General features: G+C 33.8%; 8 protein-coding genes and 1 non-coding gene across 16 annotated transcripts; 6 read left to right on the forward strand and 3 right to left on the reverse strand.

Annotated features, from left to right (window-relative positions):
* Nucleotides 1–3,820: 3,820 nt before the first annotated feature.
* On the forward strand, nt 3,821–6,588 carry LOC137830301 (Leucine-rich repeat protein kinase family protein). The gene is made up of 2 exons (XM_068637564.1): nt 3,821–5,405; nt 5,682–6,588. Exons 1-2 carry the CDS (start codon nt 4,037–4,039, stop codon nt 6,359–6,361), a joined length of 2,049 nt encoding a protein of 682 aa, XP_068493665.1. The 5' UTR covers nt 3,821–4,036; the 3' UTR covers nt 6,362–6,588.
* Nucleotides 6,589–7,102: 514 nt separating this feature from the next.
* LOC137830302 (aspartate/glutamate/uridylate kinase family protein) lies at nt 7,103–11,811 on the reverse strand. 2 transcript variants are annotated; one of them, XR_016523045.1, is made up of 7 exons: nt 10,887–11,811; nt 9,663–9,807; nt 9,477–9,530; nt 9,298–9,394; nt 8,170–8,405; nt 7,844–8,014; nt 7,103–7,557 (listed from the first exon to the last, which is right to left on the reverse strand). XR_016523045.1 is itself a non-coding variant. In XM_068637565.1 (7 exons), the coding sequence occupies exons 1-7, from the start codon at nt 11,537–11,539 to the stop codon at nt 7,460–7,462; spliced, it is 1,449 nt and encodes a 482-aa protein (XP_068493666.1). In that variant the 5' UTR covers nt 11,540–11,811; the 3' UTR covers nt 7,103–7,459. The 2 variants fall into 2 exon arrangements, 1 of the variants encoding a protein (XP_068493666.1); XM_068637565.1 differs by having other exon boundaries at nt 9,303–9,394.
* A 4,961-nt stretch (nt 11,812–16,772) lies between these two features.
* Nucleotides 16,773–25,509, forward strand: LOC137830303 (pyruvate kinase 1, cytosolic). The gene is made up of 16 exons (XM_068637566.2): nt 16,773–17,139; nt 17,220–17,316; nt 17,457–17,554; nt 17,900–18,055; nt 18,389–18,466; nt 18,752–18,883; nt 19,644–19,724; nt 19,833–19,904; nt 20,037–20,126; nt 20,735–20,879; nt 21,278–21,366; nt 23,654–23,749; nt 23,875–23,942; nt 24,153–24,252; nt 24,703–24,762; nt 25,057–25,509. The coding sequence occupies exons 1-16, from the start codon at nt 17,071–17,073 to the stop codon at nt 25,207–25,209; spliced, it is 1,584 nt and encodes a 527-aa protein (XP_068493667.1). The 5' UTR covers nt 16,773–17,070; the 3' UTR covers nt 25,210–25,509.
* A 1,201-nt stretch (nt 25,510–26,710) lies between these two features.
* On the forward strand, nt 26,711–26,783 carry TRNAR-UCU (transfer RNA arginine (anticodon UCU)). Its single transcript has one exon. It is a non-coding gene; the product is annotated as a tRNA-Arg (tRNA).
* Nucleotides 26,784–26,996: 213 nt separating this feature from the next.
* Nucleotides 26,997–29,079, reverse strand: LOC137830304 (uncharacterized). Its single transcript, XM_068637567.2, has 2 exons — nt 28,632–29,079; nt 26,997–28,538 (listed from the first exon to the last, which is right to left on the reverse strand). The coding sequence occupies exons 1-2, from the start codon at nt 28,663–28,665 to the stop codon at nt 27,166–27,168; spliced, it is 1,407 nt and encodes a 468-aa protein (XP_068493668.2). The 5' UTR covers nt 28,666–29,079; the 3' UTR covers nt 26,997–27,165.
* Nucleotides 29,080–31,877: 2,798 nt separating this feature from the next.
* LOC137830310 (F-box protein PP2-A15) lies at nt 31,878–36,162 on the forward strand. Of its 2 annotated transcripts, none has more exons than XM_068637576.2 (3): nt 31,878–32,518; nt 32,607–32,725; nt 35,488–36,162. In XM_068637576.2, the coding sequence occupies exons 1-3, from the start codon at nt 32,213–32,215 to the stop codon at nt 35,942–35,944; spliced, it is 882 nt and encodes a 293-aa protein (XP_068493677.2). In that variant the 5' UTR covers nt 31,878–32,212; the 3' UTR covers nt 35,945–36,162. The 2 variants fall into 2 exon arrangements, with proteins under 2 accessions (XP_068493677.2, XP_068493676.2); XM_068637575.2 differs by having other exon boundaries at nt 31,890–32,536.
* A 9,317-nt stretch (nt 36,163–45,479) lies between these two features.
* Nucleotides 45,480–47,608, forward strand: LOC137828262 (putative homeobox-leucine zipper protein ATHB-51). Its single transcript, XM_068634752.2, has 3 exons — nt 45,480–45,713; nt 46,125–46,441; nt 47,126–47,608. Exons 1-3 carry the CDS (start codon nt 45,623–45,625, stop codon nt 47,381–47,383), a joined length of 666 nt encoding a protein of 221 aa, XP_068490853.1. The 5' UTR covers nt 45,480–45,622; the 3' UTR covers nt 47,384–47,608.
* A 9,797-nt stretch (nt 47,609–57,405) lies between these two features.
* RPL24A (ribosomal protein L24) lies at nt 57,406–59,377 on the reverse strand. The gene is made up of 5 exons (XM_068637577.1): nt 59,145–59,377; nt 58,429–58,504; nt 58,220–58,321; nt 57,867–58,015; nt 57,406–57,735 (listed from the first exon to the last, which is right to left on the reverse strand). The coding sequence occupies exons 1-5, from the start codon at nt 59,153–59,155 to the stop codon at nt 57,579–57,581; spliced, it is 495 nt and encodes a 164-aa protein (XP_068493678.1). The 5' UTR covers nt 59,156–59,377; the 3' UTR covers nt 57,406–57,578.
* Nucleotides 59,378–60,035: 658 nt separating this feature from the next.
* On the forward strand, nt 60,036–69,268 carry LOC137830305 (uncharacterized). 6 transcript variants are annotated; one of them, XR_011084199.2, is made up of 7 exons: nt 60,354–60,821; nt 61,102–62,061; nt 67,692–67,739; nt 67,823–68,518; nt 68,671–68,713; nt 68,800–68,833; nt 69,028–69,268. XR_011084199.2 is itself a non-coding variant. In XM_068637568.1 (4 exons), exons 1-4 carry the CDS (start codon nt 60,627–60,629, stop codon nt 68,246–68,248), a joined length of 1,629 nt encoding a protein of 542 aa, XP_068493669.1. In that variant the 5' UTR covers nt 60,036–60,626; the 3' UTR covers nt 68,249–68,618. The 6 variants fall into 6 exon arrangements, 2 of the variants coding, with proteins under 2 accessions (XP_068493669.1, XP_090160397.1); XR_016522893.1 differs by lacking the exon at nt 69,028–69,268 and having other exon boundaries at nt 68,800–68,866; XR_011084198.2 differs by lacking the exon at nt 69,028–69,268 and having other exon boundaries at nt 60,246–60,821; nt 68,671–68,866.
* Nucleotides 69,269–69,748: the final 480 nt, after the last annotated feature.

Consider the following 69,748-nt stretch of genomic DNA (forward strand, 5'->3'; position numbering starts at 1 on the left):
GATTTTAAATATGGCCAGTCCGCACAGTTATCTCACTCCATCTCATATTTTGTATGGTGATTTTTCTGGTCAATATATTAATAACTCTAAAAGTAGTTTCTTCACCATGGATAATTCTCCAAGATTTGTCACCAAAATTCAAAATATTATTTCCTGTAGTCATGGTTGTTTGCCTTTCCATTATTTAGGAGTGCCTATCTTTGTTGGTGCTCCAAAGTGTCGGTTTCTTCAACCTTTGGCTGATAAAGTTGAATTGAAGCTAGCATCTTGGAAAGGTAAATCTCTTAGCATGATGGGTCGAATTCAGCTGGTCAATACAGTGATTACTGGATCTCTAGCTTATAGTTTTAATATGTATAAGTGGCCTGTTTCACTTATTAAGCAAGTTGAGTAGTGGTGTCGGAATTTTATTTGGACTGGTGATATTATGAAAAAAGGTATTGCTACCGTTAATTGGGGGAAAATTTGTTCACCTCTTGAGGATGGAGGCTTGAATATCATTAATCTTCATCATGAAAATAATGCATATCTTCTTAAGCTTGCTTGGAACTTTGCTTATAGCGACAAACCTTGGTCTTTACTCTTGAAAGCCAGGGTTCTTAAATCAAAATATGAATTTCGAACGGTTTATAGATCTTCCTCTCTCTGGCCTGGAATTAAGCAATTTTATTCTATCATACTTGATTATACTTATTGGACTGTTGGTACAGGTTCTTTTATTAATTTATGGAATGATAAATGGTGCTCTACTACTTCTTTAGCAAATATTGCAGGGTTATCTGATGATGTTAGCATTTCGGATACAGTCTCTCAATTTTGGACAGGTTGTGATTGGAATATTCCCTTCTCTTTACAGCAGATGCCTCTTTTTTTTAATCATATCATGATTAGAGAGGAACAGGATATTCCTAATTGGATTCTAAATGAGTCTGGTCGTTTCACTCTTAAATCGGCTAGGACTTTTTTCTTGGAACCAGGAGTTCCAGGTGGTTGGGGTAAATTCATTTGGTCTGCATCTATTCCGCCTTCCAAAACTCTAGTACTCTGGAAAAAATTTCATGGACGACTTCCTACAGATCAACATATTCAGAATAAGGGTTTGCATATATGTTCTATGTGTTCGCTTTGTGAAAAGCAAGAGGAATCTATTCAACATCTATTTTTTGAATGTTTTAACGCATTGCATATTTGGAGTTGGGTACGACAAATTTTTCTTACTTCTCATTTCTCTAATAAGGATGATCTACATTCTTTTATTAAGAGTGATGGTAGTCCTTTGGTTAAATTGATTAAGCTTGCGGTGATAACCTTTTCTATATGGATGATATGACGTATGAGGAATTATGCTAGATTTCAGGATAAGATTGGGGTTTCTAAGGCTATTTCGATAATTAAAGATTTAACTTGTCTAGTGGGAAATTCGTCTAAAGCTTCAATGAAGAATGATATGTTGGACTTCAACGTGATTAAGTTTTTCGGTATTAAGACTCGTAGTGGTAAAGTTCTTCGTCCTCTTCCTATTAGATGGGAATTTCCTTCACCAGGCTAGGTCAAAATTAATACTGATGGGGCTGCTAGGGGGTATCCTGGTCTTGCTACTTGTGGAGGTATTTTTCGTGGGAGTATGGGAGAATTTATTGGTGCTTTTTCAGCGTTTCTTGAAGTTCAAACTGCTTTGGTTGCTGAGTTATACATGCTATGGAGGAAGCTCAAAAAATGGGACTTACTAATGTCTGGCTTGAATGTGATTCTGCCTTGGTTTCTGCTGCGTTTACTGCTAGGACTAATGTTCCGTGGATGCTTCAGAATCGATGGAATACTTATCTTAATTTTTGTGGGACAATCAGGTTTAGGGTAACTCATATTTTTCGTGAAGGGAATGCGTGTGCTGATAAGTTGACTAATTTAGGATTTATTCATAGAGAATCTTTTCATTGGTATAATAGACTCTCAACTAGTCTGTTCTTAGAATTCTTTATGAATAGGTATAATCTACCTATGTATCGTTTGTGTTAACATATGGGTTTTGGTCTAGTCCCCCCATATTTTTGTATTTTCTTTCTTTTTTCTTTTTTTAATAATATTTTTTTTTCATGTGATGGCAGATGATTGTTGTTACTTGAGGTGTCAGCTTAGCTGAGATGTCAAGTTGCATAGTGATGCCTAACACGAAAACTTAAAAAAAAAAAAAATACTTATTTAAGTTAATCAATCAAATTTTGTGATAAAGATTAATGAGTGACAAATTCAAGAAACTCTTTACCAATAATTTTTTTTTTAAATATGTCATGAAGAGATAAATTAGCATAAGGTGTTCTTTAAGATTGATTTTGCATGCATATATTAATTTTTGGAGAAGAGGAAGCAATATTATGAACGTTTTAGTCTACCTACAATTATTGATGAATTGTGTGTAGGTGATTGTCAACCTACTTTATAGTACATAATAACCAAAAATTTGACTTTAGAAGAGTACCTAGGTACCTCGCATATATATTCATATTGATTATAATATTATCAAAAGCATAATTGCAAGTATATGTATACATACTATATTATTTGCACACACAACTTTGGCTCATAAAGATCTCAAGATCATGCTGTGTAATATTAACGTAGCTGAGTCTTTGGTAGCTTTGATTTATTAGCTCATGTTTACTTCAAGTGGCATCAAAATTGAGAAGCGTAGTTAATGTCTATCTTATAATGATACGGTTTTATTTATAATAAATAAACTATTAATTTATCAAGATCAATAAAAATGATTTAGTTATTAATGGATTATGAAAAAAAAACTACCCTTTTCTTATCGGCAAAAAAGGAACCCTAGTTTTCATTATTTATTCTTCTTTAAAATTTGAGTTTTCAAATTCAAACGTCCTCCAAGATGCATATTATTTTATACAAATTGTTATGGTATTGCATAACAAATTAATAGATAAATCTTGCGCATGCTATTGCCTCAAATATACATACATATACAAATATACATACATATACAAATATATATATATATATATATGCATTTAAAAGTCAAAGTGGAAATATAGGGTTTGAGATCTCTTAACATAAGATCGAAGACACGTAATGCTGTCGGATACAACATAGCAGTAGCATAAATCATTTTCAAAATGGCCACACAAATAAAAGTTTCAAGCAAATCAATCATTAATTTTATATTAATTTTATTTTGAATGGCCTTTTTAAAGTAAGAAGAACCACTTAAGTAACCTTAAAAATATTAAAAATTATACCAAATGGCTATTTAAATGATATTTTATTGAACTATTCCTTAAACTTGACTGTGAAAACTAAATTTTACTTTAAATCACTAGAGAATTACTTGAATAATTTGACCCATTTGCTACTTAAAAGAGAGAAAGAAAATGGTTCCAAGCTCATCTACACCAAAATAATAGAGCAAAAGTACATAATTTTTGTACTACTAAAGGTAAAAAATAAAGTACCAATGAGTCATTAATAAAAAAAAAAGGGAAACAAAGTATACACAACAATTTTCATTGATATATAGCAGAAATCATTATTTGTTGAGGCAGTACTGTTAACAATTGTAGAAGCATATTGAGACTGGGGTCACTCCATCTCCATTTCTTGATTCTATAGTACTGTAAAGATAGAGCAGGGACCATGTTTTCAGATCTCAAGGATCAAGAACACAACATATACATAGACATTTCTCTCTTTTCCCTTTTGCAGCATGATGGGTAACAGACCAAGAAAAAGAAAAAGCAATGAAAAGAAAAGTGATGTTGCTTATGGTGCTCTTTTTCTTTAGAGAAATGGACAACAGCAATCATTCACACAACCATTCCCTACCTTTAATCATCATATATATTCCCTCTGTCCTAATCACCCCAACATATTACACATACTATAATCATAAAAACCAATTCTCTCTCTCTAATCATGCCACATAATGCTTCCAAATTTTCCCCAATCAAAATCTTCATTTTAATTTTAAAACACTAACGTTCTTTCAATTTCCTTGCACTTCCCGCGTCCAAGGATTCATCCCATGATGATGAAGCATCACCATGTCTTGTTCCTCATCTTTTTATTTTTCTTACCATTTTTCACGTTCAGTCTCCACCACAATGATACTCGTGCACTCACCCTCTTCCGCCGCCAAAGCGACGTTCACGGCTACCTTCTTTCAAACTGGACCGGCGGAGACGCATGCCCCGCCGCGTGGCGCGGCGTCCTCTGCTCCCCGAACGGCCGCGTCACCGCCCTCTCCCTCCCTTCCCTCAACCTCCGGGGCCCCCTCGACCCCCTCACTCCCCTCACCCACCTCCGCCTCCTCGACCTTCACGACAATCGCTTGAACGGCACCGTTTCGCCGCTCTTCTCCAACTGCACCAACATCCAACTCCTCTACCTCGCCGGCAACGACTTCTCCGGCGAGATCCCCCCGGAGATATCCTCCCTCAAATCTCTTCTCCGCCTCGACCTCTCCGACAACAACATACGCGGCAAGGTTGACTTTCTCTCCAACTTAACACGACTCATCACACTCAGACTCCAGAACAACCTTCTCTCAGGTGAAATCCCTGACTTGTCTTCCTCCATGCAAAACCTCAGAGAAGTCAACATGACAAACAACGCCTTCTACGGTCGTTTACCAAACCCCATGCTGAAGAATTTCGGCGTGACAGCCTTCTCAGGTAACGAGGGTTTATGTGGTGCAACACCGTTACCTGTCTGTTCCTTCACCACAAACCCTCCTAAAGATAATGATAATAGCAATGAAAATGAACCGTCTCAGACAGTTCCTTCAAACCCCAGTTCCTTCCCCGAGACCAGCATAATAGCTCGACCGGGGAAGGAGCATCATAAGGGTTTAAGTCCCGGTGTCATTGTGGCAATTGTTGTGGGGAATTGTGTGGCGTTGCTTGTGATGACATCATTTCTCGTGGCGCATTGTTGCGCAAGGGGGAGAGGGTCTAGTTTGGTGGGGAGTGGGGAGAGTTATGGGAAGAGGAAGAGTGGGAGCAGTTACAATGGGAGTGAGAAGAAGGTGTATGGAAGTGGGGGTGGTGAGAGTGATGGGACTACTGGGACTGATAGGAGTAGGCTTGTGTTTTTTGATCGGAGGAGTGAGTTTGAGTTGGAGGATCTGCTGCGAGCCTCGGCGGAGATGCTTGGGAAGGGGAGTTTGGGAACAGTTTATAGGGCGGTGCTTGATGATGGGTGCACCGTGGCGGTGAAGAGGCTGAAGGATGCCAATCCTTGCGCCAGGCATGAGTTTGAGCAGTATATGGATGTGATTGGGAAGCTTAAGCACCCCAATGTGGTAAGACTCAAAGCCTATTACTATGCGAAAGAGGAAAAGCTTCTTGTCTATGACTATCTCTCCAATGGAAGCTTGCATACTCTTCTTCATGGTCAGTCACTCTTCTGGTTAATTACTCTATTCGTCTATGTTTACATCACCCCCACAAGTTACTCTATCCATTAACACGGAAAGGGATAAAATTAAATTTGAGTTAAACAAACTTTAAATACCTTTGCATTGCACCAAAAGAAACTTATACGAGTCTGAACTATAACTAATTTAACTAAAAATCAAATTTAGAAAGTAGAACATGTCTGAATCGCAATTTGTGGTGATTTGATTTAAATTTTTGTTTTGTGGGGGGTTTGTTGGATACCGATGATAGGGAATCGTGGTCCCGGGAGGATTCCGTTGGATTGGACAACAAGAATAAGCCTGATGTTGGGAGCAGCAAGAGGTCTTGCGAAGATCCACGTAGAGTACAGTGCAGCCAAAGTGCCTCACGGGAACGTGAAATCTTCGAACGTGCTTCTGGACAAGAACGGCGTGGCTTGCATCTCGGACTTCGGACTGTCACTCCTCTTGAACCCGGTTCACGCCATTGCACGATTGGGAGGGTACAGGGCCCCCGAACAGGAACAGCACAAGAGGCTGTCTCAGCAGGCTGACGTGTACAGCTTCGGGGTGTTGCTGCTGGAAGTTCTCACAGGAAGAGCTCCTTCGTCGCAGTACCCTTCACCGGCTCGTCCCAGAATGGAGGAAGAGGAACAGGCCGTGGTGGACCTTCCCAAATGGGTTCGCTCCGTGGTGAAGGAAGAGTGGACCGCAGAGGTGTTTGACCAGGAGCTTTTGCGCTACAAGAACATCGAGGAAGAGCTTGTGTCCATGCTTCATGTGGGGTTGGCCTGTGTGGTGGCTCAGCCGGAGAAGAGGCCAACTATGGAAGAAGTTGTGAAGATGGTTGAGGAGATCAGGGTGGAGCAATCACCTCTTGGGGAGGACTATGATGAATCTCGCAATTCGCTTTCACCTTCCATTCCCACCACTGAAGATGGTCTAGCTTAGGAGAATAATGTTCAAATCTTATTGTATGGTATATACAAGATTAATTAATGTCATACTCTAGTTAATTACTTTCACTGCAGTGATTAGCTCCTCTTCTGGTTGCACTGTCTTATTGCCCATTACTTTTTGCTGTCGTTACAAGTGTTCTTTGTAAAATTTGTGAGTTCTGTGGAATTCCATTGTTCAACGTAACACAAATCTGAATTATCGATGCTAGTTGAATTGTATACTGTTGTACATCTGGAGTTTGCATCATTGGACATTGGTACAGTTCAATGGCATTGTCATGAATTGAATCTCGTGCGACCCTGAAATCATGGAATCGTGTTCATAAAACCAATGTGAATAAAATTGCGCCAAATGCTACGCACGCAAGCTCATGATGAATGAAGCGCGTGCCAGAAATATAGATTGCAGCTTACAAATAATGAATGAGTACCTTAAAAACATTAAACATGTGTGAATTCAAACCTTAAGATTTCACGTTTCATATTGAGATCATATATAATATTCAAGCCACGAAAGACTTGAACTCTTTCTTGAAAATCTCATTTTAATTATAAAATGAAATAGCTCTCACTTAGTAAAGCTATTAGACATGCTATGGAAGCGTTTGAATTCAAATTCTGCAGTCCACATCCTTCTTTCGTGAGCTTTCCCTAAGGAATAGGAACTCCTTGAACCAAAATAAAAGTTACTTACATTTGTTCTTATTTTTCATCTCTTGACACAAAGGGGAAATGATTAATAATGTTGCACTAATAAATAAAGTTGAATTACTCTGCATCTGTTTACATTTACTACAAAGGAGGAGGACTACTGCTAATTCATTACTATGCTACAATCACCTAGGAATAATATACAAAAACATCTCTCTTTTTTCTTTTTACATAAGCTTATTAAAATTACAACCACCACCTAAAATTAGTGAAAGGGAATTTGTGATTACAGTTCCGAAGTACAATTTCCACAATCTTGGCCACAGAATCTGTCTTGATTTGATATTTTCTTCTTAAAGAATCTTAGTCATAGCAAATATCCCACTCAACTTGATGGCTCCAGTGTGACTAACAATAATTGAATAGGCTGAATTAACTGTTAGCTTACTGCTCCAGTTTCATCAATTAGTGTGCCAACTTGTTCTCCACATAAAGCTTTAGAGATGTTCCCAGGCTCCAGTAGATTAAAAACCACGACTGTATAAGAAAATGGCCACAGAAATTTGTCAAATAAAATATGTAATAAAATGACCACTTTATCGATAACTTCATTGGAGACTCATAAACCTAAACATAAAAGCAAAAATATTAACTCTAGGAGGAGAACCACCAAAGGACCAACAGTTTTTCTTGCAGAAACAGTGCCTAGCAGAGTTTAAGCATGCAACAGGGACCATTTTGGAACCCATTGTCAATGCAAAAACCAAAGGCACTGAAACCTGAAAGACGCTCATAAAAAGATCAAATGCAAGAACTTACTAACCAGGAATGGCATTTCCCTTGCAGAATGTCAGCGCTGACGCATCCATAGAGGTGACTCCTCTTGACCCCAGCTCTCTGAAGGATATGTGCTCAAAAGTGAAATTGTTATCTCGTGAGTTGCAGTCATACACACCATCTACATTAGTACCCTTGAGGACCGCTTCAGCATTAACTGCAAGGTTGAAGGAGATATATGCTGATGCTAGCAAAACCAAAAGCCAAAAACCAAAAACAAAGATGCATGTGTTGCCCTTTGCATAAACTACAGATAAAGTGGGAAAAAAGGTAATTAGAAAATTATTTTAAAAACAAAGGACAACAGCATACGCTCTGAAGCACGAAGAGCTGCAGCTATGTCAGTTGAGAAAAGTGGATTGCCAGCACCAAAACTGATGCCACCAAATATAACAACTCTTCCTTTCTCAAGATGTCTGATCGCCCGCTGCCTATTGTATGGTTCAGCAAACTCCTGCATGGCAATTGAAGTTTGTACACGAGTCTGAACACCCATCTTCTCTAGAGTTGATTGGAGCAATATTGAATTCATCACTGTTGCCATCATGCTGGAAAATTCAAGGTCAAGAAAACCGTACTTATTCAGGTCAATATTTTAAAGAAAAGTAGAAACAAAAGTAAATCACTTTGAAAGCTAATGTATTAACCAGATTAAAAATATCTCATGGCAGCATATGTACCTAAGCAACAAAGTGATGGCCATCACCCATGTGCAAGGTATCAAGAAGATACTTGGCAAAGCATAATAGAATGTCTCAAAGTTAAAGCATCAAAAGACATTTGTTTTTCAAGAAAAAGAAACAGAGAAATCAAATATGAGAATAACATAAGATGGCAGCTTAAACTGTTACAAAAGAAATAATTGTTAAGCATATTTCAATATAAATTCATTCATCATAGATCAAAACTTCCCCATAATTGAATATGCAACTAAATGGAAGGTCGGAAGTGCAACTCTAGAAAGGGGAAAAATGGGTTTATACAGTCGGCAGAGGCACATACAGTTAAAAATGATAAATATCATCACACAAAAAACTGGACCAAAAATTCCCATGGTGAGTCTGACCATAGCCCCATTCAGATCTTCAAATATCAGATTTCCAATTTAGTTTTCTAAAATGAGAAGAATCTTTGTCCTCTAACCTTTATAGCCTTATGACCTGTGTCAATGTGCTCTACATTGACACAACCAATACCCCATACTAGTCAAGTCAAAGTTCAGTTCACAGATATAGCGTTCTCCAGCACCACCACCAAGGTACTTTCTATCCCACTTCACAAACATATATTCTTTGGTTGGGATCATCTATTTTTTTTTATCAGGATATGGATGGTTGCACGGATACCTAAATCTATTTTCAATTTATTTTCTTTGGGATTGATCTCTAGTAAAATTACAAAGGTGTAAATCGAACTTGCATAGAAAATTTGGTGATTAACCTTACCCAACTTGGTATGCAGTACATCTTTCTAAACCTGTCGCAGTTACCCATGCATCTCCAGAGAAGAAATTACGACCTCCAACAACAATAGCCACCTGAAATATCACAAGATACTTCAGCTAAACTGAAAGGGTGACAGAATAACAGACCCCAGAGAACAATCAAGACAACTGATACCTCAACACCAAGGCGGGAAGCTATGGCAACTTCTCTTGAAACTAACATAGCCACCTGATAATTAGTTTAAACAAACAAATGTAATAAGTCACAATATCTAGATAACAATTACTACACCGTAAGACCTTAGGTCATGAGTCAAATAATGTTATAAAACTTCCCACATATTGGAACCAAACCACAAACCTTAGGGTCAATGTTGCAGGTATCAGATCCAGTAAGAGCTGCTCCACTAATTTTGAAGACTACCCTCCGCCATCTAAGGTTTGTCAGTGCTTTTGACCTCATGCTATTCGCTTGACCACCAGTACTGGGTGTTGCCACTCCATATCTAGGAATAAAGCAGGGGAAATTTAACATTCATTTGACACTATCACAAAAATCAGGAAAAGAAAAGGGAAAAACAATTCATATTGAATGAGATTCAGCATAAAAACCCGCTTCCTAGTAACACCACCCACATTATAAATTGGAAATGTCATCCGCATATGATTTGAGATTCAGAAGTGTGCCAGTGAAGATAGCATTAGCTTATTTGCAACAACACTGGAGAACTTCAAATTTTTAGCATCAGTTAAACCATAGACCCATACTAATTCCAAAATCCTATTCTGAAGCCCAAACTAATACTTAAATAACATAACAAAAAATCAATACCGTTTAATGTTAAGATTCTACAAACTGTAATATGTGCACTCCTGTAGTAAAAAGTAAACTAGTAATTCATTATTAAAAGTTGTAACCGTCTGTACAAATTAAGTACAAGGATAAGGAAGGTACATCTAAGAAACAAAAATGGACAAATCCTTGGTGGACATAAAGCACGGTGAAACATTGCATAACAACAATACACTAAATAATTTACCATCGGATACTACATCGAGATAATAACACAGTACAGATAACTGAAGTAACGCCATAACCATTTTGAGTTGACATGATATTTCTAAACTAAAAGCGTGTCAGTGAATACAGAATGACCCTTGTTAAAATGCAGCAATACCTCCAAAGAAAACAAGTTTTCTGATTCAGTCAAACCACACACCCCTATTTATTACAAGAACCAATTCTAAGGTCTAGTCCACGAAAAACATGACAAAAACCTACATGATGCAAAAGCAAACATTGTACACTCTACTGACTATACCATGCTGCACAGTTGAACTGCAAAGTAATATCATAAAGCTATTCAATATTCCAATCTTCAAGCATCTAGATTAAACTATGTATTTACAATGCAGCCAACGAACAGATTCAGGCACTAGAGCACCAAACCAAAACAGAAAACAAATAAACAAATCCTGGTGAACATAATAACGCAATAACTATCAATGTGAACTACTAATACTCGTTTGCAAAAGTAATGAGAGAAATATTAAATATTACGGTGCAGAATGCTGAGTATAATACCTCTTCGATTGTCTGGGCGAAGTTCCGGCAGAAACAACCGCTTTATCCTCATCGGGAAATTTCGCCGGAAGAGAATTCCCGACAATCTGCTCCAATTGTTTGAACCAAGGCCAGTGACTGGTGGAAATGCAGCCACTGCTCATTCTATGTCGCTCCAATTTGTACCTCTTCTTTAGGTTATCGACCTTGTTCTTACACTGTTCCACGCTCTTCGATTGGTTCTCGCACCGTCCGCTCACCACCAACGCAACCTCCTCCCAATCTCTTCCTCTCAGGTTTCCCCGATTCAGCTGTGTGAACTTCTCCGTGTACGCCTCGAGGAGGCACACGATCGCTGTGTCGCTCCACTCCTCCCTGTCCTTCCGGTACTCGGCGCTGCCTGTGCTCGACGGCGGAGCCTTAGATCTCTTGTTGAATCCGTACGACGCAGCTCCCTCGCCGATCTCCTCGCGGTCCTTGCGCTTCTCACTGCCGCCATCGTCGTCGAAGGGGTTTCCGTAGTCCTCGGCGTCGTCGGCGACGGATTTGGGTGGGACAGGAGCGACGGCGACGGCGGAGGGGGAGAAGTGGTGGTGCGGCGCGTAAGGTTGGTGGAGGTGGTGGTTATCGTCACGGAGGAGAGAGAAGTCGTCGTCGTCGTCGCAAGAGGCCATAAGGGTGTGGAGGACGTTACGGCGTCGTCGGGGACGTTAGGGAAAGAGAATGGGGCGTTGAGAGAAGGTGTGTGTGGGAGGGTTTGACGGAGCGTGCCTTCCGTGAGTGGGTCTGGTATCTGCCGTCACGCGGGTGACGGTCCCGTTAAGTGCCAAAAACGAGTGCATTACACGCGCTTTTGCTAGTCCTGGAGTGTGGGGAATTTGGATCTGCCGGTGACGGGCCATGCTTATCCAACTCAAATCTGTTTGTTTGGGCCAACCTCATGTGTTTGGTATGAAAAATATATATCATTTTTAAATAAATAAATATTTTTAATTATTCTTGCTCTCAGTTTTAATTCTTGTAAGAAAATATCTATAATCCTTATAAATTCTAAAACAGCTTTGTTTCTATTGTTAAACTCATTGCAAAAATAAGATTAACAATTTAATAATGTAATGAAATCATTGTCAATGAGCATGTGTCTTCTCTGGTTTTATTGTATCAATTAGTAATTAATTTGTCTTCTTAAATTTAAGTAATTTATACAAAAAAAATTACTTCAAGAGTATTTAACTTAATTTTGTAACACTTTAAGAATATATTCTCCATTATTTCCTCACTCAAAACATGTATCTTTCTTAACAGATCGTATATGTATAATTAATGTCACTTTATTTTTTTTATTGAACAAAATTATTTATTAGGAAAGATCTTATATAATTATTAAAATGAACTTTTTTTATGTCATATAGATGCACACGTGATATAGAAAGGTCTAAAAAATTTATGCCGTTGGACAAATATCATGGAAAAGTCATAGCAAAACATTATAAAATATTTATGATTTTTGTCCTACTTTTTATAATGGTTAAATTTATACTTATCATAAAAAACATGGCATCATAATCATTGTAAAAAATAACACATTCTATTATATATGTACTTTTAACCATTCTAACCACAACTAAAAATATCACTTTATGTACAACTAAGTTACACAAGACACTAATACAAATAACCTTCACCTTGTTAAACATGCCACTAAAAAAATACAAAACCAACACTTTAAGATTTGTTATCATTATTCACCGAGTAAATGTAGCATTTCTCAAAAATAAAACCTAAGAACACAAGCTTTAAAACCTAGGGTTTCATGACAAGGAAATGTGAGTTAACTAAAACATGTTTTAGGAAGGAGATGCTTTCTAAAAATTGGAGTCATTGAGATCCCTAAATTTTGTGTCCTCTTTTATAAGAAAAATTTATTTTTATTGAAAGTTCATGGGCATATGCAATTACATTACATGAAAGAAGAGTATCCAAACTTTACAAAGAATGTATGATTAATGCTAACAACAAGATGCATCTCACTTATGTCCCACCACTATCTAATAAGGAAATGGAACTTTTCACATATATTGTTAAGAAAGTCATTTATTACCCTCTTTAAAGACAAAGAAGGAATGAAATTGGAGAGTGGCACACAAACCAATGATCTAACAAATTATTTAGTCTAAGTGAGTATAAACCTGGTATAAACATCTACAAGTTAAACATAAGAACAAAACTAATAAAAAAGGACAGATAAAATGCATGACAACAAAATACATAAAATCGATGACCATAAAGGATACTTTATACTTTCAATTGTGAGGGGCATATAATAATATACCCACACAATCTTAAAGTCTTTATTTTCACGGTAGTAGCCTGAAAATTAGAGAGACATGAAACAACATGTTTGGTAAAAAAGTATATAAAAGAAGTCGTTAAGCAAAAAAAATATCTTTTGTTATACCTCACTTCCATTTAATATCTAAATATTTTCTAAATGAGCAGTCAAAATAACTCTTGGATTCACTTCTTTTAAAATAAGTAATTGATTTTTTAGAAAGCATAATATCCTCAATTGTTATTATACATGGATAATTATAATTGAGGCTAGTATCTACAAAATTTAGGTATAAAATAAATCAATAAAGAAAAAAATTGATCTTTATGGTAGTGATAAGGAAAGATAAGTCATAAATAAATTAATCACTTTCTCAAATGAAACTTGTAAAGGTAATGCACTAACGACATATTATTTAGACAATTGTAGCTATAAAATAGTCTTGAATTGCATCCCTAATATACCATTTTCAAATGAAGTATTTGATTGTCTATAAAATAATATTGAATTGCATCCCTAATATACCATCTTCAAATGAAGCATTTGATATAGGCCATTGTTAAATTAACTTCTTAACAATAACTTGGACATGTCCACCTAAATTTTTGTTAAAAAGTAAAAGGAGATAACCTGCTTAAAAGTTGGAAAATGTATAAGTTAATTTTAATTCATGAGTTATGATTATAGCAAGCCCAATACTAAACTCACCATTATAGACAACAAAACAACCACGACATGCATATCCAATCATTTATAAAATATGTAAATAATCCTCTAATCTCAACTTTTAAAGCTTTGAGTCTTCCTCGCCATCCTTCCTTAGAATCTTTCTCTTAATTTTTTCTTCTCTTTGTTTGTCATGCTTATTGTCTTTATTCCATTATGTTTCTTTTCTCTTCCCTCCACATACTATTATTCATTTTATTTATATTATAGATGGCAGATAACTGAGTCATGACTAAAATGATCTACGTGTTAGGAGATTGACGAATAAAGTAATTTTAGCTTGTGCTTTAAGAGATATCTTTAGTTAAATAGAGGCAACAAATATTTTTCTACAATCATAAAAACACACTAGTAGTACAATATTAACTTAGCTTATGCGTGTGTCGCTTTATCTTGTAAGCATGTCTTCATCATAAGTGTTTTATTAGATGTAAAGAAAAATTGCGTTGTGTTGTACAGTTCGATAGACAAAACACTTGGTCTTACAGTATTTGTTGTCAAAACCATTCGTCTTATAGATGGTGCATGATTCATGTTATATGTTTTGTAGTTTTTAACATTTAATCAAAATTACAGGGTATTGTGTTTTTCCTTAATAATTAATAAATAACCGAAACTTTGAAAATGATGTGAAGTTTGTGTGGTTTTATGAATAAACAAATATTATGAATGCAAATTAAATCACCAAAGATAAAATATGTATGATCAAATTTGTTTGGGTGATAAATTTGTTTATATGTACTTTTCTCTTTTAGTTGGTATTCCATGTGATACATCTTTCATAAACCACTTATTTAAATATATATATATATAATTCATAAGTTTTACTTAATGAATTCATCAACTTGAATAAATTATTTCATTTTTCATTAATATCGTTTTATTTTAATGTGAAAATAAAGACTACTCACTAAATTGTATATCGTAATCAATTTTTTATTGAAGCTTTTATGATATCATCTACTACCATGAGAGACATTATTTTGAAAAGAAATAAAATATTTGAACTTTTTTTAGAAAATACATCCTCAGTAGCTGATTCTATTGACAAGGGTGTAATAATGAACTACATGAATTAGTTCAACCAAAAACCAACTGATTTTTTTTAATATCTATTTCATTTTAACAAGATAACTAGTCTTTGAACTATGTATCCAATAGAATTTTGGAAAAATCAATTCACAGCAGGTTTCCAGATTTTTTTTTTCTAGAAAATAAAATTAATAAAAAAGTCAATACAATATTATTTGGAGTTTTTTTCCTTAAACATAAAAAAGTTTAAGAAAATGTATTTTTTTTCCAAAAAACTTGTCGTTTTTAAAGAATGTTATTGAACCTTAATTCTAAATATTACGACACCTATCACTTCTATGCGTATTTTGAATTTTAAAAATGTAAATAATGTTTTTATTTTTAGATTTATTATTATTATATTGTGATATTATATCTCTCTAAGGTTGTTTTATATATTATTTAATTATTATTGTTTTATTAATAGTGATTCAGTTATAGTTTAACAAAACCAATACCTTGATAGATTCAATGACAATTTTTATTTTAGAAATAATTATTAACTCATGTCTGTTTTAATAGATAAGGAGGGGGCTTTATATCCCTATTAAATATTACGATGAATTTATAAAACATGGGGAAAACAATAAGGAGATGAAATTGTATTTATAATAGATTTTTAAATTTTGTTGAGAAATGTGATGTTTAACATTTGTCATTTTTTCAAGGTTAATAACATATCAGGTTTAGAATGTGACTAATTTGTGTGAGTAATTTATTATTAAATAAAAATTAATTTTAGAAATAAAATATAATTAATCACTATATTAATTAAATTAGATACTAATTTAAAATTTAAAAAATTATTTATATATAAAATAGTTTTTATTATTAATAAAATTTTATAAAATAGTTTTTAAATTAGTTATCAAAATTTTATCTCCTAACATTTTAAATTTTAAATTAATTTCCAAAAAATTAATAAAAAATAATTTAAAATATAAGATAGTAAGTAATTAAAATCTTTACTATATATAAATTTTAAAATTATTTTATATATTTTTATTAATAATAAAAATTAATTTAAATATCAATAATTTATTTAGTTAATAAAATATTTATAATTTAATTAAATAATAACTAATTATTTTGTTTTTTAAAATTATTTTTTATTTGATGTTTTTTTTTAAGTGTATATAAATATTTGTAGTAAGATTTAAACTGAGAGATAACACTTTTAATTTTTAATATATTTGTAATAAAGAACGTACCGGAATACCAATAAATTACATTAAAATTTATTTATTATGTAATTTTTTTTATAATGACTAATTTTAATAATTTATGTAATATAATCATAAGTTTGGAGCAGGGGAAAAACAAATTTTGCTCCAAAAAAAATAGATATTTAAATCATTTGTACTTATTTTTTTTTAACTCTTAAATAAGTGTTGGTAAGTCGATGGTAACATTGACAGTAAAGTAACTGAAAAAGGTAGCTAACGTAGCACGCTACACCACCATGCGTTCCTCGCCGTCTGCAGTGGCGTCACCTAACTACTCCACCACCGTGTCACGTGCCTTCACATTGACGCAGCCTCAAGCACCACGTGCCTCACCCGTTAACCATTGCTTTCACCTAATATGCTCCCAACCTAGCAGCACTCATTCTCATCTAAAAAAAACAAACACAAATAAAATAAATAAATTAATTAGAAAAAAAACAACCTAAGACCGTAGTCATCGCAAGAAAAGCACGGTTCTTGTACGCGGTGGGCCCCTTCCGACAGCTGGCATCTCTCCACGTGTCAATTTCCCCCCTTTTTTTATCACCACACACTGTGAAACATAAAACACGAAACAAAACACTCTCACACCACCCTAATTCCGAGAGTTGAAAATCAAAGAAAGCAAGGAAGAGTGAGAGAACAATATATTTAAGACGGAACAAAGACAAAAGCATATTCTTCCAAACTATTCATTCTTTCCTTTTTTTTTCTAGAACAACGTTCGGTTTGGTCTGGTCTTCCAGGGAAAACCACCGCCACTGTTCAATCCTCGAACTGTATTCCTCGCGTTCTCGTTTTCTTTAGGTTTTCTTGCGGTTCAAGATTGTTCATCGATCGATCTTCAAACATGCCTTCTAGTCACTTGCTTCTCGAGGAACCCATTAGGATGGTCTCCATCCTTGAGCCATCCAAGCAAGTTAGTTTTTCTTCACCTTTTCCTTTTCAATTTTTGGATCTATTTTATAAATCTTATAAAAATGTTACTTTTTTTTACAGAGTTTTTTCCCCGCAATGACAAAGATCGTTGGTACTCTGGGTCCTAAATCCAGATCCGTTGAAACTATTTCTAGTTGTCTTAAAGCTGGCATGTCTGGTATGTTTTGTCACACCTTTTCCCTTTTTTTTTTCTCAGATTGTGAAGGTATTAGGTTTTGCTGAAAAACTGGTGGAGGGTTGTGTGGTTTTTTCTGTTTTTTTTATGGATGGTCTGATATTTATTGTTGTTGAGTGCAGTGGCTCGATTTGACTTTTCTTGGCATGATCCTGAGTATCATCAGGAGACTTTGGAAAATTTGAAGGTTGCTATCAAGAGTACTAAGAAGCTCTGTGCTGTGAGTTTTCTTCCTTATCTGTTGTTTCTTACAGTGGCTTTTGTTACCTTGGTGTTAGAGAGCGGGGGCTTCAGTTTGTTTCATGGGGAAAATGTGACTGAAAGAGGGCTATGCCGACAAATCAGTTTTTCATTTTTTCCCCTTTTGATAGTTGGTTGCTTTGGTTAAAAGAATAGAAACTCAAACCTACTTTTGTGTATATCTTTACTGTCTGATTTGTCAAGGTGCAGTGGAGCTTTTATAGTAACTGCTTCAGGAATCTTTGGTTTCTGTGTTCTTGTATTTTTTTTTTCCATTTCTGTTGGGGTTTATGTTTGCTGAGAGTTTGTTATTTGATTTTGACAGGTCATGCTGGACACGGTGGGTGCAGAGATGCAGGTTGTTAACAAAAGTGAGAAAGCTATCTCTCTTGAGGCAAATGGTCAGGTTGTTCTAACTCCTGATCGGGGACACGAAGCTTCTTCTGAAATATTGCCAATCAATTTTGATGGGTTGGCTAAGGTATGTTGATATTTTGTGTTGTCGTTATATGATGCGGCTTTCTCTCACGTGAATTTTTTCCACGTAATAGTAACTCAAATGGTTTCTTCTAACTAACTTTGTACACTTTTACTGCCTGTGCTTCATGCTTCGATTCAGTTTCTTTTTCCCTTCTAATTTGACTTCCTTGAATTAGCTATAAATTTTATCTTTGTTCAATTTAACTTTTGCCTAGATCTTTGTAATAGTTAACTTTGATTTTTCTGTTTCCTACTTGTAAATTTTCTGTGACTTATAATTTGTTTTGTGTTGGCAATGAACCTTAGTGTTTATCTTTATTCTTATTGTTTATAGGCTGTGAAGAAGGGAGACACCATTTTTATTGGTCAATACTTGTTCACAGGAAGTGAAACTACTTCTGTCTGGCTAGAGGTAATATTTTGAACCCAGATGCAAAATTTATTCTAATAGGTCCCTTGTTATTGTTGTTATTTCAGTGTTCTCTAATATCTATTCAAATGATTTACATCGGTCCTTTTCATTTGGGTTATGAGTTTTAATTTTATATATTTTAAAATATGCACCAGCCATTTATTTTAGTCCATAATGTTATTTCTTGTACTTGAAATTTACTGAATTGATGTGTTCTTAATCTAAGTGTGACCTTAGGCATAAAAAGGAATATTCAACCTTCTATATGTATGATGTTTTCTGCAGGTAACTGAAGTCAAAGAGCAAGATGTTGTTTGCATTATAAAGAATTCAGCTACATTGGCTGGGGCACTGTTCACTTTGCATGCCTCTCAAATTCATATTGATTTGCCTACTCTCACCGAGAAAGACAAGGAGGTAAGTTATGGTTTTGATTGGAATGTTTGAATAATTTACTTTTCATTGCGCATGCAGTGTTTGTCTTTGCCTAGGAAATGGATCTCCTTAGTTTTGAACCATGAAGCATGGACAAAGACACCAGACAACGCAACACCTATAATTTTAAAAATATAGGATACGGCAAACAGTTGTGTGTGCATATAGATATATATTGAACATTATTATGAATTATTTAAATTGACAATCAAGATTATATTCAAAATCATCAATAAAATGGTTAGTCAAATATAGCAATCTGAACACATTATTTCCAAGTTCTAAAACGGATCCAATCCATCCATCTAAAATTCAATAAGTGAAAAGAATCTAATTCAGTTAAGACATTTCACCCCTTGTTGATCACCATCATTGAAAAAACACTCTCTAAGTTAGATTAAGCTGAATACAAATTTAAGTAGAGAAGAGGAAACACAAAATGTAAATGTGAAATAGATGGTTTGTTAGTTTAAAAGAGAGATAGAAACTTACACCATCAGTTTCTTACTTTGTAACTTCTTAAAAAAGTCACTGTTTGCCCTCCTTAATGTTGTATTGAACCATGTTTAATGAGTCTCGAAGCCATGAAAAACATTTTTTAAATTCAACATGTATCGTATGGGTTTTGTATGCGTGTTGGTGATAGACACATGTCAAACTTGAAGACACGATGTTATAGAGCCATACTCGAGCTTCTTAGGTTTCGGGTTTATTTTTCTTTATTTTGTTTGTTTGTTTTCAGGTTATAAGCACATGGGGAGTTAAAAACAAAATTGATTTTCTGTCATTGTCATATACTCGACATGCTGAAGATGTTCGCCAGGTAATGAGTTCAAAATCCTTCAATTTGATCAAAGTCAAATTCATTTTTGGTATTTAAATATTTTATTTTCAGGCTTTCTGTTAATGAAATTTTATGTCTGTTATGCAGGCACGTGAATTCCTTTCAAAATTAGGTGATATCAGTCAGACTCAAATTTTTGCAAAGATTGAAAATGTTGAGGTGAGTTTGCATATATATATTGGCAGTGTACTGTAATGTACTGTGACAATTTCATTTTTTGCGGAAGTTATATTATTATTGGCTTTGTCAATTCGTTTATATATGAACATCTGCATCTGTCTTGTTTCTTAGGGATTGACCCATTTTGATGAGATTTTACAAGAAGCTGACGGAATTATCCTTTCCCGTGGAAATTTGGGTATTGATCTTCCACCAGAGAAGGTAAATTTCTTTTTAAAAATTTGTTTTGTGGTTTTTTGTTGCAGTATCATGACAAAATAAGATTAGTTTTGGTTGGACTATATGTGTTAGAGATATATTCTCTGCAACTATATCTGTTGATTTATTGCGGTTGTGCAATACTACTGTAGTCTTCTCTGTGAAAGAGAACCTTTCCCTTTCTCAGTTAGTTGGGCTAGCTATTATTTCTGTTGTATATGTGCTTAGTCAGCACTTTGTATAGCTTGCACGAGATTCTTCACATGAGTCTATGTGAATGTACTCCCTCTCATGTTGAGAGAGTGAGAAATACAATTTCACTTTCAGATTTTCGTTTCAGTCTTTATGACTCCTTGATTGTAATACTTAAATATTTGCAAAGTTGTTCCAGAATCCAGATGTGACTATTGGAACTTTAAAATTTAATGAGCATGCTGTGAGGAAAATGTAATATGTTTTAGCTGAATCAGCTTAATGAATTGCTGCCTATGCTATTGGTCCTTAAGACAATTATATCTTTGTTACTATCCCCATTCAGTGGGCGCTGAATAGTTCTAAGACTCACTTGTGCATAGATATCTGTATTAATTATTTTCCATTTTCTTTTGTAGGTGTTTTTATTTCAAAAATCTGCCCTTTACAAGTGCAATATGGCTGGTAAGCCTGCTGTGCTTACACGTGTTGTGGATAGCATGACTGAAAACCTGAGACCAACTCGTGCTGAAGCCACTGATGTTGCCAATGCTGTTTTAGATGGTAAGTTTTCATATGATGCCACTTGTTACATTGGTAGCCACTAGTAACAAGCTGTTTGGATTGGATACTTAGTAGCGTATTCTCCTGTAACATTAGATACATTATCATTTCTCCTCCTTCATCAAAGACAGTTGGGACATATTTCTCTTTTCTTGCATATTCAGTTGCTTTTCAATTTACAATGATGTCATTTCTCTATGTTAGTTCTATTCTAGTGCTTAAAGCTGTTTGTTAATATTAGTTTGCTTCTTAATTGATAAGATCTTCTGCATGTATTTAACCAAGTCCCATCCCCTTGCCCTTTCTGAATGGTTGTTTCTTTTATAAGTGCTTCTTCACTGTGTTTAAGTTAGAACTATTTGATGTGTTTGTACATGAAACTGTTAACAAATTTACAGGAAGTGATGCTATACTTCTGGGTGCTGAGACTTTACGTGGATTGTATCCTGTTGAGACTATTTCTACCGTTGGTAGAATTTGTTCCGAGGTAAGTTTATTTCACATCTCATTAATTTTGTTCAATACATTATATTTGTTTGAAACTATTGATGTGTTGACCAAAATACTTTCTCCATATGTTTGACCTCTATTACCTTCGTGAATCCTGAATTTGGTTGATAGCTTTCTTGTAATTGATAGTGATCAACTCCTACAACTTGTAAGGTGTATTTGGGGAAAGGTTTAGGAAAAGGGGAGATCTAAGTCCAAGGCAGCAAGGGACTTGTTGTGACTTAAGCTAACTAATTTCCTATTTGGCAGGGAGTGCTGTTTGGGATTGGGGGTGATAGGATCTTGGGTATTATGAGGTAGGGGTGGTCATGAATTGGATTTTTTAAAATTCAATCTAGATCCAATCCAAAGCCAAATAAATTGATTGGATTTAAAATTCATATCCATTTTAACTAGATCAAATTTATTGGATTTTTTTAAATCCATTTAAAATGGATTAAATCTAGATTAAATCCACTTTGTTAATTAGATTAAATTTACTTTGTCAATTACATTAAATTCATTTTGATATGGACACAGGCTAACTTGGCTCGAACTGGGTCTAAGCCGACTCAACCTGGACGCAGAGTAACTTAGCTCGACATCGGCCCGGGCCCGCTCGGCTTGATATCAGCCTGGGCCTGCTCAACTCGACATCTGCCCGAGCCTGCTCAACTCGACATCTGCCCGAGCCTGCTCAATTCGACGTTAGCCCGGGCCAGACGACTCGACATCGTCCTAGGCTTGGGCCCGCTCGACATCAGCCTGGGCCCAGTCGATGATCCGTTATCCGATATCTATAATGCTCGATGGAGTATATATGGGCTAGGTTCTTCCCCCTTAGTACCTAGCTTAAGAGTGGGTTCCCCAAGAGCTTGAGTACTTAACTATTGGTATTGGACCTGGTTGTTAGTGTCATGGAAAGGGCTACCATGGGGGTTTTGACCAACAAGGAGTTGGGTCAAGTGCTATATAGTAAAAGTTGTTGAATCTAGCACTTACCGCTAGGCTAAAAGCTGTAACTAATAGTCAAGGCACAACTCTTTCTATTTAAGAGCATCACAGTCCAAGCGCTATGATTTGATTGTGGCTTGGTCCACCTGACCTCCATCACGTGATAATTAATGCCACTTGCAACAATCTCCCCTCATCAATTGTCCCACTAGGAATCAAACTCTTCAATTGTGACCCCCATCACGGGATAATTAATGCCACTTGCAACAATCTCCCCTAATCAATTGTCCCACTAGGAATCAAACTCTTCAATTGTGACCCGACACAACTAGTGTGACCTTGGCTCTGATGCCATTTGTTGCACAAAACACTTACAATTAAGCCAAAAGTTATAGCTAATAGTCAAGGTGCAACTCTTTTTATTTAAGAGCATAGTAGGCCAAACGCCACGATTTGATTGTGACTTGGTCCACCTTCAATAAAATACTCCGAATGACATGAGTTCTTACATAAGATATTTTTTAATAAATATATTCATTTTCCTTGATAAACAAGCAAAACAGACTCAATTAAAGTCTTTTGTGTAGGTTGGTTGATGTGAACCGACAGAATATTAGTGTAGATTCATTGACTGTACATCATGTTAATGCACAAGTTTATCAATGATATGAATGTGGTTAATGGTTTAGTTACCCTTGGTCGTGTACTTGGTGCGTGCATAGTATGAAGAAGACAGATGCTGTGTACGCTACTTTTCTATCTGTATTCTGTCCAAAAAAAATGGTTGTGTATATTGTTAAAAATCCATTCATTTCCGGTTCCAATTCGAATTTTAAGGTGCTTTTGTATAAAGTCTTCAATTAAAGCATGAAAAGTATGTTATTATCAACGAGTAGTAGTAGAGGGTATCAAATATCAGTAGTTAGTGAGAACAATAAGTTAGAGGGTGGAAGGACAGGAGTAAAGCTTAACTTGGTGGGGGAGAAGAGAGTGGCATTCTGTTTTATACTGTTTTTGAGAACTGAGCATGAGCCCTGTTGTAGGAAAGGGAAACTGTCTGAGAAGCATTGACCCTTGGAGGTCAGATCTTTGTAGTTGTACTGTTCATTTATATTCAGAAACAAAATTGTTATTTTCTTTTTGTTTTCTATTCTGGATTCCTAATATCCTTTTTTTTCTGATTTTTCTTTTCTATCTTTTGGTATTTAACTCAGTGTGGCATTTATTCTGCAACCCATTGTTGGGAATTCCTTACAATCATACGAAATGTTCTCCTCTTTGAAATGTCTCAATTTTGGCTGAATTCTATCTTGTATTTTATGTCCTTGTAGGCTGAGAAAGTTTTCAATCAAGACCTTTATTTCAAGAAGACTGTCAAGTATGTTGGAGAACCCATGTCCCACTTGGAATCTATTGCATCCTCTGCGGTAGTTACATTTACTTTTTTCTCATTTCTTTTATAGTATGCTTGTTCTTTTACTTTATTTATATGGTGGTTGATTTGATTTCATCTTTGAAAGTAGATTTTTACATGATAATCTTTACTTGTTAGGTACGAGCTGCAATTAAAGTGAAGGCATCTATTATTATTTGTTTCACTTCATCTGGAAGGGCTGCAAGGTACTTGAGTTTCTTTGAGTAACTAGATATCATTGTTTTCATATTTAGTTTTTTTGGAAAACAAACTAGTTGCTCTAAATTGGGGGGTTAGACTTGGCTAACAAACACTATCATTAAAAAATGTTTGTATTAATTTCTCTCTGTCTTTCATTTTCATTTAACTTTTATCCACAAGACTGTCTATCTAAAAATGTAATATGTACCTGCCAGATTGATTGCTAAATATAGGCCAACAATGCCAGTTCTATCTGTCGTGATACCCCGCCTAAAGACAAATCAGCTAAAGTGGAGCTTTAGCGGAGCTTTTGAGGTTGAATTTTAATTTTGCGGCTTATTTCTATTAATTATCTGACTGTTATTGGGTTGAATGTGTACATATAAATACCTGGGGTGCCAAGAAATGCTAATTAAATTGTGATTTAGGAACAATTTATTCTGTTTTTATTTTGTCATTTCCGAGTTCAACTGCCAACATCATTCTTCGTAAGATTTTACATCTAATGCAACTGAATATTTTTTAAAATAATATTTGTTATAATATAGTTTAAATTATTGTTAAGTATTCTCAGCATATCATAGTTGTTTTATCCTGTGTAAAGTAAATACATACAAGCATTTATTATATTGGTCATTGGAAGTTTTACTATACTCTTGGATATGGGCACCCCCATTACCATTTTCTAGGAAATTTGATTCACCAGAACGCATTGGGTTTACATTTTCTAACTTTGTTTACCAAACTTATTCAATTTTGTGACAGGCAAGACAATCACTTCTTGTGAGGGGTCTCTTTCCTATGCTAGCAGATCCTCGACATCCTGTAAGTTGTTTTGGGATTTCTCCTCAATTATAGTTGTTTATTGAGTTCATAGGCATTGTTCTGTTGTGATTGTTTTTTGGGGTAGACATTAGATGCTCAATCTGAATATCAAAGTAGAGTGTACTTAGTCCAAGGTTTCAACAATAATCTTCTTCACTCCACATGGGATTTGTATTAATGATATGCTATGTGGTACAGTTTGACTGACATGTGTAAAATGTCCAATAATGTTATGCATCGTAAGTAACATGCACCCCATTATTGCATATGATGTATGATACTCTATGCTTGCAGGCTGAGTCAACAAGTGCAACAAATGAGTCTATACTTAAGGTTGCCCTTGATCATGGAAAAGCATTGGGAGTTATAAAGTCACACGACCGGGTAGTTGTTTGCCAGAAACTTGGTGATGCATCTGTGGTTAAGATTATTGAGCTTGAAGATTAAAGCGCATTCAACCAACTACAGATTTAGTGTTTTTTATTTATTTTACATCTTTCCCCAGTTTTACAAAGATGCAGGTCATTCTGCCACTAGTTAGAGGTTGTTATCTCTACTTGGTTTTGATAAAACGAATTTTGGATGCAAATTATTGCTGGCTGTAACATAAAAATCAAGGGAATGTGCCCTTGATGCCAATTTTTGGGTTTAGTATTCATACTAGAACGCAGCTCGAAATATCTTTATGCTCATGAACAAGAAGTACGTATTGAATGAACAGAGTTGAATCAAACTGACTTTCACGAATGAAAGTGTCTAGACTGTAATGATTCGTTAAGGTTTGCGAAGTATCGTTTTAACTATTTGGTGGAAAGTTTAGTGAATTAGCATAAAAGTAGTCGATTTGATCTTGGTTCATTGCTAACAGCATTTATACAAACTAATTATTTATGGTAACTTTTTATATGAAATTAATTGGAATATGATGCCAAGTGCAGCCTGGTAAAATCATTGGGCTTAAGTTGAGGAATTCAATATCACTAATGCTGTAAAGCGGTAAACAACCTCAATTAGCGATATGATGCAATTTGTGCAATGCATAAGTCTTCTGTTATGTTGCAAAGTAAAACGAAAGGAAAACATATGATAAGAACAAAAGTGGCACAGCAACATTTACAATATCTTATATTAACAATTGGGAAAATATCTGTTTGACACTATTTCTATATTCAACGGGTGGTGATACATTGACACCATCAAATAAAAAAAATGTGCGTTTCCTAAATATTATTACTTTAATTATATTTGTTTTATTTTTTAATTTAAAATTTTAATGTATTATTATATTATTAAGGCAGGTTGTTAAGTGAATGTTACATTTTGGATTATGGTCAACAAAACTTATTTATTTTTACATAATGAGAAAAGTTTTGTTGACCCCGTGAATAATAAAAAACATACATTTGACTGTTTATAATAATATTTTTAAATTAAAAAATAAAATAAAAATAAATAAAATATTAATTTATTAAAGTGTGAAATGAATGTTTTTAAGGTTTTTATTCACCACTCTTGCATAATATATAATAATATATAGTATATAAGTTGTTAAGTGAATGTTATATTTTGGATTATGGTCAACAAAACTTTTTTCATATTTTACCAACATTTACATAGTGAGAAAAGTTCTGTTGACACCATAAATAATAAAAAACATACATTTGACTGTTTATGGTAATATTTTTAAATTCAAAATAAAATAAAAATAAATAAAATATTAATTTATTAAAGTGTGAAATCTAGTTTTTACGGTTGTATATGGAGTTGTAATTTGATGTGAAAGAAAATAATGTATAAAATTATAATTTGAATGTGAAAGAAAAATAAAGTGTGAAACTATCATCATCTTACCAATTGTTCTCTGAAGACTGCGTGCTACTGTTAAAATTGTCATGATCTAGTTGAGTTATTAAATAAAATAATTTTTTTGTTCCATAGTAAACAACAAGCGCCTGTGGCCTAATGGATAAGGCGCCTGACTTCTAATCAGGCGATTGTGGGTTCGAGTCCCATCGGGCGTGTTTTCCTTTTTTAATAACAAATCATTTTTTAAATTTGCTTATAAACACATCCCATGAAATTCATTTTTTTTATAACAAATTATTTTTTAAATTTGCTTATAAACATCCCATGAAATTCAATTTATATAATTGGTTAAATTCAAATTTAATGCTGCAAAACAATATATACATAAAGACATGATGCCGGGTCAAGTGGCTTTACTTTTATCCAACTTGAAGAAGGAAGTGATAGATTATATTAAACATGGTTTATAACAAAAATACCAACTTAATAAGTACCCCAAAACGAGAACAGCTATTTGGCCTAATTCATCTACAATTTTTCTATGCCATAGTTTCATCTATCATCCAACTAACCCCAGCAAAATCATCACCCCTTGATCTAAGTGGAAGAATGTTGCTGTTGTTGATGCTTTTGTTGGTGTTGAAGACTCATCAGTTCAAACTCCTTCTGGCGAATGAGCAAAACCATTCTCTCATTCTCAAGCCTCCTTCGTTCATTTTCAAGTTTGGCTCTCTTCATTTCCCTCTCCTTCTTGCTGCTAAACCTTGCCCATTTCAACCTTTGCTTCTCCAACTCAAATGATTGACTCTGATAGCTTATTTGCTGCTCCTCCAACTGCAGTATCCTGCTCCTCATCCATTGCTTCTTGTCCCAAGCACTCCTACCCCCATCTTGGAACACACCACTCACCTCAGCACTCAGTTGCTGCATCATCAGTGGTGACACAGGAACTTCCCTCACTTTCCTTGCCCTCTTCCTCATTGACCTTCCATCATTATCATCCTCCATATTTTCATGTCCATGCCCCACATTACCCCTTGAACCACCTTCTCCTGAATCATCTTCCTCCTCATCCGAATCATCCTCAGAGTCTTCCTCCTCATCAGAATCATCATCATTCTCTTCCCCATTTCCCACTTTCAACATCCTCAAACCCTCCACCCCTGAAGCCCCCAAATTCTCCACCTCTGATGAATGAAAACAAGGTTGCTGTTGCTGTTGTTGCTGAGGCTGCTGCTGATGTAGTTGAGCCTGAGACTGAGGCACGTCACCCCCAGTCTCTCCTTGCTGTGGAGGATTGTTATTCACATGACCACAACTATTATGGTAAGCACACATTTCCCTGAAGAACAAATGTTTGGAATTGAGCAACTTCTTTACCTCCTCTTTCATCTTTGGTGACAACTCCATCGTTTCCAACAAATTCTGATTCTCCACAACCCTGCAAGCAGTTCCCTTGCCAAGAATATCATTCACCCTCTTATACCTCTTGTTCAAGTCATTGAACTTGTCCTCACACTGTTGAGGAGAAACATAGGACCCTTTCTCCATCATAGCCCTGGACACCGACTTCCACTTCCCTTTCTTCTGCAACATACCCAAGGACTTCTTCTTATCAGTCCCTTCCGAGCCACCCTCATCACCAATGTAATAAACCGCCATTATCAAAAGCCTCACCATGGTGTCAGTCCACTTCATTCTCTGCCACAGCGAGACCTTCTTCTTGGGGTCCGAGGTGTCATCATCCTCATCACTGAGGCCACTATGCTGCTGTTGTTTGGTCTTGGCCGAAGAATAGGGAGGGTACCCTTGTTTGATGGATTGATTATGGTGTGGATGATGTGGATCAGTGTCATGGTGTGGAGCATAGGGAACCATTTGGGGGTGGTGTTGCAAGTGGTGAGGGTTTTGTTGTTGCTGCGGTTGCAGAGAGTTATCCACTCCTACCATCCCAGAGAACATTCCAGCGCCTAGTCCATTGGGTTCCATAAACAAGAAACACCAACTTTTCAAAACTCAACCAAACAAGCTAAAGCTACAAACTTTAGAAGAAAAACGCTTACCCTTAATCGAATAGTTGAAGAGAGGAAAGAGCATGGAAGAAGATGAAGATGGGTTGGTGGGGGAGAGTGAGAGGAAAGCAAAATGGCAGTTTAGTATGGGATTACATAGGAGTTGATGATAGATTGTGTTGTCGGGGAAAGAGAAGAGTAAAGATAATATAACAGAAAGTGTAACAAAAGGTTGGTTTTTGAAGCAACTGGTTTTGTTGACGAAGCAGTAGTGAGAAAATAAAACTGCCCATGGTTTTATAGTTGGGTTAGAGTGAGGGTTTAACCAACCCACAGGTTTTGTGCTCAAATTGGGGACTCACGCCGACTATGTGTGTGCGCCGTTTCAAAGCGCCAACAAAGATACCATAAACTAAAACCATGAAACCTTCCTATGTGCTCTCTCTCTCTCTCTCTCTCTCTCTCTCTCTCTCTCTCTCTCTCTCTCTCTCTCTCTCTCTCTCTCTCTCTCTCTCTCTCTCTCTCTCTCTCTCTCTCTCTCTCTCTCTCTCTCTCTCTCTCTCTCTCTCTCTCTCTCTCTCTCTCTCTCTCTCTCTAGGTAATGTATAAGTATCACTTATGAATCATTACCTTTTTTTATATAAAAATCCAATTTTAACCGGTCATTAAAAAATATTTTTTCATTAGTGATATTATAAAATATGAAATTACTTTTTATAGTGAAGTTTTGGGACAAATAATATTTTATTATTTATTTGTTATATACTTAGGTTGGGTTCATATAATTTAAAATTTAATGATTCGGATTTTCAATGCCGTTTAATATTTAAGTTTTTCTAAAGTTTTGTTATATAAAGGATTACCTAAATTGATTCTCAAATGACTTATATATGTTGTATTTATTTTTTAATATTTTTTCTTACTAGCTAATTCTAGAATGTTTAGAACGAAAGTAATTAGAAAATGCAAACATATTGAAAAATAATAAGGATTGGAAAATGAAAGTTCAACTTACAAATTCAAAATTCATGGTTCCTCGTATGATAGTCGTTTAAAGATTAAGATTTGGGTTTAAATAATTAATTGGTTTAATTAATTACTTTAATTAAACAATGGTCATTGAATCAGAAAAATATGAATCAAAACTATAATATCACTCAATTTATGATAATTTTAAGAATTGGTTTTCTATGGATGCATCATGAATAACACAAATGAGTGAGGAAAACGGAAAGAAAAATATGTAATTGAAAGAAAATGACAGGAGAAGATTTTTTAAAAAAAAAATTGAAAAATTAAACAAATGATTTCAATATATGTATATATGTGATTATAGGATTTTAGCACATTTAGGTGATTATAGCATTTTCAAATCATATCTCATTTTCTCTCAATTTATGAAATTCCTTTTTTATTTTTTATTTTTGTGTGTTTTTTTTTTCTTCATCAATGAATAACTAATTCTTGAGGATCAATTTACGAAATTGTCTCTTTATCTCCTTTTCTCTATTATCTCAATTTCTAAAATTGTCTTTTCCTTTTCTCCTTTCATCTACATTTTTTGGTATTCTCATTTTTTTTTGTGTTTTTTTTTTCATTAATAAATAACTAATTCTTGAAGATCAATTTACGAAATTGTCTCTTTATCTCTTTTTTTCTATTATTTCAATTTCTATTTTTTTTTCATTTCCTCCTTTCATCTACATTTTTTTATATTTATCAATGAAGAACCAATTCTTAAGAACCAATTCACAAAATCAAAATCAAACAAAATCAAATTGAATTTTACATTAAGATTTCGAGTTTGCTTTTGTCTTTTCTAAATTCATTATCACTTTATTAAAATTATTTTTCTTTGTGTTGAACATTATAATTTATTTTGAACAATCTTATTAATTTTAATTTCACAAATTAAATCAAATACACACAACTTTTATTTCTAAAAAAGTTGTATGTTAACTACACAAATTTTATATTTAAACTTTATTTTATTTTTTAGAAGTCATACAATAAGAACAAAACTTCTCTTATTTTTTTTGTCATTTTTACTTCTGAAATCTTGATCCCTCCTATAATGACATGCCTCTTCTCAAACTTGGAGACAAAAGTCAACACCACATGGTAATCACCTTCAGCACCTAAATCCTCCAACAACCATTATTCCAAGTCTTGTTAGTCTTCATCTTCTTGTGTTTGTGTTTCTATTTGTACTTATGAGGACCACACACAAATCTCCTTGCAAAAACTCAATCTTACTTAGCGCAACCGTCACATTCTCTTTGTTATTAATATACACATCAAACTTCACACCATTGTGCTCACACTTGAATCCAAAACCACAAAAAACTTTATAATTTGCTAAGTCTCGGTAGTGGCCAGTGCTACATCAACATCAAAATCCATTACAATTGCTTTTTCTAGATGCATTGTAGGCTTAGCTTCTATCCACGTAACATCTTCTATCCACGTAACATCTTAGTAATCCCAACTAATTTCAATCTTTTCTTCCCTCCGAAATGTTTTCGTATAGACCACATACACATTGATGAAAAAAAAAAGTTACACTCTCAATACACACTCCTAAAAAGTAAAATAAAACAAATTTAAAAATTAACCTAAGACTTTTTTCAAAATAAAATATAAAAATAATTTTTCAAAATCCTCGTATTTTGAAAAACACGATTCATTTTTTTTTTAAATTGTATTTCTGAAACTGAACTCACCTAATTTGCAATTTCTTATAAATTTTCTTATTTTTTCTAAATTTGAAAAAAATTACCACATTTTAATAAAAAGAATTCAAAATTGTCCTCGTTCAGTTATTGGATCCAAAGAAAGATTGTCCTATGCATCTGTTGTCGGTCACTCTAACCTTCAATCTTCGTCTTGCTTCTCGATCATTTGGAAGTGCAAATTCAGATGGTACCTGCAAAAAATACTCAAACGATCAAATCAGCAAAAAGAATCTACTTTCGATTGTTAGAGCAGTGTAAATAATGACGTAACTGATTTTTGGAATATGCACTATTTATATTATCTTAATAAACTTTTGTTAGGGTACTCGATTAGGGGATTGGATCGTATTTAGTATTACTGAGTAACTTTTAGTTAAAGATTAATTTCATTAACTTAATCAACTCATGATTCATCGTTATGAAATAGTCAATCAGAGTATCTCTTTCAACTATGTAGTTAACGTAAGTGGACGATTATGCGACCGGTAGTGTGATCGGATCGAGATAATCGTCCGAACCAGATGATCGTCGGAACCGTACCATTACAAAAACATTTCGTGTAGGTGGGAATGGCGAAGCCCTACTCCTAAGGAGTAGACCTCTGCACAGCGAATCCTCGCTGTCAACCAAAAGCGGGACCCACCACAGCTTCACTCATGGCTCACGGCACGACTTATCATATTCCCTTAAACGGAAATAATCCTAAAATTAAAACCTCACAAATACTTCACACACAGCACAACAAAAACAACACCAACGATAACTCCTGGAACAATCCATGCAACAAAAACGGAAAAGGATCAATTAGTGTTCAGTTCCCCACGCGCTTGCTTTCCCTCGCCGTGCTTCGTTTGGGCGCGTGCCATGAGGTGAGGACCCAGGAGGAGGAGGAGGAGCATGGGCGCGTCGCTGTCGAGCGTCGGCGCGAACGGTTCGACAATCGGTCCGGGCCTCGGCGACATTCCGGAGTGCTGCGTGGCGTGCGTGTTCCTCTACCTCACGCCGCCGGAGATTTGTAACCTCGCTCGCCTCAACCGCTCATTCCGCGGCGCCGCCTCCTCGGACTCAGTCTGGGAGTCCAAGCTGCCGCGCAACTACCAGGATCTGCTGGCTCTGGTCCCGCCAGAGCGCCACGGGAATCTCTCGAAGAAGGACATTTTCGCGCTCCTCTCACGACCCCTGCCGTTCGACCACGGCCACAAGGTGGGTGGTGCTCTCCAGGTCAGTTTTTTTTGGTTATTTAGGGGTTTCTGGAACTTAGGTTTTTTGTTGATGGTTTAGGTTTTTGCAGGAAGTGTGGCTGGACAGGGTCACTGGAAGGGTTTGCATGTCGATTTCGGCGAGGGCGATGGCGATTACTGGAATTGAGGACCGGAGATACTGGAATTGGATTCCTACTGAAGAATCTAGGTTAGATTTACTTGTCTTTAAAGCTGTATCACGAGAAAGAAGGATACACCGATGATAATGTGTTTCTTGTTTGATTCAAAAGAAAATGGAAAGAAAAGAGGAACGTTGACTTTAGAAACAAAATATTATGTGACTAAATTGACTATGTTCTGATATTGTAAAGCGATTTTACATAATTATCTAATCACAAATCACTTGTACAATTCATTGTCTTGTACAATGAACATATTTTGTATATAATCGAAATATTTTGTATATAATCGAAGTCTGTTTGTCTTGGCTTATTTTGTTTTTACTCTACCAAACATAAATTAGTTTTTTCCCTTTGCTTGGATATTTAAATCCTCTGATTTGGAGAGAGTTCTTTTGTGTGGATATTATCCCTCATTTTCACTCATTTTTTAAAGCCCCAAACATTTGAGAAGTTCTAATTTTATCTTCCAACCATTTTCCTCCTTTTTCTTACTTGTCCTTGTAAAGCTTGATTTTTATAAAGAGCAGAGAGAGAACCAGGAATCAAATTAAGAAGAACTAAAACAGGTCCATTGGTTCGTTACAAACAAGGTATTTTAGACAGAGGAGGAAGTAACTACCCTTTACTGCTTTTTCTTTACTGAATGTGATGGATCTCCTGACACAACATTTTCAGTTATTACATGATAGTTGTTTGTGAGTATATTGCACTCGTATACTCCTCCATAACCTGGAAACACTGAAGAAATTATGTATTTTCTGATATTTCAAGTTAAAATGTTTGTGCACGTACTCACTCCCGTGGTTTCTTCAATTAAGCAGTGTAATGTAGTAAAACATAATTGGTTGCACTGTTGCAGCCGTTTATTCACTTGGGTTAAACTTATTGTGGATTGTAAGGGCATGACATGATTCATTTTGGTGTTATTTGACATCATCTCTTGGACAATGACTGTAGTTATTGAAATTGTCTAATTCTTTGTATATTTATGTGGGGCTTCAATCATGGATTTATAATAAATGGTAGATGTTTTGTTCGTATAACTTCAACAGACTATGAGAAAAAAAGATAATATGTCATGATATGGGGTTTTGGCCTTGTAGATATATAAGTATAGGGAATTTATAGCTGTTGAGTACGGGTACATACAAAAGAAATAGTAACAAAAATAACATCACCTTTTAACCGTTGCAAACTGGCAAAAACTGTTTTCCTTGAAATAATTTATTGTCCGTTCTTGACACAACTTCATAATCCATCTCTTCAGCTACCTAATTGACTAATAGGAGGATATGAGCTTTTGATTTCCATATACCTTTAATAAGTACTGTTGAATTAGGTACACATAAATCATAAGATGTTGAATCTTTCTTGGCATTTTCTCCATATGAACTGACTATACTTTTATTTTATTATCTAAGCATTGATTGGGAATCCTAGATCATTGTCATTGATTCAAAGAATTCAACTATAACAATCAGAGATACTGATTGTTGCTTATGTTAATACTGAACTTGAAGTTTGTTTCTTATATTAAAGTTACTTTTATTTCATCTTGAGCTTAACTGCCTTAAGAGTGCCCCTCTTAGTATAGAGTATAGCGAGGCTGTGCCTGGTACTATCATTCTCTTCACTAGAACTGATGAAAATTGTATTTCTTATTCACCCTTGTTTCGAAGTTTAGCACATAGTGTGATTGATAGTTGGACAGTCTGACTTATAAAGCTTTCTATTTGTGAAATATTCCATAATCTTGGTTTAAGATCCAAATGCACAGATTTGCATGTTAGTTTCATTGTTCTTGCATTGTATCTTGATAAATTTATCTTGTTCATTTTTTACTTGAGGAAATAGAGGAGAGAATGTTTCTGTGATGACTAATGCTAATGCATGAAGTTCAAGATTGTTTGTTAATTGTGTGTGTGGGTCATTGTACTGTTTACTTCCTGGGCTTTGTTTTTAAATCTTCAATGCCCCCATTTAAGAGATACAAAATCTTGTTGGCAATGGTGGTGTTAAATTGCGGGCGATGCTTGGTTTAATTTTTTATTTTAAACAATTACCAAAATGACTTTGAACAATTCATGGAACTGTTTAAAGGAATCAAGCTGATCTTCATCTCAGAGCTAAACCAAATGACATAGTTCTTTGATATGGGTTCTTTTAGTTAGCCTGTATCTACTGTTAAGCTCATTTCAATTGTATGAACAACTTGACAACAGTATTACTTTGTTCTCTTGCAAATAAATTATGTAGCTAAATGTTTACATTCTATATACAAAAGCTGCGTCAATATTTGAAAGAAAACATTTCACAACGTTTTATATTCATAATTCATTAAATGTAAAATAAAATAAAATTGAACAGTACAACATATATGCAAGCCTTAATCTGGATGAGGGAAATATTCAAATATTTGTGACTTGGAATGATGTTTTTTAAGTATTGATTGCAATTTGGTTCCGAATAGATTCATTGACATCAAATGTGCAACCTTGAATAGATTCATTGACATCAAATGTGCAACCTTGAACACGACTGATCCTTGAAATGCTCAACCTGATTGAACCTACTCATTCTATTAAAAATATAGTGGAGGTTGGTTTGCGCGTAACATACGAACATTTTAATTCTCCTTGTCACACTTAGATACGTCAACTTACTACTCATTCTGTTTGCATTCCTTTTTGCAAACTGTAGCTCTTGCAAATCTCGATGAAAAGTTGTTTTGTTCTCCATTTGTTCTTGTAATCTGTCAGCATTCTGTTACACCCTAGATGATTTTCAGGTTTCACACGGTGGCTTATTTGCAGCAAATATGGTGGTTTGAAGTGGATGGAGAGGTGACGCTTCCATTTCCCGCTGATATTTATACTCTCTCCTTTAGGCTTCACCTTGGACGGTTTTCCAAAAGACTTGGACGGCGTGTTTGTAATTATGAACACACCCATGGTTGGGATATAAAACCTGTGAAATTTGAGTTGTCTACTTCAGATGGTCAGCAAGCATCATCTGAATGCTGTTTGGATGAAAGTGTGATTGATGATACATATGGAAATCATAAGCGAGGATACTGGATAGATTATAAGGTGGGTGAGTTTATTGTCAGTGGATCAGAGCCCACAACTCATGTTAGATTTTCCATGAAACAGATTGATTGTACACATTCCAAAGGTGGCCTTTGTGTAGATTCTGTATTTATTATACCAAGTGATTTGAGAGAGCGCAAGAGAAAATGCATTTGAAATATAGGAAGCTTGTTTCTTTCAGTGATGTCAAACACCCAGAATACACTATTGGGATCTATCACAGCTCATACTAAACCAAAAAAAGTTTACAATTTGGAGAAAGTATTTTTTTCTGGTTTTTTATTATTTTTTTGGCCAGTGGTGTGTATATCCTTTTTATCTGTGTAATAATAATTTCTATTCAATGTAATAATACACTTTTTTTTATATCTAAATAATTTCACTTTTCACTCCTTTTCCATTTCTTTTCTTTTCTTCTACTTTTTCCTGATTTATAAAAATAATTTACATAACACAATTTGTAAAATAAAAGGAAAATTGAGTTATTTAAAAATGGATTTTGAGGGTATTTTTAAAAAAGGCATAGAAAGATGATTTATGGATTTAATTGATATATTCTTGCTTTTGATTGATTATTTAAACATACAAGAATGAGCTATCACCAAATGCGTATATAATGTTGATGGGAGAGTTAACACGTGGTTTCAACTTTATTTTTTTTTTCAAAAATGCAACTGTATAAAAAACTAATAATTTAGTATTCACTGTAATTTAATTTATATTATTAAAAAATGTACTATTCTATTATAAAAAGTCATGCAGTTAGTGAACAAAAAAAATTATTACTCACATTTACATTTATTATGTGCATCTAGTTAATATTGTAACAAATTTTCTCTCCACATAGTAGTTTGAATTCAAAACTCCTTCCTACATGCTTAAACACAATCACATATTGATATGACAATTTATTCTACAAAAAAAAGTCTATCATAGCTTGCTTATGATGTAGGTTAGGCCATAAAATTATTGTCAGGATCTCCGTATTCATCTTTTACCTTTTTACTTAAAATTAAAATAATTTATATTTTTTAAAAAGATAAAATTATTGTTATTTTTTATGGCACATAAGATTAATGACATTCTTTTGAAATCCAAACTTGTTAGACGATCACTATTCCTAACTTTTTAAAAGGTTCTTACTTTTAAGAATCACTTGAAAACCTAATTTAGATGGAAGGAATGCTTCAACAAGTATTGGTGTTTGTTGGAATTTTTAAGGCACCAATGAATTATATGTTGATTTTTGTGGGATTTTTACTAACTTTTGCTGAGTTTGAAGTTGGAATAGAGGAGTTGTTATTCAAGATTTGAATGAAATATATATAAGTAAGAGGTATGAGAGGAAGTGGTAAAAAAGTTGGTGAAACTCTTAACCCTTTGAAGGAGGTTAGGGAAGTCCTCACACTAACCCATCTCATCATTGCAAGAAGAGACTTGAGACCACATTCCATGGTGTCAATCCGTTTACTTTTTCAGTCAATATGGAGATGCTTTTCTTGACCCAAACTTGAAACTTTTCCCTTATCCAAACACTTGGCATAGCTGGTAAAGTGGTCACTCCCAAAATAGTCTCTTAGCCCAAGAATCTTTGACCAAAATGGTAAAGACTTAGACTCTTCAATGTTGCAACTTAGCTGAACCTAAACCACATTCTATGGCTACAATGATAAGATTGTGCTCAAGCAGTCCTAGCTAGAAAGACACACAATGCAACACCAAATGTCAGAAAACTTGGCCCAAGATTTCATCTATGGAATCGACCTACAATACTAACTTTGGCTTACTCACCAACCCTAAAAATATATAGCCTTTAACGACCCATTCTCACTCTTACAACTTTTTATTCAAACTACCCTATTTATTCCACCCAAAATCACAATTAGACCACTTTTGAGTTATAGGGTAAATGTTTTTTCTTATAAAATTAAGATAGTTATGTAACTTTATTTAGTGATTAGTAATTCTATTTGAAACAAACATTAGAAACTTTTACATTTATACGAATATTTAATGTCAAAATTAGAAAATGTGTTCAAAACTTAATCCAAACACATAGCAAATAAATCCTAGTATATGAAGTGATTAATCATTGGCTATTATTGACTAAACATATTTTTCCAATAAATTATCACAATATTGTCGCATCACATTATCTCTTTTATTATCTTTCTAATGAGTGTTAAGAGAATAATGCAAGAGCCTTAAAAGGTCATAATATTATTCACCTAAATGTAACAACTTTATATTGTTTTATAGGTATAATTACAATTTCAATCATTGATTAATGACTCTAAATACAATTTATCTTTCCTTTCATGTCTAATAATAACTCTAAATACATAAAAAATAGTATTTTTTAGCATTAGAAAATGAATTTAACCTATGGATTATTCTGAGTTTGACAGAATAATAGTATATCACGTCCAACAAATCTTATTAAAATAAATTTAAACATCATATTAAAAAAATGAAATTTAAGTGAATCTTCCAAAATTAATTTATAGAACTAAATTGATATGATATAAATTGGGTGTTAAATGAGTTTAAGGTTGACTAAAACACTGAATTGAGTGGATTTGAGGAGGAGGGGATTTGTGAGGAGGGGAGGGAGTGGATTTGTGAGGATTAGAGAGGATGTGTGAGGATATGTGAGATTGTTTGGATTGAGGGATGATAGAGTGGATTTGTGATGATGGTTTATTGTAAATTTACAAATTTATCCTTGTTATTAAAAAATATTTGAATAATAAATTATAATTTTTTTTAGGTTTGAATTAATTAAATATTTTTAATATATAATATTCATAATTATTTATATTTTTAATAAAAATTAAAAAATATAATGAAAATATTTTTGTGTTAAATTGAAATAAATTTATTAAATATATTAAAATTTATGAAAATAATATTTATTATTATATTCATTTGTTACTCTATATAACTATATATTATATATATATTGTTGATATATATTATAATTTTTATTTTTTTATTTTTATTATTTACAATTATATGTTGTTATTAATAGTATAATTAAATATTTTTTAAATTATAAATAATAAATAAATTTATATAATATTTAATTTTATATATTGTAATAAAATGAATGCAAAAGAATATTTTGGTAAAAATACAATAATCCACATCAATCCCCCTAAATCTCTTCATTTTGTGATGAGTGAAAAAAATCATCCACCATCTCTCCCATCCTCTCTCTTACTCTCAAAACCATGGAAACAAACACAAAAAACACCCTTCCCTTCTCCCATTTGGAAGCAAACACACTCTTAGAGAAGCTAAAGAAAAAAGTAGTTAACATATATAGGACATATTTGTGTAGTAGGTAGGTAGTGTGGGTAGGAAGAGGAAGAAGACAGCGCAGTGCATGCATGCATTCATTAATCTGAAACAAGTAAAGGAATGAGAACGTCACACACGCTTGAACTGGAAAACACTTTAACTATATCAACAACATTGCTGAAAAGGTAGGTCAATCACTATGCATCTACCAAAAAGCAACCTCCTATATTAATAATATAAAAACTTATCTTTATAGTATTCTTTGAAAATGGTGAGACATTAGTACAAAATTAACTATGTTGTTTGTGAGAGGCACTGATATTGGTGATATATTAATTGTCGTAAATAACATTTTTTACATTGTTTCTTCCACAACTGACGTAAAACCTTATTTTATAACATAGTGTCTACCCATTTTTACCTTATTTTTTTTATTTGTGTGTGAAATTTTGTTCCCTTTTTGACATTTTCTCATGATGTCATTAATGTTTGTGCGTATCCCTCGTCTCCATTATGCCATTGCAAGTTATTTATTGCGTAGCCCAACGCTGCTGCCATGCTTCGTTCTGTGTTCATCACTCGCATTCACATCCCTATCTAATTATTGCCATCTTCCATATTGCTATCTATAGACAAATAATATCTCATCATTCTAGTTCTTCCATTTATGATATAGGTTAATAACATTAATTTCAACAAGTATTTTTAAGCATTCATATTTTATTTTAACATAAATTATTTTTTACTATTTTGTAAATTATTTAGACGTTCCATTATCCACTTAACTATTATAACTACTTTAGATTCTAAAATGAGCTAAAATTTTGCCAAGATAATCAGATATCAATTTAAAAACTAGTTTATAATTTTTATTAATAAAAATTATTTCATATATCAATAAAGTAATTAATTATTTTTTATCTCTAAAATTGATTTTTATTTAATAATTTTCTTGTAGTGTAAATACACTTATATCACCTTCCTCCGATTCATGGAAAAAAAAAAACTCCTTCCATCCTCTACCAATCTTGGTGGACTTTTTTGGAGAATCTCTTATTAGCATTTACATTACATTTTTTTTAATCTATGTTTGGAAGATAGTTCACAAAATCTAAAGGCAAATCCTAAAAAGATAGTCAAAATCAATTTAATAAACTAAAATATGGAATAAATAAGTAGAATAAAGATCTCATGAAATTGCTTGCTTGAGATTGGTATTTTCTCAATGTTATCGAGAAATGAATCAATGATGTTAATAAGAGTTTTCAGTCTTTGAAGACACAAATAGAGCTTGTCCAATGACAATGATATACATGCTCCTTCAAAGACAGTAATGTGAAAACAACAACTGTTAAAGTATCAAAACAAAAAATATTAATCTCCTTCAAGGTCATAGAAGATTCTCAATTGAGACCAACCTTCCATGACCATTGACTTCCTTAAGTCCATGTTGTGGGTAATAATGAGTGTTACCTTTATAGTCAACAAAATACTAAAGGGGACCAAGTTCCAAACAAAAAACAATGGCAAGTCTTGAAAACATTTTGAAAAAGTAAAATGTCAAATGTTATTAACAAACATTCACAACAACACAACAAATAGATTTTTTTAAAAAAAAATAGCCCTAAAACGAAAGGAAAACAATATACAACATGTTTAAAGATTTATTTTATGCCAAAAAAAGGCACAATTTAAGTAGTAAAATGCAAAACAATTTAAAGAAAGATTTTACATCCTAATATGGTAAAAGTCGAATCTTTGCCAAAAAGAACTATAATAAGAAAAATATAAACAAAGTTTAACTCATAACAAACCATAAAAAACTTCAAATGTCAACAAAATATCTCCTTTCATAGTTTAAATTTTAAATTTCAAATTGAAATGTATGTGAGGTTGAAATCTTATCGATTCGTTTCCCAAAAGGTTCAAATTTTACCATGAATACAACTTCTAACATTCGATGCAAATTTTATGTTTTTTATGTTTATTGAAGTCAAACAATAGTCTGAATACAAAATGCAATGCATCATTTTAGCGTATGCACTACAAAAAATGCTTTGAATAAGACATCATATTGTGCACCTTGCATAGAAAAATTAGAATTTGGAAATTAGTATAGGGTTTTAAAGAGAGAAAATCTCTTTATATTATTATATTGTAGCACGATTTTGACAAACCTTACAACAAAAAATGAAGTAGGGTTTAAGAGAGTGAGAGAGGCAACGAGTGCATTGGGAGCGAGAGAGACAAAATGAGTGGGGAATGAGAGAAAAAGAGAGATAGCATAAGATTTTGGGGATAGAGAGAGGCAATGAGTGTTTGTGGAATGAGAATGGCATAATAGGTGGAGAATGGAAAATGAGAGAGGAAGGGAGTGGAAATAATATTTATAAATATTTAACGTGATTTATATCCAATTTTTGAATTTGATATTATTAATTGATCTAAAACAATCTCGTATTATTTGATTGATTGGTCATTATATTAAATTGAATCCATATTGTTTGATGGTGTTTATGGCTTTGGAATGGGTGCTTAATATTGGTGAGAGAGAGCACTGGGATCAAAATCATTTGGTAACTATAGGCAACCTAGCTAGAATAAAGGCTTTAGCTTTTTTACCCATTGCTGTTTGGCTTAGTGTTTTCAGGATATGTGTGGTACCATTGCTGAAACACTCTCTCTCCTCTGAAGATAATGCTTCTGATGCGTCACAACTTGTTCATGCAGTCACTAACATTTTCTGCTAATATACACTTCATCTTTCATGATGCCTCACACACTCCTTCCAAAGTTTCATAATAATATATATAAAACTTTCAACAACACCACATTACATACAAATGCATTCATAACTATTCACACTCTGAATATATATCATAAAGTTCCTTCTAATTATATGACTAAAGCAAATGCATGTGGCTAATAAAGAAAAAAAAACACAGAAGTTATGGCAGCTAAACAATTCTTGTGCTGATAACATTTTTTAGGGCAAAATATGAATATATATATATATATATATATATATATATATATATATATATATATATATATATACAGATATAATCACATTATTAAAGGAGCAGCTGCAGAATAAAAAGCTACCCACCTTTTTTGATCGTTTTTAACTATACTTTTTTCTATCACTTGAATCTAAGTTACCATTTAACCCTACTTTAATATATTCTCACGGTCAACACTTAAAAGAAGTGCTTTCACTACAATTACACTGAAGAACTTAATTATTTCCCCTCTGAGCTTACTCATACACTCAGAATTCTTTCCTTCAAGACCTTTGACCAATATATGAAACAGTAAAACTGCATTTGTTTGTTTATTTATCAAAATTCTGACACTACTTGTGACCTATATATGTGTGGCACCATTTTTTAGCACATTAACTCCAAACCCATTTCAACTTTTTCTTTATGGATCAAATTTCTACACCTGTACTAATAAGCCATGATCTGTCAACAGATGTTTTCCGTGAACAATTTCATAAAACGATGTTTTTCTAATAATTTAACCATGTAAAATCAGAGGGTTGATACAATTTTTAGTGCCCTCCAAAAACCATGACAGTGTCATAATTATATATAAAAATTAAGAGTAGCTACTTTTTTTCTTCTTGAAGAATTTCCACTCTTTCTAGTAAAAGAAGATCAGGAAATACAATAATGGCATAGAGCTAGAGAAGTTTGATCAGTTTTTGACCTAATTAATGGTTAATTAAGCTATAATTGACGAATTAATTGAGTGGTCACAGTAGAACTGTACGCAAATTACTGTGTCATTGTTGAAGTTATGGAAGGTGTGTAATTCTGAGAATGGTGTTCACGTGGGGCTCTCTAACTCCCTATGTTTTCACAATCTTTCTCCGTTCCAGTTCCCCATTTTCTTGTCTTCTAGTAACTTTTTTTTCTCCTATCCTCATTCACTGCTTACAACTCCTCGTGATGATGTCCTACAACATTGAAATGATAAACTATTTAAAAGTATTTGAAATCGAGATACGATGCACATATACAACAATTCATGCACCATATTTTTTTGTCTATTTCACTTCATTGTATCATTTGCTACACTCTACCAAATCATTTACAACGTTGTTACTTACAGAAGTTGTTTAAATGCATCGTTATGAAGTTGACAAAAGGTTTATATATATAAAGTTGTCGTTTATGTAAACAAGATCATTCTTTATGAATAAATAGTTATTTTTAGGCTAAGAACCAGTAGAAAAATTAAGTTAAGTATTAGTTTTAACAACATTAATCTTGCAGTAAATTTTATGTACACCTTTTATGAACAAATTAAATTACATTAAAAAGGTGGTTTATTTATAGATTTCGTGTGGGACAACATCATCAAATATGTTTCGTGGGACTTTTGTCCTCGTCACCATCTCCATAAACACGAGTCAAATGAAAGTACCCCACAAGGACCTCCAAAATCCAAATGATAAGAAAATGGCCATCCCTTCGTACTTGACATTTCAAGTTTAGATTTTTCAAGAGAAAAGTATTACTAATTACGATTTAATTTTCAACTATTTCACTCGAACAGAATTCTGATAAATCACATTTTTCTAATTTTTAATGAACTTTTGTTTGAAAAGAACTGAGCTTTAGGACTCCCTTTCTTACGAAATAATTATGCCGTTCTCAAAATTCGTAAACAGTTTTCTTTTCTGAGGATATTTCCAAATCTTGTACATTATAATTTTACTGTAAGAGAAGTTAAGGTGTGTTTTTGTTTGGTAGATTTTAAAGACCCACAAAGAAATAAGCAAGTTATGTAATTAAGTAAAGTAAAGCTAAAACATTGGTAACATTTATATCATTTGTGGGTTGTGGGTGCAACTTCAATTAAAGGAATCTATGGATCACATTCTTCTCCAGTATGACGGTATTTCTTAGAACATATTCTAAGAACAAAATGTGCAAATGAATGTAGATTGGATTCTTAATTTGGTTGTGAGTGAGATAGTGGAGGAAGATATATTATGAGTGTTTGTTTCCGACATGAGGCTATTAAGTATGTGAGGTTGTTATCAAGGGGCATGAGAAAGAAGTTGGAGAGATGCAGAAGTAGAAGTTTGATTCTACAAAGAGCTTTGTCTCAGCAATCTCTGTCATCATTTTGGGGCCGAAAGAAAGGGCTTCCTTATCGCTCCAACGTCTGCTTTTATGTGTAGCAAAGGTACAGCCAAACACGCAGTCCAATCTGTGAACTTAGCCCTACCACCAAACCACACCACAGACAATGAATGAATGGATTTGTTTGTTTGCACCAAAATTCAAAATATTTAAATGGAAACCCAGATCCCGATTTCATGCAAGGAAGCAACAGATAGATCTAGAGACAGGAGAGGTGAAAGTGAGATTGTCTCAGCTTTCTTCTCTGTGACACTGCAAAGTTATAATTAAGGTGAAAGGGAGAGGTGGAGGTTGAAAGAAACAGAAGTGAGTGAGGTGAGGCTAAGTGTTGTGTTTTATTTACCTTCCTTTATTTGTCTCATGTGAGGGTAGCAGTGATGGCAGGTTCACGTACCCTCTTTTCAGGCAAAGAACTTCTCCTATGTTGCTATTAAATTCCCATTTTGGAACCCATTTTACCCATTTTGCAAAAGTGCCACCATTTTTTGTGCTAATAGAAGGAGAGAGTGCCACAATAGAAACACTGGATTCATAGGTCTATGATCAAATATGGTCCCCGTTGAAGGCTGCCTGGGGGCCAACTGACACATGCCTTCCCTTTTTCACGCCTTCTCCTTCATCTCTCTCTCTTCTTTCTCTTCCCAACCTACTGTGTACGGTCTCTGCATTAAACACTAAACTTTGTTGCGCCCCAAAAGTGAAGTATAGGATCATCCACGCAACAAAACCTCACCAAATTCACAACCCCTCTCACAACTCTACTGCCACCCCCTCTCTACCCTCCTTAATTTAAATCTTCTAAGTACTTCTCATACTGCACTTTCAATGCACATAATAAACTCACAAACTTAATTACCACTCTTTAACATATCTTAATAATACATATCTGTTAACTGTCAAGATAGGTATTCTATGCTGTTAACCAATTAAAAATCACCTGCATAAGAATCTCTCATTCATATGAAAAAACTATTTCAAGGATTTGCTTCTTTCAATAAATCTTTTATGTAACAAATCTAAAAAATACAACTCTTTTATATACTATTTATCAATATGTTGAGAAAACAAGTTATGCATTGATAACATACAAATTATTATGTAAATGGTTATTTTTACACCATTAAGGTTGATATATTTTGCATCCTTTTCCTTTAAAGATTATGCTTATATCTTTTCTTTTCTCTTAGAGGAATCTAATCCTATAAACTCTATTTAAACTTGTTGCAGACACTTATGACCTCTCTCTATCTTCTCTTCGCTGCCTCTGTGGTCCATGTATTTGCCCAAGCAAGTGAGGTCCATATAAACACAGATAAAGATTGAAGCTGGAGTGGAAGTTAAAGCGAAGAGAGACAAGAAAACAAGGCCAGACATGGAGTGGAATGGGAGCACAAGACGTTATGTTCCTCGACCAGAGTCTTCCTTCAGCTTCCTTTACAACTACAACTACACCCCTTACCCAGGTAAGAATATTATCAAAACACTATCTACTCTTCTTCAAAGCACTCACCCTTCTCCTGGAATGGCATCAACTTGCTTTCTTTTTCACTCATCATAGTTTACTACTTACTCGTTTCAACCACTTAGCTTCTACCATGCATTTTAGTTACTCCTTCACGTTTTTCAGACTCTATTTTTTGTAAATTTTCGAATGAATAGTAACTTGAAGTCCAAGCTATTACCCTCCATAGTTATTTCTTTTCTTGAACAAGTGATACAAAATAGGTACTCTCATTCTTAATGTTAAAGCAAGCAAGTTAATTTGGCAACCACATCTGATGTTTTAGCTTGGTCAACGTTGAAAAAGACAGTGAACATTTAAGAAAATTACAACTCTTCTTCACTAAACCCTCTCTGTCTGTTAACTGATTAAGGAATGGAAGTGAAGCAACAAAGTCTAGCAGAGTCAAGTTCATCCATGGAAAAAATGAACTGCGGGAACGACAAGAAGAAGAGATTAACAAGTGACCAGTTAGACTCGTTGGAGAGTAGTTTTCAGAAGGAGATAAAGCTGGACCCTGATAGGAAGATGAAGCTCTCCAAGGAGTTAGGGCTTCAACCTCGCCAAATTGCCGTTTGGTTCCAAAACAGGCGTGCAAGGTGGAAGAACAAGCAACTTGAACACTTGTACGATTCACTTAAACAGGAATTTGATGTCATATCCAAGGAAAAACAGAAGCTAGAGGAAGAGGTAGGCTACATATACACAACACAGTGATAATATATATCATCATTTATTACTATTTTTTCATTCCTTTTTTATCACATCATACACTTATGATATCTGTACTTCTCTCTTCTTTCTTTTTCTGTATAGGTGTCCTCTAGTATTGGATGACCGTGAATTATTTTCTTATACTATATGCACACCAATATCAAATTTTAGACACGTGAGATAGTGCAATCACCCATCTATCACTTTTCACGTCTGTCATTTTCTTCTGATATCATAATATCGAATACATTTTCTTCTCTATTTCTTTGAATCTCAACATATATAGACACTCCAATCTTTTGTAGACACTTATTATTGAGATTTCTATACCCAGAAAAAAGTGATAAGAAAAATGATAAATTTGAAGTGGGTTTTCACTTGGATGCACAAGAGTTGGAGTTAATTATGCAGCTCTTGCAAGTAGCACTCAAAGAGCCATAGACACACTCTGTTCAACCTTTTTCTTTCACATGTACGTTTTTTTTTATAGAAAATATACTTTGAGAACCACTTATTAAAAGACAACCACTTATATAACTACACAAGACTGTTTTTCGTTGCTTGCATTGACGTAATGATTGGTGCTTTGGTGAAGTGTAGTATGAGTAGACATTCATTCTTTGGAACTGGTCATTTCCTTGAGCTGTTTTGCGTGTGCAGGTAATGAAGTTGAAGGGTATGCTGAGAGAGCAAGCTTCTAGAACCCAAGTGTCAACAGGTTACACAGAAATCTCTGGGGAAGAAACAGTAGAAAGCACGTCAGAGGCTCTGCGTTGCTCCAAACGGAGAACACTGCAGCCACAGCAGCAGCAGCAGCAGCATCAGAATATTGGAGAAGGAAACTGTTCTTTCACTTTGGAAGATTACAACACAGTTCCAGTACTACCCTACTGGCCTGGGGTCCCTTACTATCCCTAATGAATAACATTTTGTGTTTGAAATAATAATGTGAGTGATGAGTTTAGTTAATTAACTTAATTGATTGGTAAAGTAATGTGTGTGTAGTGTAGATGGATGAAAAACCCTTTTTCGTAGGAACTGACATTAGGATCAAATCAAAGCGATCGATCAGAGACCTGCATGTTGTTGGTTGGTACGGTAATTATGACTATAAAATAGCTGTTCCCAGCAGACACCACTTTATTAGTCCATTCCAAATTGCAGCAAAATTCTTAATTGTTACGTACTGTTATTTTATTTATATCATCCTTCTTTATTAGTTAAACATTTATAATTATACTATAATTTAATGTTTTACTGCCTCTTACGTCATGAATGTATACGCAAGGAAAGTCTTTTTCTATTTGGGCTGAGAAACACTATTGCATATGAATAACAACACCTACAGTAATGGATTTTTAGAAAATATATATAATATGGCGAGAAGAAAAAAAATAGATTTATACAAATAAGTTTAAATTAGTTGAGAATTGATTTGAATGATAAAGTTATCTTTTAAGATTGAGTTTGATTTTCTTAAAAAAGAGATCAAACATGTGGTTCCTGTTGAAATTATTCTATCATTGTGTTACTTCTCACACTATTACTATGGAAGGGTATGTTTGAAAATCAATGTTTGGAAATCAATTCATAATGTAAGTTAGATTTCCTTCTAAGCTGAAAGGAAGAGAGTTTAATATAGTTTAAATGCGTTTCAAACACCCTAATGCTAAATGTTCTTATAGCTTAAAAAGTACGTTTGTAGAAGGGTTTTGTTTATTATTTATATGTTACCAATGACATCAAACTTAAAACGACGATCACGTGCTAAGTGTGTGCAAGAGAAAATAAGTAGAAAAGTAATTCCTTTTGCATTAGAAATTTTTAAATGAAAAAATATATGTTCAAAATGATTCTATGCTAAGTCTGAGATAATGTATAGTTGGATTCAACCATTCTTCATAATAGTTATTTTTTTTATAAATTGTAAAACAATGTTTTTTTTATCAGCGATTTTTTTATATATTATGAAATTTCAACTCTTTTCTAATTTATATATGAAGAAAAACATCAAAATATAGAAAATATTATTAGCATGTATGACAAAACATTTAGATCTTCTCCTAAAAAACTCGATCAAATCTCAAAACAACTTTTTGAGTAGACAAAAATAAAAATAAAAAATTGATGTCAAGATTTGGCATGTATAACGTCATTTTTTGTGTTACATTTTCTCCTCTTTCGTAAATAAAATTAGTTTTTGCATTTTGTTGTTGCCTTGAGATGTCTTCAACTATTTCTTTCTAACTTTAATGCAATTTTTTTTTAGTGTGTTAAGAATTATTTGCCTATTTGCTTATGTTTTATGTCTTGATTGGACATGTAGTTGTTAGATAAAACTATCTCCCTACTAAATTTCTTTAATAAAAAATCTATTCAAGGTTCCTTTTGTGTCTACAACTCATCAAAATACATGTCATATGGAGGTGATTATTTTGTAATATACACATGTTTTGAATAAGAGACTTAATTTGTTTTTGTACGGGTATGAGAGGATAAAAAACCATTTCTTTGATGTGTTATGGGTCTTTTGTATGGATTTTTTCTTCTTCTTTTGTAATAGGGTTGAAACATCCCCAAAATACTCACATTTATTTATTTTTCATGTTAAAAAAAGGCCTATTATCGAATATTCCTAGTCCATTTTCTTCCCTTTTTTGTACTCTATGGTGTGTTCTCATTACATTCGATCCTCTAGCAATCAATTATCATATTTCGTGCACAACATAGTATTGCAATTGTTCATTGCCCCTTCTGCTTAGGTGAATCAAAGTTTTCATCCTCAAGTACATTTTTACCAAAACTTTTAGACGAAAACGAAGCATATTCTTTCCCATTTTAAACCAGTACAAAAAAGCTCATCATCGACCGTTAAAAAAATCATATAAAGACAACTCTCGAACCATCGTTATTGCAAGTGTCGTTATAAATTAATTGTTTATAATGACGGTGCTATAACCGTCGTTATAAAACCACATTAACAACACGTGTTAAAAATCGTCGTTATTTCGCAAAATAAACAATGAAAAATTAAAAAAAAGAATTTTTAACGACGAATCTAGTGGGGAACCGTCATTATAAGTGTAATTTAAAAAAAAACTTATTATGATATTTATTATACTCTAATCTTGCATAAAACATCAAATTTCCAAAACAATAATGCATGTAATATCATAATTTAAATATGAAAGTGTACAAAAAGTTATATATAAATATATAAAAAGGTTTTATGTTATTCTAAAGTGTTATACATGGTTACCTTGAGGTGCATCCAAGTGAGTTTCTTTGCATTTGCACTTGTCCTTCTCCTCCTATTCAACATGTTATATCCAGAATAATCATTGAAATAATAAGATTTCATGTTAGAACACATAACATTATATAAGGTATGAGCAATAAAATTGTGAATGTAATATAATCATAATGGTTTGATAAATCTATAATTTATACTAGAAAACATCATGCAAAATTTCAGAATTTTCTGACAAGTGTAAGTATGAGAATTAAACCTCAGAATACCTGAAAAAAAAATACTTAAAAATAAAAAATAATAGTAAACAATAGATTTTTGGAATTTTGGTGGACCCCAATACCCTCTAGGTACTAACAACGTGATTCGTTATCCCATTTCAAGCATCTTTCATTTTTTACACGTCTCCTTCTCACATCTCTATCAAAAGTTATGACTATTTGAAGTTTTTTCATACTAATTTTTGACAACTCCAAATATATCATCTCTATCAAATGTTAGGACTCCTCCATCAAATATCTAATAAATGAAGTTCCCACAAACCTTAATACTAACTAATCAACGCATACATGCAAATATTTATTATAAAATTAATTAAAAAATTTAAGGTTTAGGGAGGCATTATGCTCCAGTCATGGTAGCATGTGTGTGTTGGAGGTGCTTGTGGCATGCGAAGGAGAGGAGGAGAGATGGGCGCACTGGGGTTTGCAAGCGGTGCTGGTAGTGACAAGAAAGAAATGTGCTAGTGGCGATGGAGAGATGGAGCGGGCAGTGGGAGAAGAACCCTGATAGAGAGGTGCATGTGAAGAACTTAGGGTTGAGGACGTTGGCGTTGGCCGGAGTGCAATAATGCACGAAGGAAGTTGGCGACCGAAGTGCTGTAACACGCAGAGGAAACTGGCGACAACACTGTAGTGGCGCGCAGAAGGCGGTGCGATGCGGTGGTTGCAAGCTGACGAAGGTTCGCTGGTCCTCAATGTCGTGGTGCAGTGACGCAATGGCGCAACGAAGGATGAAAGCGAAGTTGGCAAGGGCAAGAAGAAACGACGATGGCGCGACCAAGATGAAAGTGGCATTGGCGTGGGAGGGAGACCTTTGGGTGGAAGTATAGGTGACAATGAAGAAAAAAGTGAAGAAATATATTAAAGAGTGTGCGCGTTAAAAATAAAAAACACCAAAAATAATGATAATTCAGACTTAGATTGTCACAATTTTTAACTTTGATACATATATAATAACGATTCGCACAGAAAATCGTTGTTGTTTTTAATATTTTTTTAAATATAATGATGGTTTATTAGAAAACTGTTGTTATAACTACACTATAATTACCAAATTACCATCACACTTTATTTAAGGATGTTATAACTACTGTCACAATTAAATTCAATGACAAAATCACTCTCAAAGATGTTCTTTGTGTTCCTTCTTTTAATTTAAATCTCATGTTCATTAGTAAGATAACCAGTTCATTAAATTGTTGTGTCGTTTTTACTCCACATTGTTGCGTTTTACAGGACTTGGCTACAGGGAGGATGATTGGCTCGGGTAAACAACACGCAAGCTTATACTACATGTCCCCTCTGCCAAACCAAGCCCACGCATCTCAAATATCGACCGATCCTGATTTATGGCACAAGCGCCTTGGACATCATTCTCCGACGTGTCTACAACTTGTATCTTCCTTACTACCTATCCCTATCAGTAAAAATCTCATTCCCATTCATAATCATTGTAGTATTTGTCCCAAAGCTAAACAGACAAGGCTACCCTTTCCTTTAAGCACAATAAAATCTCATTCTCCATTTAATCTATTGCATTGTGACATTTGGGGTGCTCATAAAACCCCAACTCATTTTGGAAAACGTTTTTTTCTCACTATAGTCGATGATTGTACTATATGTACTTGGTTATTTCTTATGAATCACAAATCTGAAACCCAACATCTCTTAGAGTCATTCATTACATTTGCACAAAATCAATTTCAGGCATCTATTAAAACCATCCGCGTTGACAACGGACTGGAATTTATTTCAATGTATGATTTTTTTCTCAAAAAAAGTATTGAATGTCAACGCACTTGCGTTTACACTCCTCAACAAAATGGAGTAGTAGAACGCAAACATAGACATGCTTTAAACACAGCACGAGCCCTCCTATTTCAGTCCAATTTACCATTAGAATTTTGGAGAGAATGCGTTTTAACCGCCACATATATCATTAATCGCTTGCCATCACCTTTACTAAAAAATAAATCACTTTTTGAGCTACTATATAATCAACCACCTTCACTTTCTCACCTAAAAACTTTTGGTTGCCTCTGTTACGCAACTGTTGTTTCACCTAAGCAAAAATTTGATCCGCGCGCCCGACAATGCATCTTCATTGGTTATCCTCACAATAAAAAAGAATACAAATTATTTGATATAGATGCAGACATTTTTTTTACAAGTCGGGATGTCATATTCCATGAAAGTGTATTCCCATTCTGCCAACAGTCACAACACAATCCTCACCTCCATTACAAGGTATTTTGCCAACTATTGACATTGACTTACCCACTCCTGTCCAACATTCACTCGATCAACCTTCTTCTCTTACTCATCACAATGCAACTGAACCTCCATCAAACCAACCTTCTTCTCCTATTCGTCACAATACACCTGAACCTCCATCAAACCAACTCTCTTCTCCTACTCGTCACAATGCACTTGAACCTCCATCAAACCAACCTTCTTCTCCTACTCGTCATAATACACCTGAACCTCCAGTAGACCAACCTTCTTCTCCCATGCCAAGAAGTTTAACACCCATTACCAAACCTTCTCCAACCGACCTTCCCGTTCGACGATCCATTCGCCCATCAACCCAACCTTCCTGGCTTCAAGACTACGTAACGGGATCCCAAGCCAATCATTCGACCACTGTCCAAGATCGATCGAATGAAACCAGGTATCCTATGCATCATTTTCTTTCTAATTCACGATTTTCTTCTACACATAGTGCATATCTTGCTAACATCACAGCCACCAAAGAACCTCACACTTATGCTCAAGCTATCCTTGATCCAAATTGGCAAAAAGCAATGGACGAAGAGCTTTCCGCCTTGCAGCTAAATCAAATGTAGACCTTGACACCGTTACCCGCTGGGCAGAAACCCATCAGATGCAAATGGGTCTATAAAATAAAGTACAACTCAGATGGTAGCGTCGACAAATATAAGGCGTGCCTTGTCGCAAAGGGGTACACTCAGATTGAAGGTGTCGACTATTCTGAAACTTTTTCACCGACAACAAAATTAACAACTTTGTGGTGTCTCCTCACCATTTGCAGCAGCCAAAAATTGGTTTACTCACCAGCTAGATGTGTAAAATGCCTTCTTACATGACACATTGCATGAAATTATTTACATGGACTTGCCATCCGGGCATCATCGACTGGGGATAACATTGTATGTCGACTCAAAAAATCCCTTTACGGTCTCAAACAAGCATCTCGAACATGGTTTTCAACATTTTCTCATGTGATTAAATATGTAGGATTTCAACAGTCCAAGATAGATTACTCTCTATTCACAAGACAGAATAACTCATCATTTACTGTCCTTTTGATTTATGTGGATGATATTCTTTTGACAGGACATGATTTGACAGAAATTCAGCGTGTTAAAGATTGTTTATTACAACAATTTCGCATTAAAGATCTTGGAGACCTAAAATATTGTATAGGGATTGAATTTTCCCGTTCCACAGCTGGTATTTACATGTCCCAAAGAAAATATGTGCTTGATATTGTGCTCGTCCAGAAAAATTTCCAATGGAACAATACCTAAAATTCACACGAGATGATGGAGAGTTATTAAAGGATCCAGTCAAATACAGGCGACTTGTGGGACGAATGATATATCTCACGGTTACTCAGCCTGACATAGCATTTTCGGTTCGGACCCTAAGTCAATATATACAGGATCCACGGAAACCTCATTGGGATGCCACAATTCGAGTTCTAAAGTATATTAAAGGATCACCAGGACAAAGATTGCTATTGCCATCCGAAAACAATCTGACATTGACAGCTTATTGCGACTCAGACTGGGGAGGTTGTGAGACAACTCGAAGATCAGTATCTGGATATTGCATTTTTCTTGGTTCCTCTATTATCTCATGGAAGTCAAAAAAACAGACAAACATATCAAGATCATCAGCGGGAGCAGAATACCGCGCAATGACCAATACTTGTTTGGAGATAGTTTGGTTGCGATATCTGTTGCAGGATTTAAAGGTGTCATGTAACTTGTCAGCTCAACTTTTCTGTGACAATCAAGCGGCATTACATATAGCAACAAACCCAATATTTCATGAACGCACAAAACACATTGAGATAGACTGCCACATTGTGCGAGAAAAATTACAAGCTGGATAATCAGTCCTTCGTATGTACCGACACCAGCTCGCAGATATTTTTACGAAGGCATTGGGTAAAAAACGATTTTTGACGCTACGACACAAGTTGGGGGTATTGATCTTCACCTACCAACTTTAGAGGAGTATTAAGGAAATAATAATTATCAAATTATATGCAATTATTGTATGCAATATTTGACGATATTGTACCCAATTATATGTAATTAATTTAATAATTATAGAATCTCATGATTAGTATCCACCTAATTCGATTGTGATTTGGAGGAGAGAAACTCCCTATATATTTCCTCCCTATATATTTCCTATACATGAAGTGATGTAATATACACATAATAGAATAAGAAACATTTTTTCTTCTTACATTTTTTTTATCATTTTCTTATAATAATCTTATTATAATTGAAGTTAAATAGTGTTTATTATTAACAATTTGTGCTACTCTTAGACTTTTTCCATTAAACAAAATCACATATTTATCTGCTATTGACATGTACCAAATCAAGTCCCTTTCCCTGCATTAAATTTATATTACCTCGTAAATTTTATACAATGGCACAAATTCAAATATGAGAATGTCGAGTTTTTTTTTTTTTTTTTTTATATTCACTTTCAGTAATGTGAATTAGTTCACTACAAATAACATCAATTTAACATCTAAAAATTCGTGGCAACCCTAATGTGATTCTATAAGAGTCAACTTAATCAATTCTAACACAATACAAATAATTTATAATTTTTTTATAAGTTAAAAACTGTAAAACTATTTTAAAATTCTTATGTAAAATCCATGTGCCGGTTAAGCTGAAAATAAATTATAACAAATATTTTAAAATAAAAATATTTTTATTAGTCGATTCTAATAATTTTGAAATTTTTTTATTAGTAAAAGGGCGGTCTTGGTTGAATGGATGCGAATATTTTATTTCGTTATTTTTTTTCTCTAAGAAATAGTTTTTGAGTCAGTTTTTACAACACTACTAGATTATTTTAATTAATTAAACAAATGTAATTGAGCTTACACTATGTGATTGCTTTATTGTTATTTTTTTGTTGAAAAAAATTATGATATTAATTTATAATTTAGTTTTATTAATATTTGTTTGTATCGACTAAACTTTATGTAATATGTTGAGTTTTTAAAAATTAATGAAAACATTTGTCGTAGTTGGATGATTTAAGAGACTAACCTTCACATGTAGAAACAATGTTAGAAGGAACCAACAAATGAAGGTTTGTTCAAAAGAGGATTAGGAAGAATAAACAAATTGGTTGTAAGTGTGGGATGATTAATAGAAGTGACAACATTGAAAATAAAAAATATTAGCAAGGGTGGAAATTAACAAAAGCTATTGAAGCTAAGATAGAGAGACTGTGAGAACCAGAGAGATGATATGAAGAAGGAAAATGAACTGGTAAGAAAAAATAATGTTGTTAAAACTTGAACACTGATAATGTCTCTTTGTGGGACACCTTTGTTGATATTATGATCAACTCAAGCCATTATAAGAAAAAATAAGGATGGTAAATGGAACACTTAATGGTACAAAATCAAACTAAAAAGTTAATACATATAACTCTATACATATAGATTTTTTAAAAATCAATACAAATATTTTTTAGAAAGATATCTAAACAACTTGTAATTAAAAAAACTACTTTATATTTTATAGTTTATAATTCACTTCTAGATCTATACAACTAAAATATGAATTATGTGGGATAAACTCACTGAATGGTAAAATAACATAAATTAAATGAGCTTACAATTAAACATTTCAAATTGAGATTTTAAAAACAATAAAAGAAATAATATCTCAAATGTATTTAATTAATTGATATACCTCAATAAACATTAAGGTGCAATTGTCTATTAAATCTTCTTCAACTTTTTCTTTTGTCCCTTTGTCTTTCATATATCTCTTTTTAATACTTCTATATAGTAACATTTTTATTTCTGAATATCTTGACTATTATTTATATTAATGATTAAATATCAACATTTGAAATAATCTAATGTTTATACTCAAATAATTTAATTATAAAGTTTTAATTTTTAAAAATATACTTAATTTTTGTATTCAGTAAAAATAAAATTTTCTATTGAATTTGAAATTTATAATATTTGAATTGAATTATACAAAAACACATTTTTTTTTAATGAAAGCAGTTTAAATTGTAAATATTTCAATCATGTTAACAAAATAATGAATAGTATCATTCAGTATAAACGGAGAAAAAAAATAGTTGCATTCTCAACTAATAATCACTTTAAAAGAGTAGAACATGGATAAGGAGTTTTACCTTTATTTAATGGAAAATTTTATACAATAGTTAATTAGATGTTTAATAGTAAAGTATATGTTGTTTAGGTAACAGGTTAAAATAAATTAGATTTTAAAAATTATAATAATAATTTAATTATTTAAAATTAGATAATTTTAAATTTTACGTAAAAAATAAAAGTTTAAAATTGTTTATACTCTATGTATATTCTTTCTTATCATGATTATTTTTCTAGCAATATAGGTAAGTATTATTTATTAACTAATATTAATAGGTAATTTATTTTTAATTAATGTTGATTAAAATTGTTTTTAATCAACGTTAACAAAAAGATAAGATAGTAGTTATCCTGTACGAATTTTTCTATTTTTTATTAATATATTCCGCAATTTTACATCACTAATATTATATGAATGTCATTTTTATATTTATTAATAATTAAATAGTTTAAAAAAAAATCAATAAATTTGAACAGATTATAAAAATATTTTAAAAAGCTAGAAATTAAAATAAAAACTATTTAAATTTAATGTATTTGATTTCCTAAAATTTATGACATCCCTTTTTTTTTTATCTAAAGCCAAGGTTAACCTTCTCTGTTTTAGTATTTTTTGTACTGCGACTATATTGTAATTAGTTGGCATTTTGTTATCTTGTTTCGGCTTAAATATGTCACGAAAACTTATTTAATTTTGATACGGCAAGTGCAAGAGAAAGTTTACAATCAGTCGATATCTAAAATATATTTCTAATTATTTAAAAAATTATCAATCTTACTCATACATTTGAATTCTTAATTGAAGGGAAAAATGTAATAGAAGGAAAAAAATTGAATAGATGCTTGTAAAATTTTCAAAATTAAACTGAACCTGTTGTATTACGGGTCCTAATTCCATCACAAGGATGAGATTGCCCACTGTAATCTCTAATAAAAATATGAATATCTTATTGTTAGATATTTCAACCAGATGCATGACTAGGAATTTGTTGTAAAGGTATTTTTATAAAACTAGAATTAGATCTGCGGGAAAATCCATTCAATAGGTACTATAAGCTCCAAGCACAAGTTTTTTAATAATGAGGCAAATAAAATATCAGCACAAAAGGAACAAAACTCTATTTGAGTACCAGACCAAAAGGGAACAAAACTTCAGACTTAGCGCTTGCCACCACCACCACCAAGCTTGGGTCCTTTGGGTGCAGCACCCTTGCTGACAGCACCTTTGCCTTGTGATTTTTGTAACTTGGCCTGAACTTCAGCCTTCTTTGCCTTCTTCTCATCTTTTGTTTTCTTTACCCTCTCCTTGATTTCACTGCAGGACATCAACTTCAGACAATGAGATACTATATTTGCACGAGATACAGATGGTTTTATACAATCAATCAACAACAACATTGCCTTTAAAAGAAAAGAAAAGAAAACTAAAAAGAAAAGAAAACACACCGCAGAGCAGCTTCTCTAGCAGCATCACGAACTTCTGGCTTCTCTGCTCTTTTCTTCTGAATAACTTCCAGTGTAGCACCAACAATGGACCTAGAGTAAGGTTTCTTGGTGGCCCTACGCCTCTTCTTCACAGCTTCTTGGGCAATATCCTACACATCACAATTACACAAATAAAAAATCAATGTAAAATTTCATCAATACATACACTCGCGCATAGAGATCTCAGGTAAAACAAAGAAAGTGGCACCAAAACCTGTTCAAGTGTGTGATAACTTAGAATAGGGTATAACAAGATGGTTATGATTACTGAGATTGCCTAAGTCACATACAAATAAGTTCATTCACATATTCACCTTCTTATGCTGTTTCCTGTACATGGCTGTCCAGGTGAGCTTTGATGGCTTCAATCGGTTGTGGAAATACCTCTTGCATTTGGAGTTGGCGAAGAGGAAGACCTACTCATTAAGAAATCAATACTCTCGCATAAGCAACCAATTATCAAGACATCATTAAATAGTAACATAACATCCTTAAAATTCAAGAAATGCCACAATTATGATACCTGAGAATCACCACGAACAAATCGTATGCCTTTCCCAGGGTAGATCTTTGCACCACTGAAACGGCAAAGTTCGGTCCTAACATACAAACATCAACTGCCAGTGAGCAGACCTTCCAAGTGCAAAGATTATAATTTGAAAAATCACCAACCATTTCTTGTTTTCCATGTTTTGTTATCTAGTCTAACAATAACAAATTTCCGACAAAATGCATCCACCCAACAGAACAATCTCAGGCAGAAAACAGGAGTTATGAAGCGATCTAAAATTCAATATTCCGCTGGGATGATGATGATGATGAACTTCATCATCCAAACCCATCACCAGGTCAACAATCACAAAAAAAATACATTTAAGCATTTTAGAAAATTTAAGGTTTTTGCCAAACATAAACCCAAAAATGACAGCATCGCAAATCTGTAATCTTATGTAAACTAATTAATCAATAATGCCAATTTCTAACAAATCCATAACAATACAACAAAATTCTAAAAGAAAACGAAATCCCGCTTCAGCGAACCTAAATCGAGAGTTCAAAAATATACAAGTTTTCCTTTTCTAAAAGGACGGAGCAGCTATCAACTACAAGAATGACAAAATGACAAGTCGCATGTTTGCTCCGATTGTAAAACGAAAATATAGAGCAGAAACGTTTCAATGAAATTGAAGAATAATATTATTGAATGAAAGTATTGAGTTAGATTTTGGATAAACCTACTTGAGAACCATTGTCGCTGCTGCTGCTCCTCCTCCCAAATCTCCTTTTCCGTAGAAACCCTAGAACGAAATGGTTGTTTATATCTATGTATACCCAAAATCTCAATAAAAAGCCTTATTTTATAATAAAACTACGAGAATGCCACCCAAAATTAGGTCGGGTGGTGAACAGTTTAGATAGCCAAAGTAACCTTTCTCTGTCTGAAAAAAAGCCCAGCTGGGTATTTGATAATTGGGCCTGAGCTGATTGTAAGAATTTTGTTAAAAAAAAAACCAAAATCTCTATACTATCGAATCAGCTAGTTTAATTTTAAGAAGGTTTTTTTTGCACCGTTATACTTCCCTTCTCACCCCTAAAAACTATGAAAGTTTTGTTTTATCAAAGTTTAAGATTAATTAAATTTATTTGAATTATATTTTAATTTGAAAATTTAAAATTTAACTTCTTTTCCCAGTTTTAGTTAAAAGAGTTGAAAATTAATGTTAATTTAGTTCTTGGATAACTGAATTATGATATATTTTGGGTGAAGATGAACCAGAATGTAATTCAAAATTCAATTGTTCATAGTTGAATCCTGATCATAAATATTGAAAACTTGGGTAAATACGCTTGAGTGAAGAATTAGTCTTATACCAGTGTTATTTGTGGAAAAAATTGTGCACTTTGAAAGAAAATAATTTTAAAATGTAATAAATTCATCAACCAAATCAGGATGAATGATTACATTTAGCTACATCATTGAATATTTGCTATTCATTTCTTCTTTTACTGTGAAATAATTCATAAATAGTGAAATTATTAAACATATTAAAATACATTTGAATATTTTAGTAACATAAAATATACTTAATATTAAACAAATTATTCAATAATTGTTTCAACCGCGTAAGCACTTTTGCATAACCCAATCATTTTGTACCACAGCACAAAGTTTCAGAGAAGAATTTTTCAATTCTAAGAAACATTGGTGTGATCTGTTTTATTATTTATACATACCGTAACAAACTTCTTCAACATTAGTCATCATCATACGATGTTTACTTCTAATTTCAGCACCAAAATTTAATTTACTTTTGACTTCGTCTTCGTATGAATCGATTCTCATATTTTATGTTACAATTAAAAATGTATATGAAAATAAAGTAAAATAGAAATATTAAATACCTTTTATATATTATTATAGATTTTATAATTGTAAAATAGTTAAATAAAGATTTGACATTAGTTTTGTGTATGTGATAGCAGTGATTGAGTGGTAGGACAGGAGCATGAGGGTGTAGTAGTGGGATGCAATGAAAAAAGAAGGGAAGAAGAATTAAATTAACCGGGAAGGAAGGAAGGAAGGAAGTGAAAGAAACCCTTTTCTTTCTCTTCAACCAAACCCCTTCCTCAATTCCTATCTCTCTGTTTTTTTTCTTTGCAACAAATTCACAAACACATTCACTGCTTATTCCTTCTTGCAATCATTCTGTTGTTCATGAAATGGGGGACAAACACCATCTAGACGACAGCAGCGATTTCACCTCCGAGGACGAAGGCACCGAGGATTACCGCCGCGGTGGCTACCACGCTATCCGAATCGGCGACACCTTCAACGCCGGTAGCTACGTCGTTCAGTCTAAGCTCGGTTGGGGCCATTTCTCCACTGTCTGGCTCGCTTGGGACATCAAACATTCTGTCTCTTCCTCTCTCTCTCTCTCTATATATATATATATGTTTACTTTTTTGTTATGATCTTTCCCCTTAAATGTTTGTTCTAGGTTTATTCATGAAATGGTTTTGTTTTTGCCTTTTTGAGTTCAGTTGCGTGTTAGTCTGGTTAATTTCTAATCTAGAATCAGTGCAAGAGATTATTGGCGTTTTAGCAGCGGTTGACAGTAAATTGGCAGCAGTTTTTTGTTTTTTTCGATTTTGTTGACTTGTTTTGCTTCTTTTTTTTCTGTGTGGAGATTTGCAGAGATATGTGGCTTTGAAGGTTCAGAAGAGTGCTCAGCACTACACCGAGGCGGCCATGGATGAGATAACGATTTTGCAACAGACTGCGGAGGGAGATCCTGACGATAAGAAATGTGTGGTGAAGCTTTTGGACCATTTCAAGCATTCTGGTCCCAATGGGCAGCATGTCTGCATGGTTTTTGAGTACCTTGGGGACAATCTTTTGACACTTATTAAGTACTCGGATTACCGCGGGTTGCCTATCGCCATGGTTAAGGAGATTTGCTTTCACATTCTGGTTGGATTGGATTACTTGCACAAACAGCTTTCCATCATACATACTGACTTGAAGCCTGAAAACATCCTGCTTTTGTCGATGATTGATCCATCTAAGGATCCTAGAAAGTCTGGGGCGCAGCTTATTCTTCCCAATAGTAAAGATAAGATGGTACTGGAGTCGACAGGTGCGAAAGATACGAAGATGTTGAATGGGGATTTGGTTAATCACAAGAAGAAGATTAAGAGAAAAGCTAAACAAGCAGCTCATGGTTGTTTTGAGAAGGAAGCTTCTGAAGGAGTTGAGGGTAATCCTGAAACTTCTGGGGCTGTGGAGTGGTCTCCTAACACGAGTTCTGCAAGAGAACAGGCTTCCAGTTCTGCTGGAACTAGTAGGTTATCGGATGCTGATGCAGCAAAGTTGAAAGAGCAGGGTAACAAAAGAGGAAGCCGATCAATGAGACAGAAGCTGCTGGCATCAGTTGATCTCAAGTGCAAGTTAGTGGACTTTGGTAATGCCTGCTGGACATATAAACAGTTTACTAATGATATCCAGACAAGACAGTATCGGTGCCCAGAGGTGATCCTTGGGTCAAAATATTCCACATCTGCAGATCTTTGGTCCTTTGCTTGCATTTGTTTTGAGCTTGCAACTGGAGATGTGTTATTTGATCCTCACAGTGGTGACAACTTTGATAGGGATGAGGTATGTGTATTTTGTTTACTTATTTGTATGTTCTACCTAATTAGATTGCCATCCTTACCAGTTGTGGGAATCAACCTATGTATTTTTGGTTTGCATACCCCCCTCCCCAAAAATAGTGAGAAAAGACTTTTTTTGCGATGTTTAGACATAAACTTTGGGTGATTGAAAATTGCAGACTAGATAAAACATATCCTACTATGGTAAGGTACATTTGATAGGGGCTGAATACTTAATCAAGTGTTTGTTTGTATCATAATATAAGTTCAGATAAGTTGTAACTTGTAAATAAGCTGTTCTAAACCCATCCATGATTTATGATAGAATATGATGATGTCATTTGATACTTTTAGTCAACCCTAGAAAAAGGCTTGGCTATTGTTTTTGTCATAGTTATCTAGTCTTGTTGAATATCAGTAATAGAAAGTAAACGCACTTGCAAACACCATGGGTTAAACATTAAACAAAACTCAAATCCAAGTTCTATTATTGAGGTACTTCAGCTCTTCAATATCCTTTACATGAGTTTGGTTTGCAACTGAACACAGATACACTGGAAAGGAAGTACTTATCTGTGTGAGTCGATCAGATATAAGCCGAGTAGTGAAATAGAGTCAAATGAAATGCCTTGTTTCAAAGCTTCTTAATATTGCTAAGATGGAAGGTCTTTTCAAGAGCATTCACCAATGTAATAATTGTAATAAAATCTGGTTGCTAGTTTATTGTGGTTTGTGTTTTCATGCATGCTGTTGTGAAAACCAATGTAATAATTGTTTTTTTAGTAGACTCATGTAGACTCGACCAAACCTGATCAAACTCAGGTAAAATTGCAAGTTTAGAGTTCAATCTATGAGCACAGTTGGACATTAGAAAAAGCCTAAAATGACACTGGATTTGTTTGTTTTGATGTCATGATTTATGCAAAACACATCTAGGTAATAATTCCATGGTTCATTGATTCTCTCTTCCAAGTTTCTGTCTGTTTTGGGTGTTGATGTTGCGTTCTACTATCTCACAAACAAATCTGTCTTGTGTCTTTTTCAGCTCCGCTCTGTTTTTGTGTTTTGATGTTCTCTTTTGATTTGTCCTAGACACCTTGACGATCACATTACTCTCCATTTCCTTTCTCTTGTTCTGCACTACTCTCCCATTTTCTTTCTCTTGTCCGTTTCATAGATAGGGATGGTGCAAGCTACAAATTAGATAAATATAAAAAGAATAATATATAATATGATCAACTAACAATAATAATAACATTACTGTTAAAAATATAGAAAGTTATTTATAGCATCATATAATATTGAATTCTTCTTATGTTATGTATAGGTATTACAAGTTTACGAAGCTCTCTCGAGATTATGTATACTCTTGAGATTGACAACTTTAGTGATGAAGAATATAATATATCTTATACTGAATCATTTAGATATAAATTGATTGTAAACGCAGAATTGGTTTTCTTATTTATCAACTCTAAAGCTTTTTGCATGATCGTTTGTGTCACCCAAGTCTAGCCAAGTTCAAAATAATAACTCCTAGTATAAAGAAACTTCAAGTGTTGGAATGTGAAACATGTCAACTAGGAAAATATGTTAGGTCACCATTTCAAACAAACTTTAAACATACGTGTCTCAATTTTGTAAACCATTCATTAAGAAATTTGGGGACCTAGCCGTGTAACATCTTTTGGATTTAGATTTTTTGTAACCTTTATTGACGAATTCTGCCATTGTACTTGGTGTTTAATTAATGAAAGACAAATATGATCTTTTTACCATATTCATGTCTTTCTGTAATGAGACTAAGAGCCAATTTGAAAAAAATAACTCAGGTCTTCCGAAGTGACAATGGTAAAAAATATTTTTATGTTCAACTCTCATCCTTACCCTTACAGGGTATTTTGCATCAGTTCACTTGTCCTCAGGCATCAAAACAAAATGGTATTGCATAGAGGAAGAATAGACATACATTGAAACTGCACACTTTCTAACGCTGAATACAAATATTGTTGCACATTATTGGGGATATGCAGTTGTCATTGCATGATTTTTGATAAATAGAATGCCTTCTTCCTCTCTTGAAAATCAAATTCCTCACTCCATTGTTTTTCCAAATAATCCCTTATTTTTATCTCTCCATTGTTTTGTTCATAATGTCTCTCCAGGTTTAGACAATGTTTTTCTAGGATAAAAACTCTCCAACTACCAAAAGATACTATATGCCAACTGATGTTAACTTTTTTTTATGGCACCTATTTTCTTGTCCTCCATGGAAGCTCTTCTGTCCATTCAACATGTTCTAGCTGTTCTAACCTTTGATCTTCTTATGATTCTAACCTTTTTTTGCCTCCAACCCAAATGAAAACCAATCTAACATTACTTCACCATCTTTTTGTACATACCTACCCAAGTCACAGAGAGCCCCTCTCACTCTTCCTGAAGTCTCTTATGATTTAGATCCTCCAACAACAACTTCCCATTCCATGAATCCTTCTCCATCAACTCTTTCACACAACACCATTTCAGATTGGTCTATTGCTCTTGGGAAAGGTATATGGTCTACTAGTAATCTATATTATGTTTATAACTAAGTTATCATCATTTTTTTTCATTGTATTCTTTTGTTTTTTCTTTGTCTACCATCATTCTTCCTAAAACTATTAATGGGCACTTAATCAACATGGATGGCGACAAGCCACAATTGATGAAATGTGTGCTCTTGCAAGCAATGACACATGGGAGTTTGTTCCTCTTCCATCTAGAAAGAAGATTGTTGGTTGTAGATGGATTTATGTTGTTAAAGTTGGACATAGTGGTGAAGTTGATTGCCTTAAAACTAGGTTGGTGGGTAAAGGATATATACAATTGATAGACTTAACTACTATCATACTTTATCTCTCATGGCCAAAATCACCACATGTTGGCTTTTTCTTGCAATGGTTGCTATTCGCTATTGGCTTCTTCACCAGCTTGACATTAAAAATACTTTCCTCCATGGTGATCTTGAGGAGGAAATTTACATGGAGTAACCTTCTGGAATTGTTGCCAAGGGGGAGTTTGGTTTAGTGTGTAAATTATGCTGCTCCCATTATGGTCTGAAGCTTTGCCTCGAGTTTGGTTTGGTAATTTCGTTCATCCTATGTAGGTTTATGGATTGGTACGAAATGTGGCAGATCATTTTGTTTTCTGTTGTCATACTTCTCCTAGGAAGTGTGTTTATCTAATGGTCTATGTTGATGATATAGTTATTATAGGAAATGATATGACTAGGATCTATAAACTAAAGGACCATTTATTTAGCCATTTTCATACTAAAGATCTTGGTTCTCTGAAATACTTTCTGCTATAGAAGTGACTAAATCAGAAGAAGTTGTTGTTATTTTACAAAGAAAATATGCTCTTGACATTCTAGAGGAGATATGGTTGCCAAATTGCTAGCCTATTGATAATCCCACGGATCTCAATCAAAAGTTGATAGTGGGAAAACTCATTTATGTTAATATTACAAGACTTGATATTTCTTATGTAGTGAGTTTGTCAATTCATGCAAAAATCCTCACATTGATCACTAGAATACTGTAACTCACATTCTAATATATAAAAAAAAAGGCTCCAGGACAAGGATTATTGTAGGGGACAAAAGAAATATTCAAATTATAGGGTATTCTGATGCAGATTTGGCTTGTTGTCCCATTGGCAGAAGATCCACCACCTGATATTGTGTATTCGTTGGAAAGAATATTGTCTCTTAAAAGAGCAAGAAACGAAATGTTGTCGGATCTAGTGCAGAAGTTGAATACAGATTTATGGCTTTGGCCCCTTGTAAACTTGTGTAGATTAAACAACCCTTTCAAGATTTGAAATTTTGTAAAGTTGAGAAAATGAAGTCATATTGTGGTGGTTGAAGACCCCACATCATTTAAAGATGTGGCCAAAGTTACAGTATACAAGTGAGTGCAAACCAAACCAATTTTGTTAGATTGAGTTAGGTTTAAATTCCAATTTCTTAAGTTGGTATCCGAATCATTAGAGTCCATCCTTAAGTTTATTGGGTCAATTGTGTTACCTGCCATCAAGTTCTTCCTAGTCCCACACAACATATCTAATTCTTGGCATGAGGGGGTGTGTTAGAAATCTTTTATCGACTAGATATATGACCAAATTATAATATCTAGGTGGGTGTAAGCCTTATCTTACCAAACCAATTTTATCGGGTTGAGTTAGGTATAAAATCTACTTTTTAAAGATAGTATCAAAGTCATTCAAAGTCTATTCTAGTCAAATTTGTTGAGCCTAATGTGTCACCCTCTATTGAGTTCCTTCTTGTGCACTTGACATGTCCAATCCTCAACGTGAGAGGGTGTGTTGGAAATCCTACATCATTTAAAAATACAACAAAATTTATAATATACAAGTGAGTGCAAACCTTATCTTACCAAGTTGGTTTTGTGAGTTTAAGTTAGGTTTAAATTGTACTCATCTTTATATATATATATATATATATATATATATAGACACACATACATCAGCTGAGCATAAACTGACTGATTTTTCCTCACATTTAAATTCAAATGTTTCTTTGACAAGAATGCAAAATGTATCTTACAAATTATGGGGAATAGTGTAACTATACTTTTACATTTCAATTTGATTTGCAAATCACCCTTCTAGAGAGTCAAAATGGTGCATGTTGAAAATAATCCATGATGGATTGCATTTAGTCATGATGCTTATTTTGAATAAGCATAAAATAAAATGATGTGCCTTTTGGGTTTATGATAACCATGCTTGGTAACATAATCTTTCCTAAGCAGGAATTTGTGTGCATTCTGTTTGTTGACGTGAACTAGACGTTAGGTAAAGTTAAATCTAGGAGGTCATTCCTATATGAAAGCATCAAGGCCTCTCATAGTAGGACTAACCTCATCACCTATTAATTTTTCATATGAAATTTCAAAGCATTTAAATAACCCCTGCACGAGAACAAAAACAATATACAAAACTTAGATCCTTCCAAAGAAGAGAGCTTGGCCGAAGCATTTGTATGATCATTGCTTGAACGTAGTAAACCACCTATGTCCCCTTCCTATAATATCAAGACGAACTGCAATTGGGACATGGAGAGAGTCAACCTGCTTTAGATCAAGACAAAGCAACATGAATGCTTTTATTTTATTTTTATGTTAAATCTCTAACATGCTCCAAATGTATAAGATATTTGTGCTTTAAGCATGGAAAATACACAAACCAGCATGGAATAGAGCTTAGCCTCGCCGGTTGTGACAGTGTGTCCATATTCCTTTTGTACATTGTCTAGACAGGTTTAACTTTTTTAGCCTGCCTAATCATTTTTAGGCAAAAGTTATTTAAAAATATTATTAGGCAAATTGATTGATTCAGTTAGATTGTGTTCCTGTTGGTGAAACAGTTCGATTTGCGTGGTATTTACTTATCCAACTTCTTGAATGTGCTTATTCTTTCCAAGGACTGCATAGTAATTTGCTTTGTTTGGGAGTGATTTGTTAAATCTTTATATTATGTTAGTTTATTTTCAGTGTTGCTGCCGTTTTAAAATAATTTTTTACTTGCATTTGCGCTCCTGTTTTGATGTTTAATATTTTTATTTTATCTCAGGACCACTTAGCATTAATGATGGAACTTCTTGGAATGATGCCACGTAAGGTAACAATATTGTTCTATCCATTTCTTGGGTCTTAACCGTTATGGTTCATTATTAACTTGAGTTGGCGAACTATAATTCTCAGATAGCACTAGGGGGGCGTTATTCCCGTGATTTCTTTAATAGATATGGTGATTTAAGGCATATCCGGCGATTGCGATTCTGGCCCTTGAATAAAGTCCTCATGGAGAAGTATGATTTCAGTGAGAAAGATGCAAATGATTTGACGGACTTTTTGGTTCCTATCCTTGATTTTGTTCCTGAAAAGCGGCCTACAGCTGGTCAGTGCCTTCTGCATCCCTGGATCAATGTAGGTCCACGTCTTTTGGAGCCATCTGTGCCTTCTAATCACAACCCAGCTTCTGAAACTGCTGTTTTGGATCAGAAGAAAAGGGAAAAAGATGAGAGGGAGGCCATGGAGGCAGGAATGGGAAATATTGTTATCAATTCAGATTCTAAATCACTGATGCAATCACCATCAAAGAAAGCCTTCAAAGCCACCCAGCAGTAGTTCATCTGGCAAGAGCACTTTCCTGTGTTATTGTTTCTATCTTCTAAGCGTGCCCAAGCATTGTTTCTCTCAATTATTGGTGCCCATGGGAATTGTTTTTGGGGCATGTTTATTTCCTGGTTTTCCTAAACTTCTGGTTTGGATGGGGTCGGAAATGTTGAAGCCAGGTGCCAGCTAAATCCTTTCAAGTCTTTCACATTGCATACTACACCTCTCACTACGAATACCGTTATCATATACCCCCTGCCTTGTTTCTCATGCCTATGATAGGTAATAGATGAGTTTGTCAACTGGTTCCATTGACTTGTTTGTGAACTTTGTTAATTATCATGTACCCTTGTGCTTAATAATATTGTTGATATTAAAACAATATAGACATTTTCAGGAATTTCATTAACTAATTTTTAATTTTATGGTAACAGCAATGTTGAAAGACAAGGAGTAAACAATTTCGTTAAATTCAAGGTTAGATTTAGTTCTTGTATTTTTATTATTTTGGGACCAATGGGAAGGGCAATTAGTCTCATACAGAGGGTTACTGTCTGTCACAGAATCTGGTAATGAAGGACTTGCAATCAAGGAACAGTAAGTTAATTAAATTATGTTGTTTTTTTTATTTGTGCCAGTTTAATTCATTTTCATAGGTTGATATTTTTTTTTAAGTTTTGCTTTCTTCCCATTATTATTATTTGGTACTCGATACATCTTTAAAATTATAATTGTGAGACCAAATGTTGTTCAAGGATAAATTGTGTAAAACTGGTTTGTTGTGTCTGCAGAGCATAACATGCTCGTACTTCAGAATAAAAACCAATCACGAAAAAGCCAAATCCGGGAGGATGCCTTTTCCTTTATTTATGGAAAGTGTTTTAACAGTTCCGTTATTTTACAAAAGTTGAAACCATTTATTACAAGTTATATGTAATTTATCTCTGTTTTTCATTTAATTTCAATCTTTATCACACACACATTTAAAAAGAATGCACCTTCGATATTTAAAAGAGACATTTTGTTGTTGTTTGTCCATGTGCACACACTGTTCTAATTCATTTGATTCTGATGCTGACGTAGTGAAAAACATCCCTTAAGATGGAGAGAGAAAAATAAAAAATAAAAAAATTTGAAATGACGAGGAAAGAAATAGAAAAAGAATAAAATAACATTGTGATGCATATGGATATCATTATTGGTGCTAAATAATAATTATTAATAAAGTGAAACTAGTTGCTGATCTTGACATGAATGACAGACAGGCTGAGAGACGTCTTTTATTGTTGTTTTATGAGATGTGTTTCATTGATTAATTAGCGTTCATTTATTCTTAACCAGTGGCCAAAAATTAACTCAACATTCAACGTTCAGTTATTGTCTGAGAATTTTGTTTATGCCTCTCGGTTTCTTTCTAAAGTTAAACACATTATTCAATAGACCCAATGATGAGGTGGGATTTGGAAGTGTCTCTTATCACTTACGAGGAGAAACTATGATGTCATAATTGAA

This window comes from Phaseolus vulgaris, chromosome 7, assembly GCF_051622355.1.
Source record: "Phaseolus vulgaris cultivar YP4 chromosome 7, ASM5162235v1, whole genome shotgun sequence".
NCBI lineage: Eukaryota > Viridiplantae > Streptophyta > Magnoliopsida > Fabales > Fabaceae > Phaseolus > Phaseolus vulgaris.

What these genes read in the sequence shown, in the direction of transcription:
- LOC137830301 (XM_068637564.1), top strand. Translation starts at nt 4,037, where the DNA reads ATGATGATGAAGCATCACCATGTCTTGTTCCTCATCTTTTTATTTTTC. An exon ending in CTTGCATACTCTTCTTCATG is followed by an intron (nt 5,406 to 5,681) that starts GTCAGTCACTCT and finishes TACCGATGATAG; the next exon opens with GGAATCGTGGTCCCGGGAGG.
- LOC137830302 (XM_068637565.1), bottom strand. Translation starts at nt 11,539, where the DNA reads ATGGCCTCTTGCGACGACGACGACGACTTCTCTCTCCTCCGTGACGAT. An exon ending in CTTCCCGCCTTGGTGTTGAG is followed by an intron (nt 9,395 to 9,476) that starts GTATCAGTTGTC and finishes GTGATATTTCAG; the next exon opens with GTGGCTATTGTTGTTGGAGG. An exon ending in AGCTCTTCGTGCTTCAGAGC is followed by an intron (nt 8,015 to 8,169) that starts GTATGCTGTTGT and finishes TCAACCTTGCAG; the next exon opens with TTAATGCTGAAGCGGTCCTC.
- LOC137830303 (XM_068637566.2), top strand. Translation starts at nt 17,071, where the DNA reads ATGCCTTCTAGTCACTTGCTTCTCGAGGAACCCATTAGGATGGTCTCC. An exon ending in TCCTTGAGCCATCCAAGCAA is followed by an intron (nt 17,140 to 17,219) that starts GTTAGTTTTTCT and finishes TTTTTTTTACAG; the next exon opens with AGTTTTTTCCCCGCAATGAC. An exon ending in TGCCAATGCTGTTTTAGATG is followed by an intron (nt 20,880 to 21,277) that starts GTAAGTTTTCAT and finishes ACAAATTTACAG; the next exon opens with GAAGTGATGCTATACTTCTG.
- LOC137830304 (XM_068637567.2), bottom strand. Translation starts at nt 28,665, where the DNA reads ATGCTCTTTCCTCTCTTCAACTATTCGATTAAGG. An exon ending in CTTCAACTATTCGATTAAGG is followed by an intron (nt 28,539 to 28,631) that starts GTAAGCGTTTTT and finishes CCAATGGACTAG; the next exon opens with GCGCTGGAATGTTCTCTGGG.
- LOC137830310 (XM_068637575.2), top strand. Translation starts at nt 32,213, where the DNA reads ATGGGCGCGTCGCTGTCGAGCGTCGGCGCGAACGGTTCGACAATCGGT. An exon ending in AGGTGGGTGGTGCTCTCCAG is followed by an intron (nt 32,537 to 32,606) that starts GTCAGTTTTTTT and finishes AGGTTTTTGCAG; the next exon opens with GAAGTGTGGCTGGACAGGGT. An exon ending in ATTCCTACTGAAGAATCTAG is followed by an intron (nt 32,726 to 35,487) that starts GTTAGATTTACT and finishes GATGATTTTCAG; the next exon opens with GTTTCACACGGTGGCTTATT.
- LOC137828262 (XM_068634752.2), top strand. Translation starts at nt 45,623, where the DNA reads ATGGAGTGGAATGGGAGCACAAGACGTTATGTTCCTCGACCAGAGTCT. An exon ending in CAACTACACCCCTTACCCAG is followed by an intron (nt 45,714 to 46,124) that starts GTAAGAATATTA and finishes TAACTGATTAAG; the next exon opens with GAATGGAAGTGAAGCAACAA. An exon ending in AACAGAAGCTAGAGGAAGAG is followed by an intron (nt 46,442 to 47,125) that starts GTAGGCTACATA and finishes TTGCGTGTGCAG; the next exon opens with GTAATGAAGTTGAAGGGTAT.
- RPL24A (XM_068637577.1), bottom strand. An exon ending in TTGTTCGTGGTGATTCTCAG is followed by an intron (nt 58,322 to 58,428) that starts GTATCATAATTG and finishes CTTAATGAGTAG; the next exon opens with GTCTTCCTCTTCGCCAACTC. An exon ending in GCTAGAGAAGCTGCTCTGCG is followed by an intron (nt 57,736 to 57,866) that starts GTGTGTTTTCTT and finishes GATGTCCTGCAG; the next exon opens with TGAAATCAAGGAGAGGGTAA.
- LOC137830305 (XM_068637568.1), top strand. Translation starts at nt 60,627, where the DNA reads ATGGGGGACAAACACCATCTAGACGACAGCAGCGATTTCACCTCCGAG. An exon ending in CTTGGGACATCAAACATTCT is followed by an intron (nt 60,822 to 61,101) that starts GTCTCTTCCTCT and finishes GGAGATTTGCAG; the next exon opens with AGATATGTGGCTTTGAAGGT. An exon ending in ACAACTTTGATAGGGATGAG is followed by an intron (nt 62,062 to 67,691) that starts GTATGTGTATTT and finishes ATTTTATCTCAG; the next exon opens with GACCACTTAGCATTAATGAT.